A 69,287-nucleotide genomic window follows, 5' to 3' on the forward strand; every position below is an offset into this window, starting at 1 on the left:
TCTCATAAGAAGCAAAAAGTCGGGAAGATGCACTGTACCCAGTCTCTTTCATCAACGACCGTCCACCAGTCAGATTACAGCACAATTCAGGATTATTTCCGGTTCAGACAAATTGAAGTGAAAAATTAAGAACAAATTATTCATAGATCAGTATAAACAATGACACCAGGTCGCAAAAATTCCAGAAGTACCCATCTTGAGTGAAGGTTAAAGTCACTTTACAGTTGGTCCTTGAACAACTGCGTGTCTGGCAAAGTCTAGGAAACAGTCTTATGTCAAATAAGTCGACGATGACGACGAAGTGTGGTTAGTTACGTTGGTAGAGACATCATCGGAGTGAGAAGGGGTTAAACAATATCACAGCCCTATACTGTTTTATTAAAGACAGACGGACAGGCAGACAGACGAAACATGGACAGGGATAGGAATACAGTCTCACCGCCCGACATGGCCCCAACCTACAGCGTTCACGAGAAATACTACACTTACATATTGCGCAGTCTTCGCATCACTATCACTTTGACATTATGAAATATTGGCAATACCTTGGTAATCTGCCAAAGGGAACCGCTTTTGTTTGATATCGTCTACGCGGAGATAGTGTTTCGCAATCGCGTCAGAGACATGCACGCTGGAGGTGGCAATATGGGAGCCAATGAGGGGGAAGTTATGCCATCAACAATAAGACACTGTGCCAAATATTTCGTGCGCATGTACTCTGTCATATCTTTGACCGTGACACAAATACAACCATATTCCCACGCGCGAAGGGAAGAAAGTTAAATCGTAGGTCCAACTCCCTAAAACGGACACTTTGCTGCCTCTCGCTTCGTCTGGGCCCTAATAGACCATGGTGGGGTTTTCCACAAGATGATATGAATATGCTGTATCCGCAATTTCCTATGTTGATACATGGTGGCGGTGTAAGCATTTGTTGGTGTAGAAAACATATGCGTGGGATATGATGAATGTCGATATTACCGGCAAACCAGCGGGATTCTTTGTCCCGCTTAATGCGACCAGCTGTCTGTAAAAACGATCTCAGCGTACCGAGGAGCACACACAGTGAAGATGGCACCACTTTCCTGAGAAAGGTTGAGGACGAGATGCGTGTGAATGCACTGTTGTTAACAGGCATGATCTGCACGTGTTAGTTTAACGATATATGGTTTTAGAAAAATGACATTAGTTTTTTTGGTTCAATGTCTTTTTATGTATCAGTATGATGTATCACGTGTGATACTAACCATTTATATCTCTCAGTGATAAAGGTATAACGACATTTATTGAATTATCGATGCATCGCATATGACTGATAGCAATGAACCTATTGTGCCTGTTTTACATTATTATCCAACAGTTGTACCTATTTTACAATGGTATCCAGTAGTTGTACCTATTTTACAATGGTATCCAGTAGTTGTACCTATTTTACATTATTATCCAACAGTTGTACCTATTTTACAATGGTATCCAATAGTTGTACCTATTTTACATTATTATCCAACAGTTGTACCTATTTTACAATGGTATCCAGTAGTTGTACCTATTTTACATTATTATCCAACAGTTGTACCTATTTTACATTATTATCCAACAGTTGTACCTATTTTACAATGGTATCCAGTAGTTGTACCAACTATACAATGGTATCCAATAGTTGTACCTATTTTACAGTGGTATCCAACAGTTGTACCTATTTTACAATGGTATCCAGTAGTTGTACCCATTTTACAATATTATCCAACAGTTGCACCTATTTTACAATGGTATCCAGTAGTTGTACCAACTATACAATGGTATCCAATAGTTGTACCTATTTTACAGTGGTATCCAACAGTTGTACCTATTTTACAATGGTATCCAGTAGTTGTACCCATTTTACAATATTATCCAACAGTTGCACCTATTTTACAATGGTATCCAGTAGTTGTACCCATTTTACAATGGTATCCAGTAGTTGTACCTATTTTACAATGGTATCCAGTAGTTGTACCTATTTTACAATGGTATCCAATAGTTGTACCTATTTTACATTATTATCCAACAGTTGTACCTATTTTACAATGGTATCCAGTAGTTGTACCTATTTTACAATGGTATCCAGTAGTTGTACCTATTTTACATTATTATCCAACAGTTGTACCTATTTTACAATGGTATCAAATAGTTGTACCTATTTTACATTATTATCCAACAGTTGTACCTATTTTACATTATTATCCAACAGTTATACCTATTTTACAATGGTATCCAGTAGTTGTACCAACTATACAATGGTATCCAATAGTTGTACCTATTTTACAGTGGTATCCAACAGTTGTACCTATTTTACAATGGTATCCAGTAGTTGTACCCATTTTACAATATTATCCAACAGTTGTACCTATTTTATAATAGTATCATATAGTTGTACCTATTTTACAATAGTATCCAATAGTTGTACCTTTTTTTACAATAGTATCCAATAGTTGTACGTTTTACGTTTATCAAATAGTTGTATATATTTCACAATAGGGTCCAGTAATGTTTTGAACTATTGCAATAAAATTACAATCGTAAACATTCCCTCGATTGTCACCCCAACGCGGTGATAACCGATGTGACAATTGTTAAACATTAATTAATGCATTGATAGTTGTATGCGTAACGCGTTTTTGTTTTGTTTATATGGAGATCTCTATTTAATTTCAGTGATGGTTTCCAAAGGATGTATTCAGCGTAGGTAGCATATTATTATAGTTTTAAATTTGATTGGCTAATGTCTGTGCCTTCCAGCTTACGGTAGGTTGATAAGCTTGCATCTGCCATCTTTGACCCATAATGTGTCACTCCGCCGTCGCTCTTTGGTGGAGAGGTCATTCCCCGTGATAAAACTTACTTAATGATTAAAATGACATTGAGTCCTTGTATATTTGATATCACTAATATTTGCATTCGTTAGTCAAACATCAGCCAAGGCTTTTGATGTCAAGGTTTGGATTTTATTACATTTATCGACTCGTGCCACCGTAGATATCACACGCATCACAGAGTGGAGGTTGAACGATCGATGGTTTGGTGGGTTGAAGTGAAATGAGGTTAAACGTCGCGTTCAAGATAATTGCACTTAAATAGGTGAGTGTGAGTGAGTGTGTGCGTATGTGTGTGTGCGTGCTTGCGTGCTTGCGTGCATGCGTGCGTGCGTGCGTGCATATGTGTGTGTGCACTATTATGGCCTAGTGCTAGCCCACTAAGTGAATGAGTGAGTGAGTATGGTTTTACGCCGCTTTTAGCAACATTCCAGCAATATCACGTTGGTGACACCAGAAATGGGCTTCACACATTGTACCCATGTCGAGAATCGAACCCGGGTCTTTAGCGTGACGGGCGAACGCTTAACCACCAGGCTACCCGACCGCCCCGTCAGCCCACTGACACCATGACGCAGTTTAACATACTTACCCCACACAGACACAGGGAAGTGACACCGAGACGACCAGTCCTTGTTTTATCCTAGCAGGGTTCCAACATGTACCATCTTCCACGTCTTTTGGTATGGCGCGGCACGGGATCGAACCCCGACCTTCCGCAAGACAGTACATCGATGCATTGGCGGCAGGTTGAAATATCACAAGTTGATATCGATAGCGATGTAGACAATTAGGTTCATTACAATGAACATATACAGATAATTAACACCTTCAGTGACTGATTGGCCATGTTTACGCCCAATATTCCAATAATATCACGCAGAAATGGGCTTCGCACTTTGAATCCAGTGTAAATCGAACTCGGACTTTCCGCGTGACAAGAGAACGCTTTACCCACGAAGCTACCCCGCCCCCGCCTTATGTCGTGTCATCAAAACAGACTACAATGAGATCTTCCTTGACGACCAAACTTAACCCCACTGTGTCCCGTGAAGGTCCGTTGGTCAGGCTCGCTGACTTGGTTGATGCATGTCATCGTATCCCAATCGCGTATATAGATACTCATGATTTCAACCCAAGCACTAGATACTCGATTATTTACAGACCGCCGTCATAAAGCTGGAATATTGCTGAATGCGACGTTAAACAACAAACAGACAACGAAACAAACTATTTCCCCTGCAGTCGGAGACCCCTGCTGCAATACACCGAACCAAGAAAATGGACGATTCACTAATTCACTCACTCACACAATCCATTCAGAATACTTTAAAACACACACTCACATTCATACATATTCATACATGTCAATACATGTCAATACAAATGTTGGACGAGCACACCTGTTATTATCAATAGGGCTTCCATTGCCCTAGATTCGTAACCATAACGACGGGAGCTTGGGATGGACAATATTGCGTCAGATAATGGACTATGGTCACTTCAGATAAGCCGCACGTGTCACGAGACGTCTGATCGCCACTGGTCACGCGCTAATGTAAAGCGTTCTACGTCATATGATAAGGCGCCACCTGGTAGCGTAAATCTCCGTCTGTTTCTTTGTTTACAGTCCATTGAGCTTGTCTGCAAGGTGATATTTTCACGAACACGTCTTCTTGAATCGCCTGTACATATGTTTATGCATATTCATCCCTGGTCTGTCAGCACTAGAACCATGTCCGTTGGTTTCATCAAATACATAAACGCCCTAGACCTGAGTCACTAATCTTTCCTCCCGTCTTTACATGTTCAAATGACCGCCTCCGTGGTCTAGTGGTAAAGCAACCGCCCGGAGAGCGGAAGGTCATACCAAAAGACGTTAAAAGATGGTACTTGTTGTTACCCTGTCTGACGCTCGGCATTAAGGGGCTAAAACAAGGACTTGTCGGCTTGGAGTCAGTATACTGTGTCTGAGTGGGGTATTCATGTTAAACTGCGGCATGGTATCTCAGTGGGCTAGCACTATAAATCGGCATCAGTCCGGGCTAGTACAAGCAGCCACACTAACACACACACATACATGCACGTCGCTATATAAGTGCAATAATCTTGGACGCGACGGTAAACCCCATTTCACCTCACCTCACATGTTCAAGTCCCAACCAACTCATTCACTGGCTTGACGTGTTAAACGTCAAGGTAATTTAGAGACGATCACCTTTTATGACCATTTGGATCAATTGCAAACAAACATATGTCAGTATTAAATGTTTGAATGACATCTCAAGCATGTGTCGTTGGGCGAGTCTATCAAAAATACATACCTTCGAAAACGTTTTCAACAAATGATTAAAAAAACATGACATTAGTATTGTGTAAACTTTGGGGTGGGGATGCTATCAATATTTGCTTCGAATTCAATCTAAATTACACTGCATGAGAATAAACGGTTCGAAAAAAACGTCTTTTATATATTCACCACCGAGCACGTCAATCAAAAGTTCATTTCATGTCGATTTCATCTGGCTGGTTGTGTGTAGCCGTGATCGATGTCTGAATGATCTGCATTTCTATTGCGCGAATATGTGTGGTGATTATGGGCAGTGAAAGCACGTTTCTCGGTCGCTTGTGTACATTGTGTACTTGGTTGCAGCATGAACAACTACTCCATTGTCAGTATCTGACACGTAGTCCCTCTAGTGATGGACGATTGTTTGATTGTTCACTGACATTCGCACCTGTGGTTCCAACTGGCCACGACTAGTTGAGCTCTGAATATATACACATCACAAGCTACGAGTCGTCATTCCCAAGGAATCCATTTTGATGATCCTTCAAAATTGACATTAAGTTAGAATCATTTCTGAAATGTATTGATAATTTTATCATATTGATTATTAACTATCAATAGTCATACTGTTGAATATTAATGTGTCAAGAAAAAATGCAATGCATAAATGTTTATTTATAAAGCTAATGTATGGTTCGTAGGCTTCTATTTTCAGAAGCCTTAACTGCCTGTTATTATTCGGTGTATTCCACAAAGGAAAACTTTGGAAACAACTACGGATTAGTAAAACCTCGTTTACTCGAGCAAATGTTTACATCGAACGTCGAGTTATCCTTATGTCGAGACAACCGGGTTATCGATATTTTGTCACAGTAAACATTCTAATGTTATTCAAACATCAATAAAGAGTGTGATGGTTTAATCCATACCTTGACCATAAATAACAACGACAAAAACCCTTTCAATAATCAGAAGAAATCTCTTCTGAAAGCAGAGCGCATTGTTGGATTCCGACTATGTTAAAAAATCAGAGTCAAATGATGATGACACTGGGTATACGCGAGACGGTGACACCCGTTTCGCGTAAACACATGCAAAGGCAAGTCAATTTTTTTTACCTGACAAGACACGGGAACATATGGTGCAAGTCAAAATAGGGAATTGCGCGAGACATCATTTTGGGCACTGATGCGTCAAACTTGGAAATGTCCTCCACGTATCTACCATGAAACGTTTTGAAAGCTTTACTGAGTCCCGCGAGATGTAACCCTGGCCAAGCCCGTTAGGTTTAAATCCTTCCAAAGGAATGCGCTGGCAAGGTTAAGAAAGATGAAAATATCTCAGCTAATTATCAACTGACATGAATCGATCTCCATACTGTTCTAAATGGATAACACGGCCATAACTACTCCTAGCTATACATATACCGTTATGAAAGGATAACACTGTCATGACTACTCCAAGCTATACATATACTGTTATGAAAGGATAACACTGTCATAACAACTCCAAGCTATACATATACTGTTATGAAAGGATAACACTGTCATAACAACTCCAAGCTATACATATACCGTTATGAAAGGATAACACTGTCATAACTACTCCAAGCTATACATATACTGTTATGAAAGGATAACACGGTCATAACAACTCCAAGCTATACATATACTGTTATGAAAGGATAACACGGTCATAACAACTCCAAGCTATACATATACCGTTATGAAAGGATAACACTGTCATAACAACTCCAAGCTATACATATACCGTTATGAAAGGATAACACTGTCATAACTCCAAGCTATATATATACTGTTATGAAAGGATAACACGTTCATAACTACTCCAAGCTATACATATACCGTTATAAAAGGATAACACTGTCACAAAACCTCCAAGACAGACATATACCGTTATGATATATACTGTTATGAAAGGATAACATGGTCATAACTACTGTAAGCGTTATATATGTTACAGGAAACAAGTATAATCCGTGATTAAGTCTAATGACTGAAAATTTCAGTCTGAGACCTGTATCACTTCGGGCTTTCCTACCACATTAAGCGGACACGCCGTGATATAACAGAAATACCATTCATAATGGGCGTTAAGCGAAACTTACTCACGTATTAAATCGTAAATACCACCAATATGCAAATGTGCTTTATTGAATAGCGCATTTGGCAATATATAGGACTATATTATCCATAAACACATTAGTTTCTCTTACAGACACCAGAGCATATACTGAATAACACAGCCTCTTTCAACTCTTGTTCCTTGTCAGCTCTAGCAGCCTACACTCATCCCTTTTTTCGGTTTCAGGTTAATAGTCTCTTACAGACCCACAGCATAATACCAAATAAAACATTCGCTCTATTTCTACTTTCATCCTCTTTGGCAGATCTAGCAGCCTACATTTATACCTATTTCAGTTCTAGTTAAATAGTCTCTCTTGTAGACCCCACAGCATATACCAAATAAAACATACATCCTCTTCCACTTCTATCCCTTTTGTAAGTTCCAGCAACCTTTTCCGAACCCATTTTTTAGTTATGGTTTAAAAGTCTCTTACAGACCCCACGGCATATACTAAATAAAACATTCACCCTCTTTCCACTCTTATCCCTTTTGTAAGTTCTAGCAACCTTTTCCCCAACCCATTTTTTAGTTATGGTTAAAAAGTCTCTTACAGACCCCACGGCATATACTAACTAAAACATTTACACTCTGTTCTGGACTGGCAACATTTTATCTGGTCTGGTAACCTTGTAAAGTTGCCAGTCCGGCTGTCTGACTAATATGTCAGGGAATTTTATACACTGATATACTAAATAAAACATTGATCCTCTCACCAGTCTTATCCCATTATCAGCTCTGGGGGCCTACACTCATCCCCTTTTCAGCTCTAGGTACACAGTCTCTTTCAGAACCCTTTCAGACCAGAAATTAAGAGCCTTGCGAGTTAATGTTCGTGGGGTCGCTTACAGAATGAATTTATTTGACCTCATACACACCTTTATTTCAGGGAATACTGTAAACAGCTTTATTTCTGCGCCGTTAAAATATTGCGAATACCACACCAAAGACAATACTGCGACGTATATGTTAGTCTACAATCTCAACTACATTCATGTTAAAATAAGTATCAAATCAACTGCACATTGTACACGTGGTGCGCCATGAGAAACATCCTCTGTATGTCTTAAACCTACTGCAGGATGAACTGTATCAGATTGACAGATAACACAAGCTCCAAACCATGACATTATGTTAAATGTTTATAGGGAATTCAATTCAATCAATTCATTTTGAAACATGTATAAGATAAAGTCATAGTTTTCAGAAATCAAATTGCTGAAAAAGTTTTTAATAGTATTTCACATTGATAAAAGCTTTTGAAATGGTGGAATCTCTGTCGCTATATTATAAAGTCCATATGTAAGGTAAGGGGAGAGACATGCATTCCCAATTTTTGTTTGTTATTATCTTTTGATTTTACATGAAATATGCCATATATACATATAGATATGTATTTTTTTATTCTGTTAAAAAAAAAATACATCAAGTGTAATTTTAAGTTGCCTTGCTTAATAATAAAAGTAATGCATTGTCTCCAGTCATTTGTAACATTTTGTACGGTTGTGAGTGAGTGAGTCAGTGAGTTATTCATCTCCAATAATTGAAGATGTTCGCTAGGCCCTTTTCTATTATATATGACCAGATATTCATACATTCGTTCTCGAGTACCGCTTGTCTGACGAATAGAACCCCAAAATAACGTGACAGTGTCCCACCTGACTTGCTGTTGAGTGACGTTCATATGTCAATCACTGGATTATCTGCCCCGGACTCCAATATTTTCAGACCGTCGTTATATAGCTGGAATATTTCTGATTTCGGCGATAAAAACAAACAACATATTGTTATAACGAAAGGATATAAGATGCATAGATGAAAATGATCTATCAAGATTGTGATGAACTTCCATAACGCTTCAGTCACCAAGGCTTTATTTGGAAATGGCCATGCCTGGCTCACGTTAGCAAAGGTATAGACGTTGAATAAGACGGTCACCGGGGAAATTATTCACTGCATAATTGATACACAGTGGAGGAATTTAGCTCAAAGGTAAAGGGGTCAGATGCAGTGAGGTCCTTTTTAGACGCAGTGTGGACCATGTAGGATGTAGTGTGGACCATGTAGGATGTAGGGTGGACTGTGTAAGATGTAGTGTGGACTGTGTAAGGTGTAGTGTGGACGGTGTAAGATGTAGTGTGGACTGTGTTAGATGTAGCGTGGACTGTGTTAGATGTAGTGTGGACTGTGTTAGATGTAGCGTGGACTGTGTTAAATGTAGCGTGGACTCTGTAAGATGTAGTGTGGACTGTGTAAGATGTAGTGTGGACTGTGTAAGATGTAGTGTGGACCGTGTAAGATGTAGTGTGGACTGTGTAAGATGTAGTGTGGACTGTGTAAGATGTAGTGTGGACTGTGTAAGATGTAGTGTGGACTGTGTAAGATGTAGCGTGGACTGTGTAAGATGTAGTGTGGACTGTGTTAGATGTAGTGTGGACTGTGTAAGATGTAGTGTGGACTGTGTTAGATGTAGCGTGGACTGTGTAAGATGTAGTGTAGACTGTGTAGGATGTAGCGTGGACTGTGTAAGTTGTAGCGTGGACTATGTTAGATGCAGTGTGGACTGTGTAGGATGTAGCGTGGACTGTGTAAGATGTAGTGTGGACTGTGTAGGATGTAGTGTGGACTTGTAAGATGCAGTGTGGACTGAGTAAGATGTAGCGTGGACTGTGTTAGATGTAGTGTGGACTGTGTAAGATGTAACGTGGACTGTGTAAGATGTAGCGTGGACTGTGTAAGATGTAGTGTGGACTGTGTAAGATGTAGTGTGGACTGTGTAAGATGTAGTGTGGACTGTGTTAGATGTAGCGTGGACTGTGTAAGATGTAGTGTGGACTGTGTTAGATGTAGCGTGGACTGTGTAAGATGTAGTGTGGACTGTGTTAGATGTAGCGTGAACTGTGTAAGATGTAGTGTAGACTGTGTAGGATGTAGCGTGGACTCTGTAAGTTGTAGCGTGGACTATGTTAGATGCAGTGTGGACCGTGTAGGATGTAACGTGGACTGTGTAAGATGTAGGGTGGACTGTGTAAGATGTAGTGTGGACTTGTAAGATGCAGTGTGGACTGAGTAAGATGTAGCGTGGACTGTGTTAGATGTAGTGTGGACTGTGTAAGATGTAACGTGGACTGTGTAAGATGTAGTGTGGACTGTGTAAGATGTAGCGTGGACTGTGTAAGATGTAGTGTGGACTGTGTAAGATGTAGTGTGGACTGTGTTAGATGTAGTGTGGACTGTGTAAGATGTAGTGTGGACTGTGTAAGATGTAGTGTGGACTGAGTAAGATGTAGCGTGGACTGTGTTAGATGTAGTGTGGACTGTGTAAGATGTAACGTGGACTGTGTAAGATGTAGTGTGGACTGTGTAAGATGTAGTGTGGACTGTGTAGGATGTAGTGTGGACTGTGTAAGTTGTAGCGTGGACTATGTTAGATGCAGTGTGGACCGTGTATGATGTAGTGTGGACTCTGTAAGATGTAGTGTGGACTGTGTAGGATGTAGTGTGGACTGTGTAAGTTGTAGCGTGGGCTATGTTAGATGCAGTGTGGACTGAGTAAGATGTAGCGTGGACTGTGTTAGATGTAGTGTGGACTGTGTAAGATGTAACGTGGACTGTGTAAGATGTAGTGTGGACTGTGTTAGATGTAGTGTGAACAGTGTTAGGTGTAGTGAGCTCAGGACAGTGTAAGATGTAGTGAGCTCAGGACAGTGTTAGATGTAGTGAGCTCAGGACAGTGTAAGATGTAATGACCTCAGGACTGTGTAAGATGTAGTGAGCTCAGGACAGTGTAAGATGTAGTGAGCTCAGGGCTGTGTAAGATGTAGTGAGCTAAGAACTTGACAGAGAAAGATGTAGTGTGGGCTGTGTAAGATGTAGTGAGCTCAGGACAGTGTAAGATGCAGTGTGGACTGTGTAAGATGTAGTGAGCTCAGGACAGTGTAAGATGTAGTGAGCTCAGGACAGTGTTAGATGCCGTGAGTTCAGGACTGTGTAAGATGTAATGAGCTCAGGACGGTGAAAGATGTAGTGAGCTCAGGAGAGTGTTAGATGTAGTGAGCTCAGGACTGTGTAAGATCTAATGAGCTCAGGACTGTGTAAGATGTAGTGAGCTCGAGGCTGTGTAAGATGTAGTGAGCTAAGAACGTTGTTAGATGTAGCGTGGACTGTGTAAGATGTAAATGAGCTCAGGATTGTGTAGACTGTGTTAGATGTCGCGATCTCAGGACTGTGTACAGTGTAGCTTGGACTGTGTACGATGTAGTGAGGACCGTTTAAGATGTAGCGTGGACCGTGTAAGATGTAGTGAGCTCAGGACTGTGGTAGATGTCGTGAGAAATTGGTAGTTTGTAGCGTGGACCGTATAAGATGTAGTGAGCTCAGAACTGTGTTAGATAAAGTGTGGACCGTGTAAGATGTGGTGAGCTCGGGACAGTGTTACATGTCGTGAGGACCGCGTAATTTGTAGCGTAGACCGTGTTAGATGTAGTGAGCTCAGGACTGTGTAAGATGTAGCGTGGACTGTGTAAGGTGTAGCGTGGACCGTGTAATCTGTAGCCTGGACTGTGTAAGGTGTAGCGTGGACCGTGTAATCTGTAGCCTGGACTGTGTAAGATGTAGTGAGGACCGTGTAATCTGTAGCCTGGACTGTATAAGATGTACTGAAGACCGTGTAATGTGTAGCCTGGACTGTGTAAGGTGTAGTGAGCTCAGGGCTGTGTAAGATGTCGTGGACCTTGTAAGATGTATCTAGCTCAGTGCTGTGTAAGGTGTTGTGTACTGTCTAAGATGTCGGAAGCTCAGGACAGTGTAAGATGTACCGTGGACCGTGTAAGATGTCGTGAGCTCAGGACTGTGTAAAATGTAGTGAGCTCAGGACAGTGTTAAATGTAGTGAGCTCAGGACAGTGTAAGATGTAGTGAGTTCAGGACAGTGTTAGATGCCGTGAGTTCAGGACAGTGTAAGATGTTGTGAACTCAGGACAGTGTTAGATGTAGTGAGTTCAGGACAGTGTTAGATGCCGTGAGTTCAGGACTGTGTAAGATGTAGTGAGCTCAGGACAGTGTTAGATGTAGTGAGCTCAGGGCAGTGTAAGATGTAGTGAGCTCAGGACAATGTTAAATGTAATGAGCTCAGGACAGTGTAAGATGAAGTGAGTTCAGGACAGTGTTAGATGTAGTGAGCTCAGGGCAGTGTAAGATGTAGTAAGCTCAGGACAGTGTTAGATGTAGTGAGCTCAGGACAGTGTAAGATGTAGTGAGTTCAGGACAGTGTTAGATGCCGTGAGTTCAGGACTATGTAAGATGTAGTGAGCTCAGGACTGTGTTAGATGTAATGAGCTCAGGACAGTGTTAGATGTAGTGAGCTCAGGGCAGTGTAAGATGTAATGACCTCAGGACTGTGTAAGATGTAGTGAGCTCAGGACAATGTTAAATGTAGTGAGCTCAGGACTGTGTAAGATGTAGTGAGTTCAGGACAGTGTTAGATGCCGTGAGTTCAGGACAGTGTAAGATGTTGTGAACTCAGGACAGTGTTAGATGTCGTGATCTCAGGACTGTGTACAGTGTAGTGAGGAACGATGTGTGAACGATGTAGTGAGGACCGTTTAAGATGTAGCGTGAACCCTGTAAGATGTCGTGAGCTCAGGACTGTGTTAGATGTCGTGATCTCAGGACTGTGTACGATGTAACGTGGACCGTGTAAGATGCAGCGTGGACCGTGTAAGATGTTGTGGAATCGTGTAAGATGTCGTGAGCTCAGGACAGTGTAAGATGTTGTGGAATCGTGTAAGATATAGTATAGTGAGCTCAGGACTGTGTTAGATGTCGTGATCTCAGGACTGTGTGTGATGTAGCGTGGACCTTGTAAGACGTATCTAGCTCAGGAGAGTGTAAGGTGTTGTGAGCTCAGGACAGTGTAAGATGTCGTGAGCTCAGGACTGTGTAAGATGTAGTGAGCTCAGGACAATGTTAAATGTAGTGAGCTCAGGACAGTGTAAGATGTAGTGAGTTCAGGACAGTGTTAGATGCCGTGAGTTCAGGACAGTGTAAGATGTTGTGAACTCAGGACAGTGTTAGATGTCGTGATCTCAGGACTGTGTACAGTGTAGTGAGGAACGATGTGTGAACGATGTAGTGAGGACCGTTTAAGATGTAGCGTGAACCCTGTAAGATGTCGTGAGCTCAGGACTGTGTTAGATGTCGTGATCTCAGGACTGTGTACGATGTAACGTGGACCGTGTAAGATGCAGCGTGGACCGTGTAAGATGTTGTGGAATCGTGTAAGATGTCGTGAGCTCAGGACAGTGTAAGATGTTGTGGAATCGTGTAAGATGTAGTATAGTGAGCTCAGGACTGTGTTAGATGTCGTGATCTCAGGACTGTGTGCGATGTAGCGTGGACCTTGTAAGACGTATCTAGCTCAGGAGATTGTAAGGTGTTGTGAACTCAGGACTGTGTAAGATGTCGTGAGCTCAGGACTGTGTTAGACGTCGTGAGCTCAGGACTGTGTGCGATGTAACGTGGACCGTGTAAGATGCAGCGTGGACCATGTGAGATGTCGTGAGCTCAGGACTGTGTTAGATGTCGTGAGCTCAGGACTGTGTACGATGTAACGTGGACCGTGTAAGATGCAGCGTGGACCGTGTAAGATGTTGTGGATTCGTGTAAGATGTAGTAGAGTGAGCTCAGGACTGTGTTAGATGTCGTGTGAAACGGCCATTGATGCACTTTACGTGTGTGCATCATATTAGCGATGGGTGAATTCTGGTGTATGTAAGTGCGCAGATATGATGTACGTGTATATTTAGTCGTGCTATGTTTATGTCTGCCAATCACCGCCCCGTGTATATAAACTAAGCCACGTCAGTTCTGATTAGCAGTTAGTTCATGCTTATATTTGTATATCTCAAACAGCTCAAAATGCGTTTCGACATATGTCATTTCGTTGACAAACTGGAACTTTTTCACTTTAAAATATTAAATAAAAAGTGCACTTGATAACATATAAACATCTTTTTGCCTGTTTGTAAGTTTGGAAACGGGACTCCGTTCAACGTGGGATGTTTGTAATCGCATATTGAAATCAAACAGAATAAAGATTCCCCGCCTAAACAGAGTGGGTATATAATACTCTTATTGACAATCCTAACTTAAAAGCAGTTACTTCTGAAATTTAAGGATGCAATGTTGTTTCATAGAAGTGCAAGACTCCATCAATATATTCATATACAACATTCTTTTGGTTTGTTTCTTTAAAGCCCCTAATGTTCTATAGTGAATGCTGCTGCGTTTTTTTCTTTCCTACATGGTGGAGGGAATACATTTTAATGAACATGTTATTAAATAACTTACGGAAGGTCCACACAGTGTTCTGTATATTTGATTGCCTTTTCTCAGTTCCAGTTGTTGTACGCTTACCGTTAAAACCAAATGCTGAATTAATCAAGTAATCCTGTATGTAATCTACCCACAAATCCTATTCCCGCTGCTAATTTCTTTGGAAGTTCAGATTCGAATCATGAATAATCCTTATTCATGCATGAATGCTGCGTTTAGCCATGATATAAATAATGCCAGTTAATCCCCTTTATCCCATCGAAGTAAGGGACATTTATTATTGACCATTATCTAACACTATACCGTTGAATTAACTATTCAGGGGCAATAAGATTAATGTTCGCAAATTGCGTCTTATCACGAGGTCAAACAGAAACCTGGGTTCATTAAGCACCCTTGTACTTAAAACTAAATTCAGCGTTTTATCAAATTGGTATGAAATGTTCGGAATAATCATAATTTCAATTTGTTAAAGTATCTACGTAATAATATTTCTAAGGCTGAGTGTATAGCGAGTGCTACAGCAGGATATGCTTAGTCTTTAACGAACACCTGGTGTCATCACTGATTTTCAATTAACCATTCATATATATTTCATCACTATTTTGCTTTTACGCCTAACGGAATTTGCTTCGAGATTTTCGAGACTGATTAGTCTTTGGTGTTGACTTTATTCATCAATTGCTTCACACGTTTGTGTAAATAAAATATAATCACAGCAAGACTTTTAAAAAGTTTGTAAATTATTCAAAAACTAGAATATTCTACAATAAAGATCGATACTCTGCAACCAAAGAACCTATAGAACTCGTCACAAAAATACAGAGAAAAATATATACAGGGAATATAGCATATCAATAAGATGTGAATAACTGTTATTCAAACATATTTATTTACACTCTATAAACCACAGTTCATAGAACATGAGTGCAGCTCAAGTTACACATCTACAATAAAGTTCAAGATGGATATTGTGTCGTAAAGCCTTGCCTGATTGACATAATCGATTGACATATTTAACGAATTTAACATAGGATTATACATTATGCTAGTTTTGGTTTAATCATATTGCACCTGCATAGACATCGAACCTGGTTTACCCATAAAAAACTATCTAAAGTTCCGTTGATGTGAGTGCATTCTTTATCAAACGAAACAGTAGCCATTTGTACCTGAATAACATGTTGATAAGATGCGGGATCATCTGAATTTTGATATACGCTCACTCGAAGTCTGCATTCTCCATTGTGTCGGTTTTTACGTGCCACATATTATACCTGTGCTATAAAATCTATTCCCAAGCTTCTCTTTTAATTCATTTTACACTAAATTAGCGTGGAGGAGTCCGACACGCTACAAATATATGCTATCAAAATTTCACTTGCATATAAAAAATAAGTCCTTAAAGAAAATCATATGGAGGAGATCATATGTTATTGTATTACATTTTGATTTTTTTATGGTTAATATGGTCATAGGTAATTTCAGTTTTCGGTCATTCGTGGACGCTTTGTAAAACATACTTCTATGTGTACGGGGTTTACTTTCTAACGGTATATTTTTGAAATATTCGTTATCACTTGAGATGTAACATATATCACTAATCGATGCAAACTAAATTACATCATTAATATGTTTAATAATTCATTTTTATCATCAATCAATTGCGTGTGTGTTTCTCAAATTCAAATCGCTTATTTTACACAGGAGTAAATTAGAAAATCGACGCTCCACGCTTAATGCATTATGTAAATATAAACCAAATATTTCTAAAAACGGGGAAGAATAGGAAAACCAGATGGCTTTCTGCCTAGTTCATTTCCTGGCTGACGTTTTCCATTTGTTTTACGAAAAAAAAATTTGCACGATTTTTTTAAAATACTTATGTGTGTGAAGTCAAATGCTTAGCTTGAATTACTTCTATGATATATGATTCCAACAGCTGTGCGATTATTTTAACATCTGCGGACGAATAACGTTTATTGAAATCTGTAAAAGACGTAATTAATTAAGATGGCAGTTATTTGCGTACATTTAAAAACTTTGCCCGCACACACAACTGATAGGTTTCAGTGTCTGTGTGTGAAAGGTTATGAATTCCAAGCGAATAAGACATGTGTATTCCCAGCTTGATATCTACATATTCATTATAGCTTTCACCTCCCTCCCCCCCCCCCCCCCCCTCCCTTTCTTGTTGATATCTATCCTTACTTACTCCACACGGTCCTCTGATACGGTGATACAGTTTATCATAACACACATTTACACTGATATGTGATAGACCGGCACATGTTGGGACCGCGTGAAATCTCAACCTGCCCTTAAGACATGTTTCACGTTCCCCCTGGATGACAGAGGTCCTTACGTTAGTTAATGTACGAATTCAATCTGAAAAAGTTAAATTTATTCCCCATTTCTGTCGTGTAGCTGGGTTCCTGTGTAGATCAACGGCTTTTGCATGCGTAGATTTACAGTTGTGGCGAGTGGCGTTACGTGGGGGGAAGCATGGTTAAGGCCATGTTTACACGTGCGTTTAAACTAATGCTGTATAATTGCTCACAATATTATGACAAGGAGATACAGCGTAACAAAAAAGATTGATCAGAGAAACGACATTTGGATTGGGGGTAGTGGGTGAGAACTGAGATGTGGGGAAGGATATAGAGGGAGAGGCGCTTTGAATGCATGTGGAATATGAACATATATATAAACGATTCAATAATTATGGAAATTGTATTTAAGTAATTAATTTTAAATGATAACATATATTTTTTAATATAATCGGAGCATTGGGACTTTCCATGCATCTTGGAAATAACCATTATATCCACAATGCAACGCTGACGTAACTTTTACAACGTAATTACTATCAGGTCTTAACTCTTCTTAAAAGTATAGATTATGCATTGATCGTAATTCGGATTAGTCGGAATCGTAAGGTGGATTTCTTACGGGAAATGGAATCTGTTTCGTCGCATAATCGAGGCTTGTTGTTGTCTGGCGTTGACGTTTTATATTTATGATAATGGAAGGACATTGTCGCTTTTATTTACGTATTTAGTATTATTATGCAGGACACAAACAGTTTCAATGGTATTCCATTTTAACGCTTCGTGTTAGTTTCCAATTGAACCAAGCTGAAAAACAGACAAGTCTTAGGCGTCAACGTGTCTATAAAATGTATACTTTTCATGGTTTAAGTTTAACTCACATATAAGATCGCCTGATGATATGCAGTTGTATCTAATCATCAGCCCCCATGCAACACTTGAAATAAACACGTAGTGAGTGAGTGAGTTTATACTTTATTTATGCTAATATTTCAGCCATATCGTGACAAAAATAAACATGTAACACTACTTGGAACTACTTGACACAGCCCAAATATACGGTTGAGTAAACTGATAAACGAGTAAACATGATCAATATCGTTTCGACAGTGCAGCTGGGGCGCCTTTAAGTGTCAAACCCATGATTTGAAAAGTTGTGAAACATGTATAGCTTAAAGTAAAACTATATATAAATATCATCTTTTGATATCATATTTTGATTGCTTTTTAATGTGTAGGCAAAAATACACACTGTGGGGTAATTATATTTAATTACGGGTTATTGTAATTCTTAATGACCAGAATTATTGACGTTAATTTACGCTTAACTAAGGGAATGAAATACTCTTAATGCACGTATGTCAATATTGTAATACCTTTACTGATGCTACACGACAATTAGCTTGATTTACTGGGCGAGGACAATGCCTATACTAATATCCCATTGTCTTGTCCTAGGTTCCAGCTAATTAACCCGCGCTGTAAACCCATTGCTAGTTACCGCTCTCTACATCTGTCAATCACTGTCAATCCCCTTTGTAAAATGTATTCACAACTAAACAAACAACGTAGATTGTCGTTAATCACTTGTTCATTTCTCCCAGCGTGACTGCGTTGTGTCATTTTCAGCTCGTTACTGTCATGTTCCTACAACCTATGTGTTGTCATCCATTTCCATTGAATATTTAACTTGTAGATTTCAATCAAGTTCTTCTTGTATACTGTCAATGTAAACGACATGCAAAAAATATCGTTCATTAACGTTATTATGGCAACAGTTGCTGAGTGTCTATTTCATGTGTCAGGATGTGCACAGATGTATATATCATGTCACGCTTGTATATTACCGTTGCTCTGCACATAAACATGTTCGTTGTATTGTACCTTGTCCTGACACAAGTCACATTGTATACGCTGCCATTGATAATTGGTAGTTTCAATTGTTAAACAAATGTCATACATTTATTCCAATAACGTATTTCTCAGTAATTGGTCCTCGACGAAGGGTCATAATGTGTTCATTTCAAATGCGTCCATCAAAATGTTATTGAAAATCATATATTTTAAAATAGATTGTTCATTATTTCATTCTACAACTATCACGTTTCCTTGGCAACATGTCGGATAATGAAACTAGGTTTTCAATCAACAAACATCAGTACATTTCATGTCACCTTATAAATAATATTTTGACAAAGGTATGACATATTTCTTAAATGATATCATGCTTATACGCCAGGTCATTAGAATCTATATTCGTCTTCTAAGCCAGCTTAGTGGATTTGATATACTCGTTGGTATTGGCAAACATGTACATTTCGTGTGAAGCCTTGTTCATTGCATACGGGACGTGTTAGTCATTTCAAGGACTCATTGTGATGTCATCTGTTTGTTTGGTTTCCTGGCAAATTTTCAGTAACTGTTCTCAAAGTGTCTCTTTTTTATCGGTGATATTACAGCAACGTGGAGATACGTTGTATGACATCTGGCATTCAAGTACTCATAAACCTGCTTCCCTTGTGGTAGAAACACATATATGTACACGCTACCTGAAGATACGGGTACACAATGATATAAAGAATATAAGATTTCCCCTTCTAAAAATGATACAAAATACGAAAATGTGGAAAAGGTTGTGATGAAAGTCGGGACGCCCCAGAATTAACTGTAATTTTATATGTATACATTTTTTATATATTGTAAGTCATAATATATATATGTATGTATGTGTGTGTGTGTGGGGTGGGGGGGTGGGGGGGGGGGGGGGGGTTGGGGGTATAACACTGCTCATATGTTCTCATCTATAATATGTCGATTTGTTTCGAAGCACATTCAGTACTCAGAGGGTAGTGATTTTTCATCTGAAGAATATAAACCCCATTAGTTTTTAAAATATTTGATTTTTTGATAATGAAAATTGAAACTAAATCTTATTCCTGCCGTCAATTTTTGTGTTATTTTGTTAATATGTCTTCTTATTTTCATCCCCATCCAAATATACAGCAGACTTAAAGGTAGAAAATTTGAGCAGGACTTTTTTCTCCTCAATACCATTACAACGACACCAGACTCACCAGTTTTATCATGACAAGTGTCTTTGTACACATAACAGACTGATCAACCTGTGAAATGAGACAGGCCATATAATCAAATATATTTGTCATTGGGTGTTAGTCATGCTCTAAATTTAAAAAAGCGCAATATTATTCGTAATCCTCAACTCGGGTATTATACATTTAAATTCAAATAGTACAGAATTCAAAAACAGATATTTCGTAATTTTTGAGATTTCGATTCACAGCAAACTAAATGTATATAACCGTCGTCATACAGCTAGAGTGTGGCGTTAAATAAAAAAAAACAAATAAACAAAACATGTATATACTAAAGAAGAATTAATTTCAGCCCCGATACTTGCTGTATATGGTTGAATGTTCATCTATTAGCATGGGAAGCTTTCACACATCACAAATAATAAATTTTGAAAGGCAGATTTTCCATAAATACCATGCTGTGATTAGAAAGTATGCCCCTAAAATTACAGGGGCTCTTGTTGACAAAGTAGTTTGGGGATGGTATTTCATTCAGGGCAGTCTGTCAGAGACTATCATACATAGGACTCCCCGGCGCATGCCTCGCATTCGTCTCCCAACCACAGATAGTAATGTGTGTGTACACTACTCAACATACCCAATATCCGGAAAATTGAATTAAAACACAGATGTAGACAAATACCGGAGGCCGCGTATAGGGGGACAAACATGTGTTCAGTCGGACCACTGCTGAGAGGTTTGGGGAGGGGCGGGGAGACATGGGGGGCAGACATACATACGCTTCACCATGGAGGGAAGGGGGGGGGGGTCACGCGACAACGTTATGCAGGTTTAAACCTTTTGGGGGATGCAGGGTGAGGTATATCGTTCTTTTGCCATTGTTTATTGCTTTTCGGTTCAAGTTCAAATACAATTTACACGATATATGAAATACAATCATGATATACGTGTATATAGACTTGCACAAGTCACTAAGTCAATAATTATATAAATCATAACTTCTAGATTGTATCAATAATAAGAACAAGTTGTCCCCATAAGAGATTGGCGCCCTTAGAACTGTGGATTGTACTAGGCTGTTATCCAGACTTGCCCATTGTAAGGCTAGAATTACAATACATCCATGGACTTATCTTTCAGTACAGCCTTGGAGCAAGGCTAACATATATATACTAAAACGCATATTACTGGTATATGAAGATGTGTGATCGAAAACAATATAAGAGATGCTCCTTTGATCTGTGGGGTTGGGTAATGCGTCTAGTTGGTCGTGACGTGGACGGTGTTGGGGAGATGCAAGCATGTGCATAGTCGGCCTGGTGTGGAGAGAGAGAGAGGGGGGGAGCTTTTTGATGTACCCGTCCTTCACAAGACGTTATGCAACGTCTGTACACGCGCGCACATGGCACCCCCTCCCCTAGGAAGAGGCCAAACAGCCCGGGGAGGGGGACAGGCGGTATTGTCATTTACCTTGTGTCCTAATTAGTGGAATTACGACATGGGATTATATAACTGACACTGTGCCAGAACTAATTTTGATAAATTCGACAATAACAGAAGTACACCATTGCCGAAGAATGACATAATTCACTGTAAGACAACGATAACACAATTCGGAGGTTTACTCAAATAAACATACGTTATTTGTATTAATTTTAGTTGTCTCGTCTCCTGAGTAGACATATATATATTTATATGTTTAACTGGCATCTCATAAAATAGCTCATACCTATATATTTTTTTATCATTATTATTGGTCAGTTTCATTCATCTTGATGAGGACCGATGAGAAAAGATAATGGTTTACATTGCTAGACTTGCACATGGTCTGTTATGAATTTTTTTATTACACATTACTTTTTTCTCATCAAACATATATTTTCTCATTCTCCGTGATACATGCCAACTATTATAATCTAGATTCTTTTCCATCAAACTGGATGTTTTTTTCGGTCATGGTGCGTGCATGGGAAGTTTTTTCTTTCACATTTTATCAAGCAGCATTTCCGTTAGAATTTGAGTTAACAAGGGTTAGGATCAACCTAATGGCATCACTAGAAATAGGTGACCTAGGTCAGACTGTCAAAATCACCCTTTCAAAACAAATAATGACCCCTCTAAAAGAATGCTAAAATTTTGTCGCTGAACCGTTTTCCACATGTCTCAGCTGAGATCGAAGTGAAAGTCAAAGATGGGAAACGTGTATTTTAATCAGTGTAATAGATATCATCTGACATCATTTTCTTCATATATACACTGATGTGTATTGCAATTAACCTAAAAATATGTATAATCATTTGTATGGAAAAGGTTTTGTCGATTATATTTTCACCATGTTTTCATGCTCTCATTTTATGTACAATCATTTGCCATGCTGTTATCACTGCACTGTATAATTGTCCTATTTTTGTACCATGTCCTAAGAGGACGTTATTGTACAATAAAAGTACCGATTTTTTAATTTTTGCAGTTAATTGCGCCACCGAGCTGACAGAACTGGAGACAATGTAACGACATACATCTGTCAGGTTATTGATAGTAGAATTCATCTATTTCATGACCGTCAGTTTAATATCGCCACACATTGATCCAGCATGGAAACAGAGGGACAGGTAGTAGTTATCTATGTCGTTATAACGTCACATATATTCAGTTCATACTACAATGTATCCCCGTTAAACCGGACACCATTATTCCGGCATATCGCCTGTTGAGCGATTCCCTTTGGGAATGAATATTCAAATAAACGTTGTTACTACAGTAAACTACGGTTATAACGAACACGCTTATAACGAACTGACGGATATAACGGCCTTACTTTTTTGGTCCCGACTATTTGCTGTAGTTATGCTGTATATATGCTTATAACTAACTACGGTTATAACGAACTAAAATTAGTAGTCCCTTTGAGTTCGTTATAACCGTACTTTACTGTAACCCATACTTTTCTTTCGTTAATCCGAAAATATGGTATTCTAGACGCTTTTCCAAGGGTAAGTATACTCCGAATAAAAGAGATTTCACTTTCTGTTCTTGTTATACAAATTCATTTTATTATCTTCAATTAAACTTGGTTTAAATAGAAGCGACAGAAACCTTTCTATATCCATCTTAAGGCATATCTCTAAAAGTAGAGACTGCGATTCCAACTGTATCGTGATCATGTGTTTATGAATCGCTATCAAATAGTGACGATAGCAGGTCTTCGCGAAAGATGTTCGTATCATGTGGCATCCATCACAAACACATGCAAAGGCAAGTCAATTATGCTTCTGAAATAAACATGGGAACACGTGGTACAAGTCAAGGAATTGCATAGGGCATCATTTATGTCACTGATGCGTCAAATTTGGTTACCGTATTCGACGCATTAAGCGCCCCGCTCTAATAAGCGCCCACTGCGATAGTTGCTAATATACTGGCTGGTGAACAATGTAAATTAGCACACCTTCCGATTGATCAATGTACACAAGACTTATTTATTCGTGTATAAAACGCACTCGTGTGTTATATGCACCCTTAATTATGGGCAATTAAATTCTGGACAAATATATCCGTCGCACATAAACATTTCAGGCTGTCAGCATAAACCACGATACTTATCTTTCAACTATATTTTTTTCTCACCAAAATAATATTCTAATAAGAGCCCCCTATTTTTAATTTTGAGAGCGCCCTGGGCGCTTATTACGTCGAATACGGTATGTCCTCCACACTAGTCCTGCACCATGACCGTGGAATATATTTATTTTATGAAAAAACATAATCTAGAAATGCATACAAAAGCAAGTCTAGCCAGCTCAAGCTAGCTCTATTCTGAAATCAGCATAGGGAACTTTTTTTTTTTAGAGTCAAGAAGGATCTTGTGTAATATAAGATTTCAGAGACTAAATGTTAGTCTACCTCCACACGTCTACCATAAAACGTTTTGAAAGCTTTACTGCACGAGGCATTGCATATCTAAACCTTGATCAAACTTTTTAAAAGTTGTATGACGCTCTTTGAAATTTCCTTAGAAATAGCCACATCATGTTTGCGCAGATTCATATTGATGGATTTTGGCGCAGAATCATATTGATGACTCACTTCTTTCTCCTGTTTTTCGAAAACAAATGATTCTGAAATCTGATATCTCTTCAATTAAAAAACAACACCATTTTACAAATCTATTTAGTTATTGCAGCGTAATAGTCAGCCCTGATACCCATCTACACGGCTGGAATACACATCTTGACCACTGCATACCGCTGTCTCTTCCCAGACCAACATCCCCCACCCCACCCACCGCAATGTGTGTGGTAAGGCGATCCCCACCCCTGGAGCTCCCTGTCACAACAGGTTACAGTGGGTCTGGGTGAGACCCTGTTTTAACCCCAACCCTGCATTACTGATCATTAGCTTAGATCATCTCGCTCCTAAAGCCATTTGCACTAATCACGTCCATTTGTTGATGTACATGTCATACTTTAAACATGTGGTCAGATGAAATGTACACACATGCATGCGGTATGGGGTCAAGGTCGGGGCTTGGTGATGGACAATTGATAACGTGCCATTCTTTCTGCATTGTCAGCAACTATTTGCCTGTATACAGACTTGGTCATGTTTCTAAAACAATAATGATTACTTTAAATAATAATTTCTAGATTATAAAAATAGTTATCCATGTAAGACACTGGTATCCTTTTACTGTCGACTTGCCTATCATCAGGATAGAATCCTGTATCTTAAAGTACATCCTTGGAGCAAGGCTAGACTGCATACACCCTGTTGAAATGCCACAAAATACGTTAAAATAAAATTTAAACAAATAGTGAACAAGCCACTGGGTGCAAGTACGAAATAACCTTAACTATATCCTGAAATTCCTTCCATCTTGATTGAAATGTACAACCACACATGCCTGAGATAAATTAATGAAGGTAAATAGATTCCGAAGTTTTTTATTTATTTTTAAAAAAAACATCACTTCAACCTCGATAACTAATATTGATAAAAAAAAGGGAGGAATCGAGGCCAGGATAGATTATTTAGGTCAGTATCTAAACCTATTTGTTGCCAAAGGTGTATTTATTGTTAGTGTAATATATTGATAATAAATAAGTAATATACGCGTGTTCACGTGACACTTGTTTATGTTTGTCTATTGTACAAATATATTAATTTATATGCCTTACATTGTTCACAGTGTGTATACTACAAACCTATCAAATTGAACCACCAGATGTGATGGGATTCAAAGAGCGTTAGCTGTCACATTACATTGTGATGTGTGTTTTCTCTAAATAAGAGTTTGGGACCGAGTTCGTATTTCGTGTTCTAAAGATGATCATAACAGTTATAGCTGTTTGTTAAATATATAAAAACCTACTCGCTTCTTTGCTTTGAGACACACTAAAGGGTTTTTCTTCACCAAAGTCGTAGCTCTGCATGGATGGAAGTCGCGTAATAAAGACGCTGTGAGCAATAAAACGGTGTATTACTTTTAAGTTACGATTTCAAATCGAAAAAAGGTAAGTTTGAACATAAACCAGTACAAGTGGGCCAATACTGAAAAAGTAAGTATTCTTATTTACGTGTGAAACCTCGTTAATCAGGACCCCGAGAGTCCGGAAACCTTGTTTATACGACGAATGTAAGTGGATATATCTACATATGAAGGTGCATACAAAGTGATGTTGAACCGTCTACCAATAAACCCTTGATCCGGAAATGTGTTTATCTAAACGATCTATAAAAAATCTCTACCGTCCGGATTAACGAGGTTGAACTTTGTAATTGATTATACTTACCTGTTTAATCCCAACAATGTGATGTACCTCAGAATGTGTTCAGTTTAACATAGTGGCTTCATTTTCCGAATCCCATGCACAAGCCTAAGTCTAAACAGCCCTGGGTCAACGTATACATATCCCACGTATACATTTTAAGATCTATGTTGTTAGTTACCGTGGCAACAAGGTTTCTGCATTCATCAAAACATTGTCTAAAAACATACCTAGATTAACATGACCAGGAACTGAAAAAAAACGTAGATGCTGGCATGAGTTAAGCAGGTCGATGCTGCGTTGGCTGTTTCCTCGCCATGTAGTGATAGCACAATCATCATCGATGAGATGATATATATCCGTAAGGTGTGAATGATACCTGTATTCGTGGTACAGTAAACTACGGTTATAACGAACTCAAAGGGACCACTTATTTTAATTCGTTATAACCGTAGTTCGTTATAAACATATGTACAGCACACATACAGCAAATGGACGGGACCAAGAAATAGTTCGTTTTATCCGTCAGTTCGTTGTAAGCGTGTTCGTTATAAACGTAGTTTACTGTAATTCTTTTCCATTGAGATTCCTGATGTGTAATTCTGTTTCCATTCGTACTGTTTCCATTCGTACTGATTCTATGATATAATTAAACATAATTTAAATTTAAAATGTGTTTTACTCTAATTCGTCCCGTGTGTAATAAAGATATTTTAAAAACAATATTTGCGATAGTTCAGATAATTATCAAATATCTTGTTAGATTTTAGTAGATTAGAATTTTAAAATACCTTGTCCATACAAGCCCCAAAGCAACATTGAAATATGTATGACTTGTGAGTTGGGTTTAACGCCGCTTTTAACAGTATTCCAGTTATATCACGGCGTGTCAGCTTAATGTGGGAGGAAAGCCCGAAGTGATGCAGATCTCAGACGTTTACCACTTCGGCGGAACCCACGAGCACGGGTATGGTGCTGACAAACCTAGAAACATAATCGGGGCGGACCGTTTTCTGGCGTGCCCAAGGGACGCAACTCTGCACAACGAATTGCGGCGCCTTAGACGACTGGGCCACCCGTGCCCCCGAAATATGTACTCCGAGGAATCATATTCCAATTCCAAGATATTGCCTTTTATGCTCCATAACTATCAACTACAGTCTAGCAGCTTCGCGGTCATCAATGTGTGTTATGTCGTTAAGTACATTTTCATTATTTGTACATCATTTTTTAATGTATCTCCCCCTGTGTAAATACCCCGTGGAATGTATCTTGCTTAAATCACATATGTATACCTCTCCATGTGGACATGCCAAGATAAATATCTTTCACATATACATTCATGTGCTTGAATATCGAAATACCCACTTGAATGGTGCTATTAAATTGCACGCCACGCAACTTTCAACAATTGCTTCACGCGTCCTATGCGCAATCGTAGAACACATCAAACATAAGTTCTTGTTTGCATCAATTTTTTAACCAAAAGCCATTACAATTGAAATGCCTATAATTAAATGTGTCAGATGTATACAACTACTGTTGTACATATCAAGCCTTTCAATAAAATACTTTTTGTTTGCAACCAGGACATTTAATGACCCATTGTCTTTAAATACCTGAAACATTATCCGATTAAGCTCATCCAGTTCCTCAGAAACAGATTTGCTGTAACAATATCAAAGCCTGTTCATTCCAAATTGAATTGATAATCAGACCTTGTTAGCGTAATTGAAATTAAACGACATTCAACTTGCAAATTTTCTGTGGCACTGATAGAAAAGAAAACATTGAAGGTGTACTCAGTGATATTAACATGGTGTCAGCACCTCTCTCTGTCGCTATGTATGTATCGTGTTTTAATGAACTGATGGTAATAAACACTACTAATTGTTATCAAATATTTGCTTTTTATTAGATTTCCCCTTTTCCGTTGCCAGCACGTGTCGAACATGGCGTAAATCAAAGTTAACTTGAAACACGTGGCGGCCTCACACCCGGCGATGTCGGTTTCAGGGGGACCTTGTGATCGTGTTGTCAATCAAGGGAACTATGTAGGGTTTGTTGCAACACATAACATCTAGTCTCGTTTTGGATTTAAATAATATGGATTTCCTGTAAACCCCCATAAACCATCTGCTCTATTTACGAGCTTGTAAGGGAACCTCCAGTGAACTATTGCGTCTGAAAGTGCATAACATCGATGTTGAGTGATTGCTTTGTACAACGAATATGCTGGTGTATATTTCATGGACAATTCGAACAACAAAATTTGATGTATTTTACCAAGTGAATGTACGAGCATCTGATGAAACTATTTACTTTGACAAAAGCCTAAGTTATAGCTATATCCATACGCCGATTCAAGAACTATTATCTAACGGAGTGGTGATGAACAAGATGTATGAAGCTGTTAGAAGCAATACATGTTCATAGAAAATGGGAAATATCTATTCTCATTGCTTGACAAATATACAACATGATTAAGTCAACTGCGTAATCTGATATCACAGATCCTTGGTATTGTTATGAATACAAATAATCGATATATGTTCACAGTAGACAGGCGAGTTTCACTTCACGTAGTCAGTGTTTAGGTAAAGCCTAGCATGCCTTTGAGTGACGTTACACCGGGGCCTGTGTATTCAACAGGCTCATGTCATTTTCATTGATTGACAGTTATGGCCTCTCACATATCAATATCAGCTTGAAATCAACATCGGCTTGCAGGAACATGCAATGTCTGTTTACACTGTGCGGTTCAATCATAACGCCATAAAATACGTTCTTGAACGTTAATGATACCAGATCGAAAATCGTCTTGTGTGCATGTGACCTTAATTAATCACACATTGCTGTAGTGAACTGTCTGGCAATGTTAATGAAAAATCAATTCAACTCAATGCTGATGTACCAGCTGTAGAATTTTCAATGTTCATAATAAAAAATGCAATTAAATAAAATGTTCTTGATTAATGATTCCAGCGTCCCATGGATGTGAATAAGGTTGGGCTTTCATGGATGTTATATTAAATTTGACGACGTATCAGTGACATTGATAACACAGTTTGGTATGAGATCACATTGTATTTACCTCTACGCGTGCTGAATCCGAAGCATGACGCATATCTTTGTATTGGCTTTCTCACTATCAAGTGGGATACAAATGTATTGAACAAGTCTTTGAAAAGGTTCCTGTCGTGAATTTAAAAGAATAATTAATGTTCTAAATGTACAGAAAAATGCGTGGAGATTTCATAATGTTGGAGTTTGTTGGGGCTAACGCTAAGGGGCAATGAGTTGTTTATGTTATATTGTGATTTTAATATTACTGTTGCATAGCAAACGTCACTCCCACATTACGTCAACACAACACACGAAGACCAAACCACGAATGATGTATGCGTTCTTCGAATGTGTGAGGCAATCATTTCACACAAACGAGACCCATGGGTTTCCAGAAATGGAAACAGTCACCTCAGAATGAAACCAACACGTCAAACACAACCCAAAGCCGAAGACAATGGCCCAAGTCATTCGCAAAGCGCCGTAACGAAAGAATCACACACATAACACACCTCTAGAATACAAGAAAAAAAACTTTATTCAAAATCATATCGCATTTTTTTTTTTGAAAATGGGAAGCTGTCTACTGTAGAGTGTAGGTAAAAATGTAATTAGTATATATCACGTCAAAAAAACAGAAACGCACAGCACTCTCGCTTACCTAATCGTTCAATAAAACAATCCTTAAACAAATATCTTTGATAAATATCTATCCCAAAATAATCTTCCTCTAAGACATCGTGAAGATTGGTAACGATCCGTGAAAGAAAACGCCAAAGGCCTCCATAATGTGAAATTGTGAAAAAATGTTAGGTTCAGACAGGCTGAATGTCATGGCAAGGACGTTGTAGAGACGTCATGTTTTTCACATGCAAAATGTGTTGATAAGGGTCGGTCTACCCCAACGTGGCTTTGGACCGTCGGTACGGAGCGCCATCTTGAAGCTGATCTGTCCCCGTACAGAAACAACTACGACAATTTTGACACATAGTTTGAAGGCCCGCTTAACAATGATTTGGCAGCCTTCCAAAACATAAGTTTAGCAGCTTATGTTTTCCATGTAGCTAAAATCCACACCTTCCGACCAAGAGAAAATACTGCTCTCTAGATGGCGCAAACTTTGATATTTTCTCTTCACCCTCTCCAGACGGAATAAATGGAATTCCATTCAGAGCACCACCATAGCACATCCTCGCAAAAATCTCCCTTTTTCCCATGCCCTGTCGTTCTCCAAACGCACAACAGAACTCTTGCAGATAATACGAAACGATATCGCAAGCGGCTTATCGGGCGGAGCTAGTTGGAGGCGGAGCTACTGCACGTGATTGTAATGTATGCACAGTGGGCGGAGCTTAGCTGAGCTGCTCTGATCGGGACCAAGCGTACAAATACACGTCCAGGTAGAGTAGCTAGCATTGACAATTTGGAAGGTCAGTCACTCGGAATAGCGAAGGAGTAACTGTCCATCTACCGTCCAACCTTACTAGTCGTTTGTTCATAGTATCTCGGACTTTGCTGTGTTTATTTCTCTATACTTCTGTCTGTCTCTCTCTCTCTTGTATTATATCATGGCGACTACCACCCCCACTACTGGCGTGCAGCAAAAGGATACCACTTTCACTAAAATATTCGTCGGAGGGCTACCATACCATACGACTGATCAATCGCTGAGAGAATACTTCGATAAGTTCGGCGATATTGAAGAGGCTGTGGTAATTACTGACAGACAAACAGGAAAAAGTAGAGGATACGGATTTGTAAGTATATTTGGTTCGTCACATGCTTGTTAATAACACGTAGGATGAGATCCACATATGAACTATAGCAGTCGTCGGGTTGTATCACTCCAGAACGGATACCAGTTTGTGAACCTGTTTATTCATTACACCCTGTCTTTGTTTATTTGTTCTGAACACTCGCCACTTCCTAACTATGTACGTTAGAGTAAAGATTGTGTAATCTCGCGTGTTAAACTCAAACTGTTTTTAGCCTTCCGTGTGGAGCTTCATATCTCAATTTGAAATCTCTCTTTCTAAGATCGTATCGGACATGTGTAACTTGAACCTTAAAACACGTTTCCAGGAGTTATCAGTGAAATGAGGTTTTAACAGAGCAGGGACGTTCCCTAGGTTTCGACTGTACTTTATTTGAGCCTGTCGTGACACATTTTGTCCGGTCTCAAATTGACATGAAATTAGCAAGATCCATTCGGTGTAAATTTCACGAAAATATAAGAACAGAAAAAAACCAGAATGATGCAAGTTATATCTCGTGCCCTCACAAACTGATGATAAATTGGACATTTTATGACTTCAGCCAGATAAGAGTAATAAAGCTCCCTCACTCTGATAAGCAGGGCTCTGGCATGCTGTCAGTAGCATGCGTAGCGGCGCTTTACACCGTCATCAATTGCTTTGGTTCACAAGAGACAATACCAACTAATGTATCAGCGTTCGTAGTATCGTAATACGCAGATGCTGATCGATATCAAGTCAATCATGTTTTATTTCAATGCCATCCCGTTACTCATTGTCAGGTGCTCAAACAACTGGTATAATCAATTTCTGTCGGTTCAACTACACATGGGCCCTTAAAGCTCTATAAAGGAAAATGTTCCTTAATTCTCTCGCCTAGTTTCCCTTTACATCTGTCATATATACACCTCTCGTTGTCTTTATCTTGTCAAATTCATTGTCCCCAAAGTACTTTTAGCTGCTTGTGCTTAATGAGGCGTTGCTGCCCTATGTAACTGCATTGTTGGTTTCATGGTATGAAATAGACATTCTAGGACAATAGAGAACGTACATATGTCACATCCAGACCCAAATAACCCCCTCGAGACGCCCCCCCTCAGGGTCCATTATACTGGTCACTGCTTTGAAAATAGAATTTGATTCGTTTCCATGGTGACAGCGCAACGAACTGTCCAAGCGTTATTACTTCTGAACATAGAGCTACTGCAATCAGTATTTACAAGGGTGTTAATTAATATTAGATGTCGGGAGCATGTACGACAGCCCCCTGTTAATGAACGAGCCATGTGTTTATGATCAGACGAACAATCCTGACACGTCCCGTGATGTGCTAGACCGAATAGCGTATTCACTTGAGTTGAAAGCAATTTGAAATATGCACTTGATGGTCCGAGTGAATGTTGGCGAAGAAAGTGGGGCACCATTGTACTTAAAACATGCCTGAATTTTCGCCTTTTAGTGACAGTGGTATTACGTTATCAATCATATGATTTTGAAAGAACATTTTTTCTCATTACTTTGTACAGCTGATACGTAAACTCTTAAATGCACGTGTTTTCTATCTTGATATGGGTTGCTGTATAACAACAACCAGTTGTTCATTTCACATGTCTATAGCACACGTGAATCTCAACTGAGTGCTTGATGAATATTACATGTAGATTTCCAATGCTGTGTTTCGCTCGGTTGCAGGTGACAATGGCTGACAGAGCAGCGGCAGAGCGTGCTTGCAAGGACCCCAATCCTATCATTGATGGCAGAAAAGCCAACGTGAATCTTGCTTATCTGGGGGCGAAACCTAGGGGGAACCTCACATCAGGTAAGTTCCTCTCCCCCATACCCCACCACCACCAACAACAACAACAACTCAATACACAGCACGGTCATGCTAAGCCTTCGTTCACGCCGGTCAAATCTCCATACACCATCTACACGTTGAAAGGAATCAATTGTTTACACGCAGTGTTATAAGTAGCAAGGAATGACCATGCATAATTCAGGAGCATGCATTACTGGCTGTGCATTCTGCCTGGTAAGTTGAACATGATATAACACATAACCAAATTTTGAAACATTGCACATAATGTAAAGATATTATATTTATTTATTTATTTATTTATTTATTTATGCTGGTATATCATATATCACTGCGCCAGCTGAATATATCAAGAGACGTGTGTGTATTGGTGGCTCGAAATTGAGTGGATCGAATTGCAACGTCTATATTACCATTATAGACACTAGTTCAATGCCATGGCTGAATTTATAACCCGATACACGTCACACATTAACATACACTGACAACAGGACAGTATGGCGTACTTTAACATGGGCGGCACACCCACTTAAGTAATAATTCATTTACGACACAACTATAAGAAAACAATACTTCAAATAATAGACAAAAGGCTATGACGTCATTCAGAAATCCAAATGTATGGCCATCTCTGGCGTTTTTATATTTGGGTAGCCCCCCACCCGAGGTAAGGAATGTGAGAACCGTTATCCGTTGACCCGATCCACCTGGGTGATTCTCTATTGACGCGCGTTGCGAGTAATATATAGCTGACAGGAAAATAGTATGAACTTGAAGCCTGTTCTAAACCAAGCCACTGTGACCGACCGTCTCTTTGGGAATGTTCTCAACGACGTTAATCCTCTCCATAAACGGCCGTCAAGTCTGGGTAAACAGGCATATATGGAAAGGAATGAATTGGCCATATAAACCTAATTAAACGTATCATAGAATCTTCACAGTCACTAACTGCTTGATGGTCCAAATAGTTATTAATGGAATCAGAGTTTTGATAAGACCGCTGCTTCACATAGTTGTCTATATTGAATTGTGTTGACGACTTTTTAGTGCACTTTCTTTACCGAAGTCATTATTAATACACTTACAGAAGTGATTAAATGTGATTAAATGTTTGACCTCTATTATATCTCTGAGTGAATCAGCTTATTAAACTGGCAACGCGAATGCAATTCAAAGTTTGTTAACTCATTTAATCCTCGAGGTTCCAAAGCCAACGTCAGTTTACCGTAGGAAATGCGAACGGTAGTAGATTTGTCCAACTTAATGAAGTTTGGTAAGGTAAAATGTCTTAATAACACTGCACTGAAGGTAACGTTTCTGACGTTGAAACGTCTAGTCGTGGTATTGAACAACGACCGTAGCTTAGGGAAAACTGTCTGGGTGGGTTTCCTAACCTCGTTATCAGTTAATGCGAGCAAGTAATTAAACGTTCTACCAAAAGCAATTTCTACTTAGCGAGATTGGACGAGGACGCGTCGATGGCATATCTTGATGCTACTGCCGCGAAAGGCCAACGTCCAGTAGGGTTGCTCTTGACAGAACCCGGATGAAGCAACATGGCGCCGACACATGTTTCCATAATTATGAGCTTGGCAATACACGTGCTTTTGATACTCCGTATCGTAAGAATTCACAAGTATACTAATGTGCACATCAAAACTACTATGTGGGATGTTATTTATAGGCACCATAACATCGTGTTAAGCGTGGAACCCGACATAAGCCAATAAACATGTCTACACTGTTTCTTATAGCCGGAGTCATGGAAATTAAATTTAGTAATTTAGCAAATGATGTCATGTGAAATCAAACGTGGCGCCTGGATAGCTGATTCAGCGTTTTAATTCACACGATCTCACGTTCTGGGGAAATATTTGATTCCATGTTTGTTGCAACTAGTAGTGTGCTTACCGTAGGGAAGCGGTAGGAGAAACAGGCAAACTGCGCCGAAAGCAGCTGGCAGATTTCTCTCGTTTGCCATCTGGCCATAGCCTTTGGGTTAATGGTTCCAGTCATCTCCCTCGGTCTCATCCAGCGCCAAGACAGCTACCAGATTCTATTTCCTAACAAAATACGTGATGAAAAAAGAAACGGAAAACGGAATGTGATTATTGACTGCCCGGGCACCCGCCGTCATAGCAGTAAATCCCAAACTCTGAAAGACTCCAGCTTGTTTTCCAAATACTTTTACGTATGTGTCCCAGATACTACTTATTTTACGACGTGTTTATATTTACGTTCTGTGTTTTCTTTCCTATAGAACCTATTCCCTTATTGGCCAATTTCTTCCATTGTTTATATCCGTGATCAGTAATTAGGCCAATTTGGGGGGTTATCTCCCCTCCTACCCTCTAACCTTCTTCTGGTATTTGTTAAATGGATTTCTTCGATTTATTCTGGGCTGTTATAAACTTGATGACATGCGTCTGTCGGTGCACTGAAGATGGTCATTTCTACATACTTCAAAGACAACGAATAAATATTTACACAGTTATCCGTTCTCATCTTCCTATTTGCGTATCCTTCCACGAGGCTAGACTTGAACCCAGAAACATGGCGTCATCTTCACAACAAACGTTGTATTTGCGAACAATGTTCAGCATATTTTCATAAACAGATGGCGTCTGGTTTATGGCTGCAAACATATCGTATTAAATTTATCTATCACAATGAGAAATGCTATGATATTCACCATGTCTGTAAATCAAATGTGATTCGTGTATGTGTTGTATTTATGTTCAAAATAGAATAAATAAAGATCGATTCCCAAAAGGGTGGACAGAGTAAATATTCTATGCCATCTGATGCACTTGGAATTCGAAATAACTTTGACAATATTTCATTTTGATCTTCTGTTCATGTAGTTTATTTTATCACACTATTTTATGATAATGTAGTTTATTTTATCACACTATTTAATGTTAATTCTAATGTATTGATTGTTTTCTTTTCAGCGAGTTTACCGTTTGCAATAAAGACAGGCATTCCCATGCTTCCTGGACAATATGGGTGAGTCTTATAGTCTTTTCAAGCACTTCAACTCTCAACAGGAAACGCTATGCTCGGCGTACAAGGTTCCCTAACCCTTCTCTTATATGGTCAGGCTGCTAATTGATCCCCAGATATGTTTTGTTATAAGAGTGAATCTGGTTTTCATATGCGCTAGACGTTTCTCCAACCTCTGATATTTGAAAATGTAAACTCCCACCCCATGCGCGTGAGCGGCTGACGTCACAACATGTCTTCCCTTTCCCTGATGTTTCAAAATATTGGCCACCAGATGGCGCTGAGGATCAGATTCATTGTAGGAAAACATCCTGTGAATCCTTTGCCTCAAAAGTCTTGGTGCAGTGCGAAAAACATTTCAGAGGTGGGTGGGAACAAGATGGCGGCTAAGACAAAGGGAAAGCGGGAGGTGTTAAGTTTTGGATTTTTTTTACAGTAAAGCAAAAACGAATTAAAGTTTTCTGTTGAAGGAACTTTATCAATTTTGAAATTTAAAGAGATAGTTCTTGTTATGTAAGACTAGATAGTTTAGCCCTTATAAGAAAAAAATGTAAGATGTATTCCTTTTTATCCCATAGCGACAAACTGAGATGAGGGTAGCTGGCATAACGCATAACACTTCATCTAGGTCAGAAGACTTGACCTTAGGAGGTCACGTGGTGACCAGTGCTCGAACAAACGAGAACAGGGTACCTGGTGTTCTTGTGTTTTGTGCGAGATCCGATTTCGTTTTAACGTGGTTTGACTTTTTTCATTTTGCTTGCCGCGTGTGGTGAGGGCCTGATTCCTACTTTGTGTGACGCCGAATCCCCCGACGTTATTTTTTTTCATTTTAAAGCCCGTGTGTTTGTAACTGGACTGTGTTGTTCCTTTAGTCTGCCGCTGTTGTGATCTACTAACAACACTGAGTCAGGTGACAGCAAGATATGAGACCTAACACCTGCATACACACTTAGTCTTTCACCGCCTAAAGGCTTACAGTAGGATCTCGTCGAGGACAATCAGTACTGAGGCTCCAATGTTAAGTCTTAGAACATCGTTTGTTGTATATATTGGCTTTTAATATCGTGAAAGTTCCAAGCTGGCCTTTACAATCAAGTATTTATAATTATATGTAGGATTAGTTTCATAATCAACACCAAAGGTCGAGTAGGGTCAAGGTTAAAGGTCATTGGTTCCGTTATCCTTAGGTAATACAAGTAAAACGCTAAGTAAGTTCATTATGTATCCCTGCATTGTGCAAGTTTGACCCAGGTGTAGTTCTATCACAGTTGCCCTGTTAGACTCCCGAGGTCCCAACAGTGGCGTGGTTAGTGTGATAGCCGGGACTTATCGGCCATATCTCTTAGCTCTGATAACCGCCATTAAGTTAGATTGTATTCTTCGTGTCACAGTCAATTGTGTTTCTCTTCATCCGACAAAGATAACTGTTCCTTCTCTCACCAGACTCCAGACTCAAAGGTCAAGGGTGAACACTCCTGATTCCGACAATGTCCACAGAACGAATATGAGATATCACTCGTTGCTTCCCCCATGTGTTCATTTGCCTCAAGCTGCCGAAGAGCAGATGCACGTTATGGCCAAACTGGTCTCCCATACATGTATCAGTTAGAGCGATAACGCGTTTCCTTTGTCCAGTTCAAACTTCGATAGCGAGTATGTACAAGAGATTAAATCTCCCTGCCAAGCTGGTGAGTGGGGAAGAGACGTGGTGATCGTTTCAAGGTGGTGAAATTCCTTCTGGACTGCTTAAATTAACTAATTTTATGGGTGTAATTTGGCTATTAGAAAGGGCCGCTTCTCGACTGACATTGATGTATAGTATTTCGTCATGGAGCCATCTAGCGAGGGGTTTTACTCGATTCTGACGCGCCCGCCTCTATTCTTATCCCCTCATACCTATTTCCAGACCCCTGACTTTACTTTACCGGAAACCCACAGTTTTCTCAATATTAAGTGCCGTTATGGAAATACGGGATTACCCGTCAAATCCTTAAATGAAACTTACTAATTAGAACCTCCCTATCAAATCGGAAACAAATTCGTAAGGTCTGTTTAACCTTATAATTCTTTCAGTCTCAACGTGGATAAACTTTCAACCATGAAACTCTCATATACTGCTTGTTTCAAATGGGTTGCATTCCTATGTTAGGTTTATTGCGTATTTACGCATTTCAATTCGGCTACTTTCCTTGTTTGGGAGATTTCTGTGGCAGAAGCAATAAGGCCTGTTGCGCACACGTGAGCAGCTGTTGAATATATACGATTCCCGTTCCCAGTTGTCTAGATCGCCGTGTGTTTAATTAAAGTTCGCGATGAGTAGTGCTTGGACTGTGTGTCTGTAGATTCGACATTAAGTGATTGTCTCTGTTTATGTAAAGGAAAACGGCTTCTCATCACAAATAGTTGCTTGAAGACAGAGATTAACTCTAGCTTCTCAGAGCATGTAGGGCATCCATAGTACATACAAAATAAAACAGATCTCCACACGTAATTGTTGGGACGAGTTCAGTGAAACCACAATACCATTCACCTGCTTGAATCTTCAGCCATTATTCCGCTCGGGTCATGCAAAACATATAAATCCCAACCCAACCCCTCTCCGTTACAATCCGTTGTACGAATACCACAACCGCCGCGCTCTCGTGAACACGGCTTCTCATAAGGCATTCAAAATGACTGCATTATAAAGTGGAGACAGCACTGCAGTGAGACCAATGCGTCCGCATGATTGATCAGGTACCCTGACCTCCATTTGTCTGTGACCCCACAGTGTATACCCACCCGTTACCCCGAACCCCGTTCCTCAGTCAACATACACATTTATTTACCGTTGAACCCCAGCCGCCATAGCTAGCCGATAACGTATATCCTCGTGGGGAATACAAAAACACGACCACAGCTTGCGTAATATCATGGCGCGGAGACGGATTTATTTCAGTTCCGTTAAATCGTTCTGTTTTTTAGATTTGTAAATACTGTTCTAATCATTTTATTTGAACGGAAATTGTAATCGCTGTCATGACACACAGTATCACAGCGGCCATTAAACACGATCATCGCAAGCCTCTGACTGTACAGCATAGAAGACTGGGAGGCTATCGCGTTATCTGTTCCGTGATCTATAGTCAGATCTAGGTTGTCGGGTTTTCTAACATTGATCCTTACATGGGCTAACCTATATCGGGTAGAACATTTTCCTGTTGGTATCCGAGGTGTAATCAGAGTGACGCGCTGTAAAACCTGTCGGTAAGACGTGTGCATAGTCTGAAGCGCTGTCGCTGTCATTCGGTACACATGTTTCCCGCCAACACTCTAAAGCAGACGATCAGTTATGGCGACGCAGACGCGTTGTCTATGTATGGCAGCACATGCTTCTGACCCGTCAGTAACTACCATGCCGTTATTTTGTGCATCGGTATCAATATCGCGATTGCTTATTAATAATGCATTTCCTTGATACTTAGTCATGTTTAAGTGATATTATGCCTTCGCTCTACAATGAATCTATTCAATAGCTGTACATGCCTATTTGCACTGTTTATGATCCAGAATTAGTTAAAGATCAAACGTATACCTGTACTTGACAATAGGATATGATCTACTGTGTGGTAATTTTACGTTTTCACGTTGAACGTTTCACCTGTGTCTGACCTCCTTGTCGCGGTCAGCATGACATAAGCAATAAATTCTGATGTCAACGGTTTCTGGTTAAAAACCCTCACAGCAATTGCTCTGTTGATGGAATCCGGTAACTCGACCCATCTGCCAATAACGACATCCGTTGACAAATTTGACTTTACTTTACAACAATGGCAGAAAAAAAACGGAAGAACACCCCACCACGCAAATAATTTACCCCCTCGATGTAAATTGAACCATCAAAGCTTGAGCGTGATATGTATGAGTTATTATACAAACAAAACGTAAATCCTCAAGGATCGTGTTCACCATCGCTAATGTGTTTCATAAGCAGACTGTTGACTCCAACGAATAGCTAAAGAATCACGAAACGTTCAACGCCACAACCATCATGTAATGAAATTTTGGCTGCCAGACGATAGAATATGCTTTAACTTCAAGTTAGGGTGTGTGAGACAGAAGCCTTTGTTCTGGTCACGGCACGCACATGGGCTGTTGAAGATTGCTGAAGTCTCGAATACTCCAAACCACACGAGCGTATTCAATGTAATTACGTTGGTTGTATTCACACCAGATATACGACTTGTATTACTCTTGTCTAGTAGAAATCATCTAACTTGATTATCGCTATTGAAATGCAGGCAAGATGAGAACACCTGGACTCATTTAACGCACAATTCGCTCACAAATCTCGGCATAGTTCGGATCAATTTCTCCAGACACCTTCTCCACATCTGCAGCCACTTACAGATTATCGACTATTGTGTAATACGTACCTGGCGCAGAAAACCTCCTTGACTCACACGTGGATGTGATGTTCTTCATTTGCAACGTTGAGCGCAACCTTGACCTGATTCAGTTGCAAGATCGCGATTCCGGATTGGTTTTTTTTTCAAACGTATCAGCAACTCAAGAAATACCAACGTATTTCAACCAGAACTAAAAAATGGTGTTATCTTGGCAAACGCGTTGGCCAAAAATCTTTCATCGTATACACTCTAAGTGTGAACAGGATTTTAACAAAAACGAAACTGCTGTCAAGTTGTGGATTCATTGTACCTAAGGCTATACTTAGTGCATCTGTGGCTCTCTGTCAGATTAGCCGGTAAATTTGACCTTGACTTGAGATGACCCTTCGTATGTCATGACTTGAACCGACACCTGATTCAGTCTTCATCGCTTATCGTCACAATCGGAACTGTCAAAAGAGGGCTCTGATTTACCTCTTTAAAAAGCCGAGAGGATCCGATTTACCAATCCCACAGATCACACGCGCCCTAAACATTACCGCGACAGCTCTTGTAAGTAAAAGTCGCTTTTTAATACACCGGAGCAATTTATTTAAAATTAGGAACTCTTCACATACGGCCAAAGAAAATTGAAACAATTGCCTAGACGCCAAGCATAGACTCAGACATTAATTCAGCATCTATCTTGAATCATTTGTAGTTTTACCTGATATGCATTTGAATTAGTCTGAATTCTTGCTGTGTAGCGATCACATCTTATATATTTGTAGAAGAACATATTCATTATGTTTAATTCCAACAGATGGCGTGCCTGTTTGCTGACGAACCAATAATTTTCACGTCCTCGTCTATTGAGATAATTCATTGCTATGGTGGTACCTCAGCATGTAGAACGAGCTCGCTGCCTCTAGGAGTCAAGTTGCAGGATGAAAACTGAATGTCTTATTGTCGGAGTACGAGCTTGCAGACACACCGAATTAGTTTCCCTATCCAGTTTTTCCCAACCATTTAGCACTCCTCTTCGTCTTCAGAATGGGTGTTCTATCTTATAATGTAAACCAATTGTCACACCATTTGACCAAATCACTGTAGGTAACCAGGATCTGAATTAAACGTGACTTTGAAATATTGCATTAATCTGCCGTAAACCATCCCTAACAGAGATGTAATTCGGGCAGCTAATTTGAATGCGTTCTTTCGAACTGAGTAACTTCGGTAGACATCAATAGCTCTATATGTTTATTTTCTGAGTTCATATTGACAGGAAACAAAGCAACAAATACTATTTCCCGACAGACTATACTTCTTTGTTCTACAACGAGTCTTAGTGCAGTGGTAAATAACAAGGGTCAATTACAGCTCAAAGGAATCAGTTTCGGACAATTGATTTCAAATTATTGGAGCGTTCCTTTAGGAAGGCTGCTGTTTTGACATGTAGATAACAGATAGGTGTATACGTCTGTCTATGTCTTGTCACAACACAGATATTTCATGCTGCTTTTTCATTTACCCGGGTTGTTAAAACCGTACGAAATTTCACCCTTGAGCAGACTGAAGGCAGAACCCCTCATTTGAGTCTCTATTGAGGTGCAGCTCAACTCCACCAGTAATGTGTTTCTCTAGCAACTGGTCTATTTCCTTCCATTGTTTGTAATGGTCGTAAAGAACACTGTCTACAGCTGCACAGGCGTTGTATATTTCAACCTAAGTGAAATCGAAATCATTCATCGTAGATCTTCATCCTCGTATCCAGTTTCGGGTATGTGAAGTGAGACCTTATCTGGAACGGTAATCCAGACAAGCACGACTATGCTTTTGAACTAATTTGCTCTGTGTATCGAGCGGCTGTTATTCTAGTATTTACTTACCCTGACATTATTCTGGACAAGCGTATCGCTTATTTGTTATCAACAAGTTACATAACTATGTCAAATTTGAAATAGCTGATTTGGGTATCGCTGATCAGATTAAATTGTTTGAACTTTGCTAACGGTGAATAGCTTTTGAAATAAAGCAAATGCGGGGAGTTTAGATATGAGGCATTTGTATAGCTTGAAATGTATACAAAGATGGCAGATTGGCTTCTAACGACAGAATAATAAAACACGTTGTAAAACCATGTTGTAATTCGAGCCCCGAGCGGCGAGCCGCGTGGTCCGCCATTCATCTGTATCATGCACCGGTAATTTTTGCTGTGTGTCGAAAGATAAGCGCCCTAGTAGTCGAAATCTTAACATCTAGCTCTCTCTTTCGCCTTCTTGTAACACTGAAAGCGAATTTCCAGGCACCTTGAGTCAAATATAAGAAAATTCAAAATATATTGCTGCTTTTAGAATAATGACGTTTGCAATGCGTTCAACTTGAGAAGAAAAAAATCAAGTCCCCCCCCCCCCCCCCCCCATCGTTCTTGTTTTCTGCATTGCCATAACTAAAGAATATATTATGTTTTCGTTATTGATTATACTGGGACTTTATGACGTCACGACGTTGGCCTATTGCCCCAACATTCAGTCAGGAAGTACGTCTATTGCAAATTTCAAAGGAACTGAAGATCAATGAAGAATTGCCGATTAATAGCCTATGACTGCTGGTTCTTCAAGTCCGTGTCAGTTTTATACAGCGCCTAGATTGTATGATACCTTTCTTTCAGTAAAAGCACTAAGGCTGGTTTGTTTTGACTTCGAGGCTTTCACCCGAACTAGGACTGTTATAGGCACCGTTGTTTGTTGTGATAACACAAGTCAGATAGTTCTTGTCACAATAGGATTAAGCTGAAGGAAGTGGAAGTGCGCATGTCCGTTGACCCTAAGGCAGTAAGGTTCTACGTTCCTGGCGCCTATGCCTATGTACACCTGTCCTGTATCCCTATAGCTATAACACAACAGTATTGACCTGTGTACCCGCCGCGTTTACCTTTCGGATAAAGGAACTACGTATTCTGATCAACTTGACAATAACTTAACTACACTAAAATTCGCACAGCCAGTCTATAAAGTTGGCTTGCATCTTTGGCCGATTCATCTTCATCTTTTCTTGGTGACGAATCCTTTTTGTTGTGTTTGACATTATGGCAATTATTGTTGTGTGGTTATTTCCATTTAGAAGCTGTTTTTTGTTGTCACTATATACATTTTCTGCTCACTCTGTTGATCTTGCTTGCTTTGGCCACGCGGGTTGTAGACACGACTTAACGCCGGAGATGGCACCATATTCACTGCTCCGGAGACTTGACTTCCATTTCCCATAGAATAGCGTACTTTTTACTACACGAGTGTTGAATAACGGTTTATCTTTGTGTGTTTTGTGTTTGAATTGAATAATGGGTTTTTGTTCAGCTCTTAATCGTCTCTGAGAATAGTTGTAGTGAGATGACCAAATTCCGCACTAATTGTAACATGTTGTTTATTCAAAGTAGAGTGAAGTTATAAAAAACATTCACGCTGCCGTTGTCAAGATACTGAGCTATGAGCGTATACAGGGTATGAAATCTGGCGAAACAGAAATCAGCGTTCCTTTGAGATTATGATAAGGCATGAAAGAATGTTGTAGTTATACTCTGCCAAATTTTTAGTTATTTTCGTATACAAAACCTAATTATGTTTTACCCTCTTAAATGTAGATTATTGAAATGTTTATTTACAAACCACGTTTGACTGAATGTTACGAGTGAAAATCTAAATATCTCATTTTCTGTTTCAGCTTTCCACAGTACGTGTATCCTTCCGCCTACTTGGCCTCGCCAGGAGTTTTGGCAATGCCCCACTCACCGCTGTCTCCCACAACCGGAACTACATCCGCCCAATACATCGCGGACTATTCCACGGCCGCTTACACCGGACAGTTTAACGGGGGGTTTGATGCCTACCCCTACACGACGACAGCTAACGGATACGGAGTACCCGCAGCCTATACATACGCCGTCCCACAACAAATAGCAAATGGAAATGGCACACACTTCGCCCACTACCAACAACAACAAATTCAAGAGCGAATGCAGTAAAAGAGGACTGAACCTAGGAATCTCCACATAATTATGAATGGACACGGACTCTAAATCTAGACAGTCCACTCGAATATTCTGAAAGTCCGAGAATATCTGACCATGTGACGTACCCTCTGCCTGAAAGCCCACCCAGGTGGCGCCACCTATGTCTCTTCTATGCAAGGGATACGTACCTTGATTAATGAGCGTATGGAACTATTTGACAGTGCGGAAGTATTATTGGAATGAATTGTTCTATTCCGGTTTACTGCGGATGGATACAACCCAGAAAGTGTATATACGTCCACATGTCGTAATGCTTATCAAAATATGACGTCAGCATTTTATGTGTAATATGCAAATGTTGTTATGTTCACGTGTCGTCCTAGTTTCCGTCCAGATCGCTTTGACTTGCCGCGAAAAGCGTCAACCACATGGCGACCTTAATGTTGTAAGGTCTCATATATGTCTCATCTCGCTGTAGATAGATACCACTGTAGATAACAGAACTTGTAGCTATTGTAGAATCACTAGTTAGACATTAACCTGGTTTTAGGATAAGATGGCGGAGCTGCCAAATGAATTATTACACCATAATATGAATGAAATCCAGATGCATTTTGACAGAAGTGCTAGAAATGATAAATTTGATATTATCAACAACCGCCAAGTCTTTCTACGTCATAAATCCCTTACGTCATCGTAGCGACAGTTTCGTATCTTTATTCTCATCCGTAGTTTCGCATTTTACCCGTTAACCCATTTTATCATTATTGTGAATTATGTCCCCGGACGTCCAACTCTCGTCTTCTTAGTGCCTTATAAAATACACTCTGCTTTAATATATATGTTGGGAGCATGAATGAGTACTGGCGTACGTCTGAGAATATGTGTCTTGAGCAGGATATTATACAAAGTTACAAGTCTGTATGTTTTGACTTGTCTAGAGATGTACGTCTCATTTTCAATCAGTATTTATTATATCTTGTTGAACTTATAATATAGACTTGGCTCCTGTATCCGAAGCTGCCATCTCACAATTGTTGTTATCAATATTTTATCTATGGCATGCCATAGGGGACACATTTCGACATTATTACTATTTATAGTTCATATTTATGGGTGGTTTTGGATACAGGAGAAACAGTCATTATATTGTTACCTCCTTTTGTACATTTTGAACATACCGAACAAGCAAAGTGAAATCCGTCTAATTTATTCAATTTGCGCGTGATCCATTTTCCCAAGGCAACAGAAGTCTTGCGGCGAAGAGCCGAGCACAGGGACTACTTGCACTGTTTTTCCGATTAAACACATGGTAATGTGCCTTAAGGTTATGTATTCCTACGCCAGTTGTATTAATGGCGGATAGATATGTGGGCAGTGAACGCGTTCTCACTCATCGCTGGTCTATTTTTATTTCGTCATGAATTTTATTTTTGTATCAAATTTGTTAAATCATTCTCATTCACCATGCTGCATTCCATGCACAATTTATAAGGTTCCTTTTTAACGTATATTTTTATCTAAATTTGTATTTATTGTTTTACTTGTTTTCAAACGTAGTGGGTTTCGTAATACTAACTTTAAGCTTTACTCTGGACTGTTAGGCAAGCTATTCTATCGAACACGCAGAAAAGAATTCAACAAATCCATTGGTATTTAATCAGAAAAATAGTGCACGTAGTATTTCCTGTCAAACCGGAAGTCACCAGTTATTTGTCAGGGACTATTTCCGGCCATTTACATCACATTTGTTTTAATGTCGTTGCGCTAACTAAGAGGACAAAGTTTTTTGTATTATTTATTGACAATCTTTGGCAAAGATTGCCATTTAATATTTAATGTAAATGTTGAAGTATTTTACATCAGTTACTCTGTATTGTTGAGGTGTAGTGGCCCCAACATGACGAAGTTTTTGTAAATTTCTGTCGTTTTTAGCTAACTTATAAACCGAATATGCAGACTAACCGTCATCACTGTAAGATAATCATAGATACATGTATTTAATTTTATTGCCATTAATTATAAGGAGAGGTTGGGACATGATGAAGATGCATAATGATGCCACATGCAATATGTGTGCATTGTAAACCAACTTGTACCTATGTTATAATCATGAAAATAAACAAAAACATGTTAAATATATATCCTTTGTTGTTGTATTTACCTTTATGCTATCAGCATCCTTTGATGCCCTAGAGGAGCGATGAATGTGATGTCCAGCCAAACGATATAACCCCTGGATTATTAAAATAATCTTGTTGGAGTGGGGGCACCTGTTCTTATATATCCAGATTCGACCATCATTGAGAAATGCTTAACATTGTAGCATTATCGATTTGACAAATCCCATTCACGTGAATATCTTTTTTAGTCTTTGTAACCATGAACAACAGATCCAAGTGACAAAGAAAAGGTTAATCCAATAATGTTTATCCCCATCAGATCATTTACCTTTTATGGTTGAGATACTGACGACTATACCCACCCTCTCCCTCATGGGGCCATCAAGCTTACGATGGCATGCGAGGCAATATAGATCAGGGTAGCTTAGTACTTGTAGCCTATATACGCATTGATTTTTGGATAATGATACCGCTCTAGATCAATACGATTGTGAGGAGCGACAGACTCGAAGCAAGGCATGCAGTGTCCATCATTGCTCTGATATCCGTCGTTGTCACACACATACATTATTTTCCAGTGCACTTGTATTGAGACACGTTCGTGAACACGACCCTACACTAACATGGCTCTGATGTGAGGTCACAGGTCGGTCAAACTGTTTGTCACTGCAACACACAAGGTCAAGAACATCGACCAGTAAGTTAGTTCGAGGTTCGAATTCAATATTGGCCGGTCGGGTAGACTTGAGGTTTAAAGCATTCGCTATTCAGGCTGAAAGTAACGGGTTCGATTCCCAATATTGGTACAATGTGTGAAGTCCATTCTTGGTGTCCCATGTCGTATGTCTGGAATTTTGATAAAAGCGGCGTAATACCTCACTCGCTCACTTTGTAATATTTATAACTGATAAAATAAGATTTCTGTCCCCGCTCTTTCAGTTTTATGTATATGTACTTATATATGAAACATTACTGGGTATTTGATAGTTTTAGGTTTTCTTTTGCTTTACAAAAATATATAGAAACCAAATCGAATAGGGATACTCTCTTGACGAGATTCAAATACCACACATAAATGTTGCTTTCAGGGCAATCGACAGATGAGGAATGTGGGCTGTTACTGTTTAAGAATACTTCAACGTAACATGAATAGTTCAGTATGCCTAATTCTCGCTTTTATAAAGGTAAACGTAGCTCCAGTTATCTTTTATACTTTCTTTTTGCCAAAATTCCTGACATACAGAGAATCAATATGCTTTATTGCAGACCTCATCACGTACTAAACTGCCGAACAAAACAAAGTATAAACCCATGTTTGATTGTGGCTAAACATGAAAAAACCAAGACATGGTTATTCGATGGTAATCTATTTGATACGGGGAGCACAGAGGTTCTATGGACCTCAGGTATGCACAGTTTTCGGCCTAGTAACTGTTTGATGACGTTTGAAACTTTTGGGTTCAAATCCAATTATCAAGTGTATACTTTTTTCCCAGCAGTCTAACATATATTCCAGTATACAGCGATGCCAATAATCAAACAATTGCTAAAAAAAACTTTTTGATGCATACCGGGATATATTTCTGATGTTCATGTAAATAATGAGAACATGAGATAGTTGTACTTTGTTTCCCGGTGATCTGAATTGATGGATGGATAAATGAATGAATAAACATTTCGTCGTTGAATGAATGTGTTAATAAATGATTAAATAAAATAAATGAAATTCACGTTTTGGCTTGAAATGAATGAATGAATGAATGAATGAATTAATTAATTAATTAATTAATTAATTAATAAGAAGAATTGACGTTTTGCCGTACTTCCTAGCCTCCTACACAACAATGCTCCTTATATGAGAGTCTGTGTCAAATGACATCGTGGGAAGTGGAGCACCCGGTCTCTACCCCGCACACGGTGTTGGCCAGGGGTCAACGACGGGTGTGTTCAGATATATGATTGTATCGTGTAGTTATGCAAGGACCTTGTGTTCTTATCACTAAACAAACAACTAAATGCATATTCCATGCAGCATTATGCAGTCACTGCATTCTGTCATATTTCAACAGGCCTATCAAGTTTGCGTCCATTTTGAAATTGTAGCAATCTTTGTGAAGTCAAACTCGGGGATTTTTTATATATTTCTTCATCTTTGAAATGTATATATTACTGTCAATGAAAATGTTATAAACAGTCGGACAAAAAGTATACACCTATATTTGATGGTCGCTAAATATGAAACAAACAAGAAATGGCTATTCGATGGTGATGTATTTTATACGGGTATCATAGTTGTGTTTTGGACCTTAAGTGTGCATTGTTTCGGCGACTGTTTTCCGCTTAGTAAAGTTTTGATAACGTCTAATGGGCGGTCGGGTAGCCTAGTGGTTAAAGCGTTCGCTCGCCACGCCGAAGACCCGGGTTCGATTCCCGACATGGGTACAATGTGTGAAGCCCATTTCTGGTGTCCCCCGCCGTGATATTGCTGGAATATTGCTAAAAGCGGCGTAAAACCATACTCACTCACTCACTCACTCACGATAACGTCTGTAATGTTTTAGTCAAATCCAATATTCAAGTGTATGCTTTCTTTGGCAGTTTATACCTGTCAACCTTTTAACTAAAAATATAAAACATACGTTTTATATCCACAATAGGAAGCAAAGAAATCAAAAATCGGTAAATGATTCAACAGTGTGACGTAAGGCGGGCTATTATAATTCTCTTAATATCGTAGAATAACTAAATACAAAACCCAGCAAGATATAAATATGATATAACATTTCGGCAGTTTTCGTGTCGTATATATTTTCATGTCGTGGTAATTACGTTTTATGTTTTAAATTGCACAGTGGACCTTATACCCCAGTGTAAAGCCATCTATCATATCTGAGGTGTCATGTCTGTGTCTTTAGTTAGAAAAAAGGAGGGCAAATCATTATTTGTCTACTCACTCTGACAATAACATATTGTGTGCCAATACCACATGTTTCAAATCAATCCCCATCAAACATAGCCTGGCTTCAGAAGCCGTTATTTATGAAAATAAAGACTAGAAAGGGTTATATGACCCTCTTTGCCAAGTCATTATGCGAGTACCAAACACCAGCCACCTCGCGATCTAGAACATATTTAAATTCAAATCTGGCACAGCCCATGATTCAACGGGTAGGTGGTCGTATTGACCGCAGAGCTATGAGTCACCCGACCCCCCTACCCCGCAACCCCCCACCCCTGATTTAAAGAGTCTCCCGCACGGTCTAAGTACCCCCAATAGAAGCCCTGCTCTCGGGTAGCTCAGATATACCCGCCATCTCCACCCTGCCCCCCTAAACACCGGGGAGACGGGAGATCTAAATCAACAGAGGGACCCCTTGGCGCGGCAAGACCCCTATCCGAGTCACAGCCGGCCCCTTTCTCGTTCACCCGGACTTTGAAAGAACTAAGAAATGTTGAAACCATTTGCTTATGTCGCAACTGTATTGTGGTGGGAGAAGGTGGGTAACGGGCGCTGATAGACTATAGATATCGACTCGGGAGCGACATGAGCTGATTTTGCCTGCTATCACTACGTGATAAAAATGCCCAAATTCAACGACTCTCAAAGTCCAATATTTGCTTTTGTTAGAAACCAGGTCTTGTGAGTGAGATTGAATACCTTGGAAATCCTATACCCTAAGCAAGCAATATCGAGCCGGATATTATGCAAGTCTATTTCTATATTTCCAGAAGTTTTTATTAAACAAACTAATGAATATGTCAAAAGCAGTATTAATAATAAGCTGTTTACTGAAGGGTTTATCTGTGATCCCAATTTGGTTAGTTTAACAACCCGGTTTTTGTAAAATTATATTAAATTAGGTGCTTGATAAACGATTTCATTTTCACGTGATGCACCCGCCTGGGACTGTGTCTGACCGGCTTGTCTGAGTCAGTACACGTGGCGCAGTGTCTGATTACTTCTGAGAAGCTAGGTTTCTATATCTGTATATGTGACTTTTGAAAGTTGACATCTTGTGTATCTGTATTGTCAAGTTCTTTATGAGCAATTATATCTGTCTACACGTCTGTGTCTGTAGTTGTCCATGGACAGATGCAGACACAGATGTGTAGACAGATAAAATGTCTGTAGGTATCTTCATCTGTGTCGGTAGCTGTCTGCATCTGTGTCGGTAGCTGTCTGTAAGTGTCTACATGTGTCTGTAAAGGCTTAGTCGTCATACATCTGTGTCGGTAGCTGTCTGTAAGTGTCTACATGTGTCTGTAAAGGCTTAGTTGTCATACATCTGTGTCGGTAGCTGTCTGTAAGTGTCTACATGTGTCTGTAAAGGCTTAGTTGTCATACATCTGTGTCTGTAGCTGTCCACGTCTGTGTCAACATTTGTATTTGACTCGCTACATGTAAGGTGCATCTATCTATATTTGTATCTGAATCTGTCTGTCCACTTAGGTATGTATCTGCATATTCGGTAGCACTCTTCGTCCGTGTCGATATCCACCATAGCAGTCAGTAAATGTCTACGCCTGTGTCTGGAGATGTCTGTCGGTATACACGTCTTTAGCGGTCTACGTCTGTGTCTGGAGATGTCTGTAGGTATCTACGTCTTTAGCGGTCTACTTCTGTGTCTGGAGATGTCTGTAGGTATCTACGTCTGTCTCTATAGATACCTGTAGGTGTCTACGTCTTTATCAGTCTACGTTTGTGTCTGGAGATGTCTGTAGGTATCTACGTCTATAGCGGTCTACGTCTGTGTCTGTAGATGTCTGTAGGTATCTACGTCTATAGCGGTCTACAACTGTTTTTGTAGATGTCTGTAGGTATCTACGTCTTTAGCGGTCTACGTCTGTGTCTATAGTAGTCTGTAGGTGTCTACGACTGTGTCTGGAGATGTCTGTAGGTATCTACGTCTATAGCGGTCTACGTCTGTGTCTATAGATGTCTGTAGATATCTACGTCTTTAGCGGTCTACGTCTGTGTCTGTAGATGTCTTTAGGTATCTACGTCTATAGCGGTCTACGTCTGTCTACATATGTCTACATCTACATCTGTGTCTGCTTCTGTGTCGAGGTGTCTACATATGTGTCTGTGTCTGTGTCTGAGTTTTATAACCATGTGTGTCTGTATACGTGTGTCTCTTCATATCAGTATCTGTGTCTGTATACGTGTGTCTCTTCATATCAGTATCCGTCTCTGTATTCGTGTGTCTGTTCATATCGGTATCTGTGTATGTTCATATCAGTGTCTGTATACGTGTGTCTGTTCATATCATTCTCCGTGTCTGTATACGTGTGTCTCTTCATATCAGTACCCGTGTCTGTATACGTGTGTCTGTTCATATCGGTATCTGTGTATGTTCATATCAGTGTCTGTATACGTGTGTTAGTTCATATCATTCTCCGTGTCTGTATACGTGTGTCTGTTCATATCAGTATCCGTGTCTGAACGTGTCTGTTCATATCGGTATCTGTGTCTGTATACACTTGTCTGTTTTTATCGGTATCTGTGTATGTATACACGTGTCTGTTTATATCGGTATATGTGTATGTATAGACGTGTCTGTTTATATCGGTATCTGTTTGGGTTTGTTTATATCAGAGTCTGTCCATACTTACATGTTGTCTATTTATATCAGTACACGTGCCCATATATGCGTTTCTGTTTACTTCAGTCTCTGTTACATCTTCATCTGTGTTGTTTTTTAATAACACGTATATGTGTGAAGATATCGTCTTTCGAGCTCTCGTCGATAAAAATATATTAGCTGATGACACTGGGAACCCGGGTATTCAATTCAGGGTCTGGGAAGTGCCCATTGAGTCGGCAATATTCTCTTCTCATTTTCACGTGTTAGCCTGGTACATGGCGATGGCGCTTTGTCTTGGTAATATTGAAGGCACTGATGTCGGCTAGAAAAAACAAACAACTATATCGTGAGCATAACTATCCCCTTCGCATTCTATTTTGGAAATTACTGCCAACAAATATAACCACAAAGAAACATTTTGCTTTTACTTCCTGTCAGCCATAGGCCCAGATAAGCCATTTTTGTTTGTATCGTTTTCTGAATGTTTTGTCTGTTTTGTTTGTTTTTACACAATGGACTGACGTTACTTTTGTTACTCTTTTCAGATTTCTTCATGTACGCAGCTGTGTATGACCGACGTAATCTATTGTGGTCATTGTCATAAGTCATTATGCAAAACAAAATATGCCCCTTCATACGTCATAGTGCCCGTTTACTGCTTAATGATTGGTTGAATGTTTACTTCACTTGTTTTAAAGGACATTAAATTGTAACCATACACCAGGAAGAGTGAGTTGTGTTTAACGCCACTTTTAACAGTATTCCAGTCATATCACGGCGTATGAGCTTAAAGTGGGAGGAAAGCCCGAAGTGATGCAGGCCTTACCACTTCGGTGAAACCCACGAGCACGGGTATGGTGCTGACAAACCTAGAAACATAACCGAGGCGAACCGGGATTCGAACCCACAATCATAGGTTTCTGGCGTTCCCTAGGCACGCAACTCTGCACATCGAATCGCGGCGCCTTAGACGACTGGGCCACCCGTGCCCCCTTACACCAGAGATTATCGCTTACTATATATTACCATACAAGTAGTCATTTATTTATATCGGATCAATTTATATGTCATCCAATTGAATGTTAGCTACAAACTATACCCAAGGGCAAAGGAAATTTTACATGTGTGCAACAAATATCAGTTGTATCAAACCAAAATGTATTGTGTTTGCAAATGTTGCGTAAATCAATAACAAAGGTCATTCAACACAAGCTGTAAGGTTACTGTAACTGAGACGTCAAGACCGACAAGTCACACAAGGGTTCTAAAATGAACCAACACTGAAGTCAATAAAAAGTCAATCTCAACATGAAAAATGTCTGCGATGTCGTGTGTGACCACTTCAGCATGAATAAAAGTGAAGACACGATTTAGCATCGATGTAGTGAATCTTCTGGTGACGTCATTTGGGATGGGTTGCAGTTCCTCTGACAGACCTTGTGCCAAGTGCTGTGTGTTGAGAGGTGGCTGCTGTCTCAATCGAATCTGGAGGTCAAGGTGGCCCTACACACGCTCGAGGGGGGACCTGTCTGGAGAGCGTACAGGACCTGGCAAGACGTTGACGTTATTCTTGAAGAAATCCTGACACAATTGTAATGATGGGTCTGGTGTTATCCTGTTAGAAAAGGGCTCCTGTGGATGTTGTTTAGGAATAACAGCAAAACTGGTGCTAGAACTCCATCCCTGTTTCTCAGAGCAGATAGGTTGCCATTAATGACGAGTCTGGTTGTCCTATTGTCAGAGATGTCACCCACACCATGACGCTGCCACTTCGGTTGGACTCATTTTATTGAAAGCAACGAGCTGTGCGTTCCCCTGTACGTCTGTAAACTCTCGCCCTTCCATCAGTCTTGGGGAGGCAGAACCTACTCCCGTCCGAGAAGATCCTTCGCCAATCGCATAATTGCCAACGCCTAACACGTCTAGCCCATGATAATCTTGCCTAACGAAGTCTGTTGGTCAATGTTGCCCCTCTATAAGGTCTGTCGACTCTGATACCAGCAGCACGCAGTCGTCTTGACACTGTCTGTCGACTCTGATACCAGCAGCGCGCAATCGCCTTGTTGCTGTCTCTTGACTCACACGATTCGCTGATGACGTCACCGTAAAAAAACGTCCATAGATATCGGTCATCATGCGGACTTGTGGGCTTGGTCTGCCTGTTCTAGGACTGTCAGAAGTCTGTTTGAAGCGATTCATCAAGTTACCAACTGCAACAGCCAAAGGCTAATGTAATGTGGGGTTGGATGCCCCTAGATGGAGTATTCCAGTTGTTCGATCGCGTTGTTCTGCAGCGAGCGGTGCCACTATGTGGAATGTTTCCTATTGATGTGCATGCTCTAGTGATGTTTGGGTTTATTTTTATAGCCAAAGTGCACGTACAGTTTTTGTAGGTAGTAAAACACGGGATTTTACCCATTTAGACACTGCATGATGTCATGTTGCTTCCTTTGTTTATGCATGTGCTTGTTGGGTTTAGTCGATTGTTTATGCATGTGCTTGTTGGGTTTAGTCGATTGTTTATGCATGTGCTTGTGGGTTTAGTCGATTGTTTATGCATGTGCTTGTTGGGTTTAGTCGATAGTTTATGCATGTGCTTGATGGGTTTAGTCGATTGTTTATGCATGTACTTGTGGGTTTAGTCGATTGTTTAAGCATGTGCTTGTGGGTTTAGTCGATTGTTTATGCATGTGCTTGTGGGTTTAGTCGATTGTTTATGCATGTGCTTGTGGGTTTAGTCGATTGTTTATCCATGTGCTTGTGGGTTTAGTCGATTGTTTATGCATGTGCTTGTTGGGTTTAGTCGACTGTTTATGCATGTGCTTGTTGGGTTTAGTCGACTGTTTATGCATGTGCTTGATGGGTTTAGTCGATTGTTTATGCATATGGTTGCGTCATAATATCTATGATCTCCTAAATATCGTTTCCATGTGTTACGTTTCTTATGGACTTGAGTATATTTCGATAATAAGTTTTAAGAAGCATTCTTGGCAAAAACGTAATCTCAGGCGCATTCGGATTGGTTCGTCGTGTTTTTCGCACATAACACTGATCGATAAGAGGACTTATTTTCTTTGCAGGTTACGGAAAGGGGCGAGAGGTGACGAATAATTCTGCAGCTGACATCGAGCAACTGACCGACCATGAATGGTAATATAGTTATTAACACTTGGTTAGGTGTGTGACGGTTCGTTGTGAGTTCATTTGTCCCCTGCGAACTCTGACACAGCATATGCTGACCGAGTACATGCAGAAGGAAAGGTGTACATCAGTGGCAGGTTATTAAACAAATAGAATATTAATTGTTAACACACAAGTCTATTTCCGTCTCATGACTTTCTTATAAATACCATGTCATGTAAGCTGAACGTATGATCAATCACCAAACACCTCGTTGACGGGATGCGTGTGGTAAATGAGTGTGAAAGGATCCTCATTATGCGTGTGTGGAACACCTCTCGAGGCCCAGTGACTATCTCGAGAGCTGCCCTAAACAAGCTACTGACATCATTGTTACGGGGTAGGGGAGTAGTGATGAGATTCCTGGGTCGGACTTAATCCATGCTCCATATCTCCTTACACCAGCATTGGAAGCCGGCTTAGTGTCGAATTTTATGGAGATCGGTTGACGTGTAAACTCCCTCCACTTCCTCTCTTTCTCTCATTCTTCACTCCTCTCTTTCTCTTTCACTCATTCTTCTCTCCCTCTTCTTCTTTCTCTTATTCTTCACTTCCTTTTTCTTCTTTCTCTTATTCTTCACTCCAATCTTCTTCTTTCTCTCATTCTTCACTTCCTTCTTCTTCTTTTACTCATTCTTCACTCCCCTCTTCTTCTTTCTCTTATTCTTCACTTCCTTCTTCTTCTTTCTCTCATTCTTCACTCTCCTCTTCTTCTTTCTCTCTTTCTTCACTCCCCTCTTCTTTCTCTCATTCTTCACTCCCCTCTTCTTCTTTCTCTCATTCTTCACTCTCCTCTTCTTCTTTCTCTCATTCTTCACTCTCCTCTTCTTCTTTCTCTCATTCTTCACTCCCCTCTTCTTCTTCCTCTCATTCTTCACTCCCCTCTTCTTCTTTCTCTCATTCTTCACTCCCCTCTTCTTCTTTCTCTCATTCCTTACTCCCCTTTTCCCCCTCTCTCTCTCTCTCTCTCTCTCTCTCTCTCTCTCTCTCACTTGATCTTCACTCTTCTTTTCCGCTCTCTTTTCCCAATATCAGTCTCATTGACACTGGTCAGTGAATCGGGCTCTCAGAGACAAACGTGACATCCGGGAAACCATATCTAAGGGTGGCTACTCTGAGTCATGGGAGAGGATAAGGTCGAACGACAGTGTGGGGATGTAATTCGTGTGTCACATTCCAGTTATTGTCAGTGGCAATGAAGTGGCAACAGTGGCAATGAAGTTGAAGCGTTTATTCCGTTGCATTTAATGTTACTTTATCAATGGGTTGGTTATACATGAACAAACATCACTAAAAGATGCATGGATTCTGCAACACAGCCGTTTTTCCTATCAATGTGTTGTTCCACGGAGACCGTGTTGGCAGTACAGGGTGCGGGGACAGGGGCGGTGCAGGGACGCACACGGTGCGGGGGACAGAGACGGTGCAGTGACAGAGACGGTGCGGGGACAGAGACAGTGCGGGGAAGAGACGGTGCGGGACAGAAGCGGTGCAGGGACGTGAGACGGTGTGGGGACAGAGACGGTGCGAGGACAGAGGCAGTGCGGGGACGTGAAACGGTACGGGACAGGCGGTTAGGGGACGTGAGACGGTGCGAGGACAGAGACGGTTCGGGGACGTGAGACGGTGCGGGGACAGGGGCGGTGCGGGGACAGAGGCAGTGTCGGGACGTGAGACGGTGCGGGGACAGAGACGGTACGGGGACAGGGGCGGTGCGGGGACAGGGGCGGTGCGGGGACAGAGGCAGTGCGGGGACGTGAGACGGTGCGAGGACAGAGACGGTGCGAGGACAGAGACGGTACGGGGACAGGGGCGGTGCGGGGACAGAGGCGGTGTGGGGACAGAGACAGTGCGGGGACGTGAGACGGTGCGAGGACAGAGTCGGTGCGGGGACAGAGACGGTGCGAGGACAGAGACGGTGCGGGGACAGAGGCGGTCCGGGGACAGATGTGGTTCAAGGGGAGGGGGCACACGACAGGAGACGGTGCGATATTAAAGATGGTGCAACGGTAAGAGACGGTGCGGGGACAGGAGGTGCACTGCCAGTCTCATTAATATCACACCATTTCCTCCGTTACTATACCTCTGTGTGTGAAGATTTGAGCACACCGCCATAGGCGGTCGCACCATCTACACCCAAAGGGGTTCTTATGGAGGGTATATTTGTGTTTTTGTGGTTTTATATTTTGGCCTGGAAAGCTGTAATCTGATTGGCTCTAGAACCCACTCAGACTTCAGACTTCAGACTTCGTTACTTCGAATTTTCTTCACAAATTAAGCCGAAACGTGGCGATCTTTCTCAGTTCTGGAGTCCAATGACTGACATGGACGTGACGTCGTTGTTCGCTTTCCGGCAGTGGCGACGGCGTGAGGGGTTGCTGAACTCACACTTCAGCAGCGATAACGAGAGCTGATTTCCCAGAAGAATGCCCCGAAATGTGGCTGTTTGTGCTCCATCACATGGAACGGATGAATCGATGGATTGGGTGCATCGTTGGTTCTTGAATTACGGAAGCTCATCTACTTTCTGCTGAATTAACTCTGAACAGTCTCATTTATTTGCTTCTTGGTATACATAAAATGAGATTTTAATTGCTATTATTGATGGTAATCGATAAAAAGCCATACGTAGCAGTCGCCCAATGTGAACATACTCAGACAAAGGCAATACTTTAATTTCATACAGGATACATGTTGATTATTCATTACGATACAAATGAAATTTTAATAACTATCATGGCAAACAATGCCTAGTATTTGCATTGTTTCTATACACTAAATAAATGAATAAACCATGCTTTCAAGCACTTAAAAGGGAAAAAATATGTCTAATGGTCTCTTGAAATAAAACACATGGGTGAGTGAGTGAGTGAGTTGGGTTTAGCGCCGCTTTTAATAATATCCCAGTTATATCGCGGCGTGTCAGCTTAATGTGGGAGGAAAGCCCGAAGTGATGCAGGTATCAGACGTTTACCACTTCGGTGAAACCCACGAGCACGGGTATGGTGCTGACAAACCTAGAAACATAATCGGGGCGAACCGGGATTCGAACCCACAATCATAGGTTTCTGGCCCAAGGGATGCAACTCTGCACATCGAATCGCGGCGCCTTAGACAACTGGGCCACCCGTGACCCCTAAAACACATGGAGTCGACCTGGGAGTTTGTATCAAGATTAGAATTTTTCAGCTACGGCTACAAAACCAATAATTATTTTATTTAAAACTATGAGCCTGATTTGTTTAAAAGAAAATTGCTTGCAACAATGTAATTTTCATGCAGGCAATTTCTTTTTTTTTTTCAACAGTCAATCTCAATGGCTTATATGGGGAGGGATGGCTCACTCGCCTTGTGTGCCGCATTTCACTGTGCTGAGTTACGTCCCTTGTGCGTGCCAGAAACCTATGATCGTAGGTTTGAATCCCGGTTCACCCTGATGTTTCTAGGTTTGTTTACATTAACCCGTGCTCTTGGTTTTCACCATAGTGCTAAACGTTTAAGTGAGTGAGTGAGTGAGATGGGTTTAACGCCACTTTCAACAGTATTCCAGTCATATCGCGGCGTGTCAGCTTAATTTGGGAGGAAAGTGACGCAGGTCTCAGAGGTTTACCACTTCGGTGAAACTCACGAGCACGGACAAACATAGAAAAATAATTCTGGGCGAACTGGGATTCGAACCCACAACCATAGGTTTCTGGCGTGCCCAAGGGACGCAACTCTGCACAGCGAATCGCGGCGCCTTAGATGACTGGGCCACCCGTGCCCCCCGAAACGTTTAAGACCATCATAAATTCGGGCTATCATTCACACTAAGCCGATATAACTTAAATACAGTTCAAAGCGGCGTTAACACAATTCACTCAGTATTTGAGCACGTAGTGTACCAATAGGTCACATTGACAGGGCAGTTCAGCAGTAACAACCAAGATTCCGTTTGCTTACTGCATATGATTAGTTTACCCATTACCATCAGTCGTTGTCGTAATAATTCGGCAATAAGTCTATCGTGATATCTTTGGGATTATTTCTTTTCTGGACCAACTGTTTCAATCCTTCTTCCAATCCTTCTTGTTGGCCACGATGACCGCGACAACTGAAGGAGGAGAGTATATACAACCCACGCCTCTGGAGTACATTCGTTTTTTGAATTCTTGCAAAACAACAAACATCATTTTCTCACTTCGTTTACACACAAAGCGTGTGGGTATTTTGTTCAACCCACACATACGTACACATACAGCGTAATCCGGGAGAAAATGTGTGAACACAATTATGACATTCCCGGTGCGTTGTTAATGAGTAGTCATAGAGAAAATATGTAACTAGAACCATGCTACCATCTTTCTGTGCTCCACATCCCAACCTTCCTAAACCCATACCCCACCCCACACCAACCTCCCAAACCCCGAATCTCCCAACCCCCTAACATGCTCAGCCTGCCTACAAACTCTCGTAAAACAGTCTCCTACCTATCACTCCATTAGATAAACAGAGCCATGTCTGATCTTTACAACACGTCCCATGAGTATATTATATATTTATCGGCATGTCTCTAGCTAATTGGCGGGCATAGATTGGCATATGGCGGTACACCAGAAGCGGCATCTACATTGATAGGAGGTTATGAAGTGTGAAGTTGCTCCTGGATGCTATCGATCGCTCATTATTCACGAATGGCTTTGTCTAATTATTTATCTCGCGAGAAGCAACGAGACTTGGAAAACGTATTTCGGCGAGATATGTCGACAAGATGGTGACTGAAGATTACCGAAGCCTAACTCGATCTGGCGCTGGTGTGTGTGTGAGTAAAACGAGACAAACCCGGAGATTAAATTCCATACCGTGACGACGAAATTAAAGAAAAACAAAATTTTCAAAGAGTTCACCTACCGTCAAATATAATTCGAAAACAACTCGTCTATTTAAAGATTCACATTATCCCAATGGCTACGATCAATGGCTTTGTTGACCAACTAACGTTAAACTACGTCAGACATCTGTGAACCTTTGAAATGGTACTTGCATGTGTTGTCTGTCGTTTGTTAACGAGTGCCGGTGCAGTGTGAAAATTGTACACTTTGGCTGCACCGGGGGAGGCGGAGGGTGGCAGGGGGAGGTGGGGCGTGGGAGACAGATAGAGATAGAGGTGGAAGCTTAAAAAGATGTGGGTGCTGACTGTTATGACTCCAGCGACGCCCCTTTCAGTAAATCACCCCAGGAATTCATACAAACAGCAAATATGTAGCCGACGTTTTAATGTCAGGTGTTGCTGGCGTTTCGTACCAAAGGTCAAACCGTCTAGCGCGGTTAGCCGACGGTCAGTTCCGGACATTGGTCTGGTATTCTACTGAAAGGGTTGTATGTATTTTATAAAAATATGAATTACGGGTTCCAAGCATTTTATCTTATTCCTTTGATTATATGTGTTTAAATAATATTGTATGTGCCAAATTGATATTATTGCATAGTTTGTAATTTGTCCAGAGTGGGCGTTTTCTCCTTGCATTTTTCTTCTTCCTCTGGGGGCACAGGTAGCCCTGTTGCAATTCGCTGTGCAGAGTTGCGTCCCTTGGGCACGCCAGAAACCTATGATTGTGGGTTTGAATCACGGTTCCCCCTGATTATGTTTGTCAGCACCAAAGCAATGTTCGTGGGTTTAACCAAAGTGGTAAACGTCTGAAGCCTGCATCACTGTGCGCTTTCCTCCCATAATAAACTGACACTCCATGATGTAACTGATGTGAGTGAGTGAGTATGGTTTTACGCCGCTTTTAGCAGTATTCCAGCAATATCACAGCGGGGGACACCAGAAATGGGCTTCACACATTGTACCCATGTCGGGAATCTAACCCGGGTCTTTGGCGTGACGAGCGAACGCTTTAATCACTAGGCTACCCGGTCGCCCCTGTAACTGAAGCTATGTTCAAAGCGGCGTTACACCCAACTCACTCACTTAGCCTTCTTCTTCTTCTTTTAATCACTTCCCCTTTACTCTCATGTAGTATATTCCCATCATCTTTTCAGCACTAAAATTAAGAGACTTGAGAGTTCCTTTATAGAAGTAATTTATGATACCTCACATGGGACTTTATTTCGGTGATCATATCTACGTCACTTTCTCTTATTAGGGTTTTTCTTCTCAGAATATGGCCATACCCCAAACAGAAATACATGTTGCACATGTGGTGTCTCCTTTGGAAAGCGACTTTGCCCATGTCCACCTGAAAGTCAATGGGCATCTGTCAGGATGAGATGGTAATGTGACTGTTGTATACTCCCCAGGGAGTTGAGAAAGAAAATGGAGTGACACTGATCCACTGATCATCATCGTTATTATTATTGAAACCTAATACTTTCACGTTATTGCCAAGATGATTTTTTGAATAAAGGGGAATAAGTTTTCAAGTTTGAAAGAGCAAATAAGGCACAACCGCACATATGTTTTCTTTAGAGATGGAATAGTTTCAGTGTTATCATAGCGGAAACTTTAAACTCCACTCACACGAGGGAAGTAAAGGCACTTCTTTGTCGTTACGGACAGCCGCCGGCGTATCACGTGATCTTTGAAACACCACGTGACTTTGCGTATGGGTTTCAGGCTCGCCGTTAGCGCGCGTATGAAGTTATTTTCAGAAACAACAAAATTAAAAGAAAAAGTCCATTTTCGGCGTACGATGATGACAAAAACACATTTTGCGATAATCTTGCGGTATCTGTTTGGCATATTGAAAGTCGCCGGTTATAGTGTTAAATGCATGTGTTGGGAAGAATCTTCTTGGGGTTGGGGTATTTTTATTTGTTGATGTTCCTCGCCGGTGGACCGTGATATGTTTACATGTTTACAAACAGATGCCCGCGTGACCCGAGTTGGGGAAACAAAGCCTCGGAGAGCCTCATGAAGCCTCTCATCTACACACGGTCAGCTTAGTGGAAATAAACTGGCGCTGAGACGATGATGTACTAAATTATTTAGTCCCTCAGATGTTTTCGTCTAGACTTGGGGGTGGGAGTGATCATCTACTTCTACTTAGGTGTCGAAACCTACTAGGAATAGCCCGGGAACATTTTATATGTGAACGAGTTGAGTCTCTCAGCATGCGCGCGTGTCGTTGATGGCCGTATGTACTTTCTTTGTCTTCATCACCAGTGTAATATTGTCATCCATCTCTGACAAGCTTTGTCTTTATCTCCAGTGTAATATTGTAACCCATCTCTACCAAGCTTTGTCTTCACCTCCAGTGCTAAATTGTCACCCATCTCTACCAAGCTTTGTCTTCATCTCCAGTGTAATATTGTCATCCATCTCTACCAAACTTTGTCTTCATCTCCAGTGTAATATTGTCATCCATCTCTACCAAACTTTGTCTTCATCTCCAGTGTAATATTGTCACCCATCTCTACCAAATTTTGTCTTCATCTCCAGTGTAATATTGTCATCCATCTCGACCAAACTTTGTCTTCATCTCCAGTGTAATATTTTCACCCATCTCTACCAAGCTTTGTCTTCATCTCCAGTGTAATATTGTCACCCATCTCTACCAAGCTTTGTCTTCATCTCCAGTGTAATATTGTCACCCATGTCTACCAAAGTTTGTCTTCACCTCCAGTGCAATATTATCACCCATCTCGACCAAGCTTTGTCTTCATTTCCTGTGTAATATTGTCACCCATCTCGACCAAGCTTTGTCTTCATTTCCTGTGTAATATTGTCATCCATCTCTGCCAAGCTTTGTCTTCATTTCCTGTGTAATATTGTCACCCATCTCGACCCAGTTTTGTCTTCACCTCCAGTGCAATATTGTCACCCATCTCTACCAAGTTCTACTACTATCCTCGTTACGTACATCTACCCTACCCGTTCACCACCCACCACGCCTTGTGGTCAGTCAAAGTATCCCGCATATAACACTCCACCCAGCACTCACGCACACGCACGTTTTTAAGTCCTGCAGAGCGTGCCGTATCTCTGCGCTGAGAAAGCTGTTCCCCCTAAAAGCAGTTTACCCCGCTAGTAAACAAAACAGGTCACGTTTCTTGAATTTATAGACTACAATTCAATGTCTTTAGTGTGATATTTCGGCTGTTTGTGTTTGTTTAACATTTGATGAGGCCGTAGATTATGTCTTCAAACACATTACATATGGTGGATTTTTTCATGTGAATGATTTGTAGCTGTTCCTGTTCGTAAACCCCGGAGTGATACCAAGTCATATCTCTTACCCAGCGATAAATGTTGGATCTCACAGTGCCTTAAATACGCAGTGTAACTGTAATGAAAGGTACGAAATCTTTGTCACTGTATTCAACTAAAGGCCTTTACTAATTTGTGTCTGATTGAAAAAATATATTTTCAACAATGTTTTCAGTTTTGAGAGTTTGTTGTTTAAAGTCGCCTTCAGCAATATTCCAGCTATACGACGTTTTATGGCGGACAAGCGGAGGACATTTCCAAATTTGACGCATCGGTGACAAAAATAGTGTCCGATGCAATTCCCTGTCTTGATTTGAATCATACGTGTCAGGTGAAGAATTGACTTGCCTTTGCATGTGTTTGCAAAGAGTGTCACCGTTTGGTCAGAATACGCTCACCTTTTCGTGAACACCTGGTATCATCACTGTTAGATAGACATTCATAAACACATGCTTTAAATATAGCCGGAATTGTACAGCGGAGTGTAGGCTTTCGGGTAGCCTAGTGGTTAAAGCGTTCTTTCGTCACGCCAAAGACCCGGGTTCGATTCCCGACATGGGTACAATGTGTGAAGCCCATTTCTGGTGTCCCCTGCAGCGATATTACTGGAATATTGCTAAAAGCGGCGTAAAATCATCTCACTCACTCATATGCTAAAGTCACAATAGGGAATTGCATCGGACTTCATTTTGTCACAGGCGCATCAAATTTGTAAATGTCCTCCACATGTGTACCAAATAACTTTTTGAAAGCTACGCTACGTTATGTCTTGTCTTTTTGGCAAGAGTGGTATGACATTGCTTTTTAGAAAGGTGAACCATATGTCACCGTAAGACCTCACCAGTTCCGTTCGCCCTTAAAATTTGGTATTTTTGAACGAGAAACTATTTTTTACTAAAAAAGCGACCGGTTTTAAATGCTGATTAAAGTGTGTCCGTCGACCGGTGTGAAAACTGGGATGGTTTTGATTTAGTTTGTCATAAACCAAAAAAAACCTGGGAGGATTGCATCTCAGGAAGACATTGACTGCAACAATCATTGGTGTATATTGGATGTTATCTGCACTATTTATAGAGAGGGCAGAGGGTGAGGTGTGATAAGAGCCCTTTTTGCCTACAGGATCCGCATTATTTAGGAAGTAAGCAAACTTTTAGAATTCCTTATGAAATTGAACAGATGTGTTCATAATTTGTATTTTATTTCAACACATGTGTTTGACTTAAAATTACATCACCTGTACAATATGTCAAAGAAGGGGTGATTTAAGAGATTTTTTAGGAAGTGTATTTTCTCATATTTGAACGTGAGCAAGTCGAGACCCAAGCTTAGACGTTGTAGGCCAAGACAATCACATTTTGAAGAATCAATCGGGTTTATTACATTCAGGACACATTTATTAATTTGATTTGAACTTGGTTTGAGGACAATCAAATGAATACCATATGAAGATACAGTAGAGCCATTGGTTTTATGGCAAGATACAGTAGAGCCATTGGTTTTATGGCAAGATACAGTAGAGCCATTGGTTTTATGGCAAGATACAGTAGAGCCATTGGTTTTATGGCAATCAAACGACAATAACATTAAGGCTGCTACAAAAAACAGTTAAGCACATTGATTTGCAGGCAATCAGATGCACAATAAGCACACTGCCTGAAGTACATTAGTTTCCAACATTAGTGTTTCTTTTAACACTTCCATCTTTGTTTGAGAATCTGTTTTCGTTGCGTGGTCTGTGGCAGGGGTGCCATAGAGAATTAACCTAAAGACTCCCATCTCTTTAAAATGATATTTCAGATCAGTTGCAGATTCTATTTGGGTGTTCCGTTTAAGGAAACACACCCATTTCAGTCTCTTTATACGCCTATTTTGTAATTTCAGAGGTTTGACAGATAATATAGGGAAAGGCACCGTCGCCTGTTTGGTCCCCACGCGAACAGGATATGGCTGTTCCGTAGTAAGCAGCCATATTTCTGTGTCCCATTTCACTGGTATAAATCATTTATGTTTGTATACTAACCGCACTTTTGCTATTTTTCGCCAAATAAATGCAAAAATAGAATCTAATGGCAAAAACTCGCACGTATTTATTTTCTTACACATTCACGAAACTGTTTTGTTTTGAAAGTGAAAGACTGCAGAAAGCAGAGTTGTGTGAGCAGATAGTTTAAAAACTGGAACAAAAGTATTTAATATCATTGCCTGATACTACAGAGTCAAAACCAATGAGTTCAAATGCAAATTAGGAGAAAAAAGTAATAGTTTTAGAAAGAGGGAAAAGTATAAAAGCGTTAAAAATTGGAACCAGTAATAACATTTATACAGCTGAAACGGACGCTAGAATAAATAACATCAATGTATAAGATTCGCTCCTTTTCTCGTCTTATGTGAAAGACCCTTATCAAAATAAAAGTGAAAGCTTGACATTTGACCGAAGACGTCAATGTTAGTTCGCGATCCCAACATCAAGCCTGTGAGTGATCCCACTTCAACACCCCTGAACGTTCTGTAGAATCGGGCTTTGAACTGATGGATAAGTATTTTGAACAATCTCTTTGCCTGAAGTAAAAAAGGATGAGAGAATGAGAAGGAAGTGATAGAAGGTTAGATTTTCGCGTTTGGCCTGACCTTGGCTTCTCACCAGCGCGCACCTGGCGGTGAGATCAAAGAGTTTAATCGACATTGTGTGTTAACAAAACGTCAGTGTTCCTATCTGTATGGGTGTCAACAGCATGTATGTCTTTGGGACAAGTAGTCTGATTTACTGTTATTCACGTTGTGTAAACAGTATAGGTACTCGCTGAGTGAGTTAAGGTGTCAATAGTACTTCAGCTGTATGATGGGATGTCAGCTAATGTTAGTGAAAACAGAAGGTGGAACACGGATATGATGCTTACGACATATTCACATCATATTCACATCAACACATATTCACATCAACACATATCATAGTCACGCGGATATGATGCTTACGACATATTCACATCATATTCACATCAACACATATTCACATCAACACATATCATAGTCACGCGGATATGATGCTTACGACATATTCACATCATATTCACATCAACACATATCATATCCACGCGGATATGATGCTTAAGATATATTCACATCATATTCCCATCAACACACATTCATATCAACACATGCCATAGCCACGCGGATATGATGCTTACGACATATTCACATCATATTCACATCAACACATATTCACATCAACACATATCATAGTCACGCGGATATGATGCTTACGACATATTCACATCATATTCACATCAACACATATCATAGCCACGCGGATATGATGCTTACGATATATTCACATCATATTCACATCAACACATATTCACATCAACACATGTCATAGCCACGCGGATACGATGCTTATCGTCATACTCACATCATATTCACATCAACACATATTCACATCAACACATATCATAGCCACGCGGATATGATGCTTACGGCATATTCACATCATATTCACATCAACACATATTCACATCAACACATATCATAGTCACGCGGATATGATGCTTACGACATACGACTCTTGCTCGGAGGTTGTTTGATTAGGACTGCACCATTCTTGGCCTCGGTGGAGCTATCAGGGGTTTTGTGTTGGACATGTGGAGGACATTTCCCAAATCTGACGCCTCGGGGTGTCTGATTTGGGCTTGTGCAATATAATACGGTGTTTTTTTTCAGATGAACAATTGACTTGTATTTGCATGTATTTGTGACGGGTGAGATCGGTGGGTCAGGATACGATTACCTTTTTGCGAACACCTGGTGGAATCACTATTTGATAGTGATTCATAAACACTTATGATTTATTGATTTAGTCGGAATCATACAATTGACTCTGCTGTTAGAGGAGACTTATGAATTTGGAAATGTTGGTTTTTTTGTCGCTTTTCATTTACAAACCAAAGTTCACAACCGGATCAATGAGCCGGTTCTGGTGTCGATAAGGGACAAGACTGTTCACGTTTTCGTTCTAATGATTTACTGTTACTTTCATGGTCTCTAGGGTGCACGGGTAAGTCATGTTCAAGCTTTGTACTGTTTATTTCAACAGTTGTTCATATTTGTAAGTGTCGGAATTAATGCCATAATACTGTAGACAGTGCTGGTAACAGTTTTTACGGTCAAACAAATACAAGGGGAAAATATGGCTGACTGAAGCCGGTTCCCTGAAGTTTTAAAAACTGTTTAAGTGATGGAATTGCAGCTGCATCTCTAAACACTTTTCCATAGTCGGTCTGGAAAAGGGTCATCCCAGATAAATTGATGCTGTCGGTAGTCAGATTAAAGATTCTTCACAGTAATTGAACGGGACAGAGAGATTGAACGATAATGAAAACGGATGTATGATCGCATAAGAGATAGGGGTAATATGAGTGAATGGGGCACTTTGGCAGGGGAATTGTGTTAGATAAAGCAAGTTGGGAGGCAGCTTCCTAAACACAGGTAGGTGATGAAATATACAATATCATAGGTTATATCACTATACATCCGGATACAGATGAAAGCCCATAGAGACCTCACACAGGGAGAGGCGAAACAAGGAAGAAATACAAAGAAGGAGGTCAACTGGTTGTTAAATGTAGGTCAAAGTGAAAAAGAATCGGCTGGAGAGAGAGAGAGAAAGAGAAAGAGAGAGCAAGACATAGCCATACACCAAAAAAATACATGTCGGAAGATCAAGACATAGGAGAGAGAGAGAGAGAGAGAGAGAGAGAAAGAGAGAGAGAAAGAGAGAGCAAGACATAACCATACACCAAAAAACTACATGTCGGAAGATCAAGACAAAGGAGAGAGAGAGAGAGAGAGAGAGAGAGAGAGAGAGAGAGTAATATTAGGCAAGACATAGAGATGACACAGAGGACAGGGACAAGACAAAGGAGAACACACGACACAACCAGAAGTAGAAAAGGAGAGGAGAGAAGAGAGTTAAAGGACAAGACAAAGATGGAGAGCACAAGATACAACCAATAGTAGAGAGAGGGGAGAGAATAGACAAGACAAAGAGAGAGGGGAGGGAGATAAAGAGACAGACTCAGAGAGAAAGAGCGTGAGAGACACATATGCGAAGAAAATCGGAGATGACCTGTAAGTTGAATAGGAGCACGAGACATATGAGAGACAAGCAGACAGACTGAGCTCACAACAGGACAACCACAGGCGGATGTGGAGAACGGCACAGGAATGGAAGAACAACGACGGCAATCTCCCCTGGGAGGAGGAAACAGATAAAAAGTGCGTTACTCTAGACGAGGAAAGTGATCGTAAAACAGACAACGTCACCAGAAGACGACAGATACGGACAATTATACAAAGAGAAAAACACACGAATTTCTTTACGGGGCTTGGAGAGATACAGCAGACTTTATTTACGCCAGGAACGCAGACAAATTAGTTGCACAATGAATTCTGACGGAACGGAGTATGCATTCACAATATCTGAAGCTTAATCAAATTTCACGATCCTCCAAACGTTGGTGTACAAAGTTCATGAAATGTCGATAAAATGTTTGTGTCTCCATTCGCCGATTCAGCCAATCAATCAGAAACACCCGACAAAAGAAATACTGGTCTCGCCGAGGTACGAAATGTACACCCGGACATATGAAATGTACAACCTGCCATATCCCGGGTTGTAATAACAACGTTGCAATCCACCTGCTATCGACAAGGCTGTGTTACACCCAGCTGATATGTACCCGTAAGTCGCACCTAAAACATGGCAACAGATTAAAATTGACAGGTGGCGTTCTCATGGCGGCTTCACCGACCTGGACGTGATGAATCGTGGGTTATACTTAGAGCAATGTTGTCAAGAGAGATTAACAAGTAATTGACTTCGGTTTTTTTTAAAATATAACTAGCACAAGGAAGCTTGTTAACTGTTCAGTCATTTAACGTAAAGCTATAGATAACAAAGTATGTGCATGCATTGGTTAGAATATCAAACTAAACTGACGGGTTTAAGAAAGTACACACTTAAAAAAATGGATTTCACCAAATAAATACAAACGATATCAAAACGTTACGAGGCTGAATGCAGTCGCCAACACGTAACCATGATACCCGTATAAAATACATTACAACCGATAACTACTTCTTGTTTGTTTCATTTTAGCCACAACCAAACATGTATACTTTCTTTTGTCCGACTGTATATTAGATAATGGTTTTTCATGACGTAAGTTTTTTTACAGATCAATATGTTGATGTGACGTTTTAACATCCACCGTAACAAAAGATAACGCCAAAGGATGTTAACCCATCCCCCCACTTAGTGAATCCCCAGACAATGTTAAAGTGCGTTCTCGTCTGGGATAATACATAAACAACTTTCATGTTCACATATTTTTCATATGTCATTCCGACGTGAAAGAGC

The 69,287-nt window shown here is 40.3% G+C and overlaps 3 protein-coding genes across 3 annotated transcripts; 2 read left to right on the forward strand and 1 right to left on the reverse strand.

Annotated features, from left to right (window-relative positions):
• The first annotated feature begins 30,216 nt into the window (after positions 1–30,216).
• Positions 30,217–45,935, forward strand: LOC139476102 (RNA-binding protein 24-A-like). Its single transcript, XM_071259361.1, has 4 exons — positions 30,217–30,595; positions 32,285–32,411; positions 35,363–35,417; positions 43,505–45,935. The coding sequence occupies exons 1-4, from the start codon at positions 30,407–30,409 to the stop codon at positions 43,803–43,805; spliced, it is 672 nt and encodes a 223-aa protein (XP_071115462.1). The 5' UTR covers positions 30,217–30,406; the 3' UTR covers positions 43,806–45,935.
• Positions 45,936–55,307: 9,372 nt separating this feature from the next.
• Positions 55,308–55,969, reverse strand: LOC139455414 (splicing regulatory glutamine/lysine-rich protein 1-like). Its single transcript, XM_071236972.1, has 2 exons — positions 55,958–55,969; positions 55,308–55,700 (listed from the first exon to the last, which is right to left on the reverse strand). The coding sequence occupies exons 1-2, from the start codon at positions 55,967–55,969 to the stop codon at positions 55,308–55,310; spliced, it is 405 nt and encodes a 134-aa protein (XP_071093073.1).
• A 46-nt stretch (positions 55,970–56,015) lies between these two features.
• Positions 56,016–56,677, forward strand: LOC139455424 (golgin subfamily A member 6-like protein 2). Its single transcript, XM_071236982.1, has 2 exons — positions 56,016–56,180; positions 56,252–56,677. The coding sequence occupies exons 1-2, from the start codon at positions 56,016–56,018 to the stop codon at positions 56,675–56,677; spliced, it is 591 nt and encodes a 196-aa protein (XP_071093083.1).
• Positions 56,678–69,287: the final 12,610 nt, after the last annotated feature.

The sequence above is a fragment of the Haliotis cracherodii genome, unplaced genomic scaffold, assembly GCF_022045235.1.
Source record: "Haliotis cracherodii isolate W230 unplaced genomic scaffold, xgHalCrac1.p SCAF_1, whole genome shotgun sequence".
In the NCBI taxonomy this organism is placed as follows: Eukaryota; Metazoa; Mollusca; class Gastropoda; order Lepetellida; family Haliotidae; genus Haliotis; species Haliotis cracherodii.

Bases quoted from the DNA above. Each gene is read 5' to 3' on its own strand.
- LOC139476102 (XM_071259361.1), top strand. From the start codon at position 30,407: ATGGCGACTACCACCCCCACTACTGGCGTGCAGCAAAAGGATACCACT. The intron at 32,412-35,362 runs GTAAGTTCCTCT...TTTTCTTTTCAG, and splicing joins TAGGGGGAACCTCACATCAG to CGAGTTTACCGTTTGCAATA. The intron at 35,418-43,504 runs GTGAGTCTTATA...TTTCTGTTTCAG, and splicing joins ATGCTTCCTGGACAATATGG to CTTTCCACAGTACGTGTATC.
- LOC139455424 (XM_071236982.1), top strand. From the start codon at position 56,016: ATGTGTTGTTCCACGGAGACCGTGTTGGCAGTACAGGGTGCGGGGACA. The intron at 56,181-56,251 runs GTGAGACGGTGT...GGTACGGGACAG, and splicing joins GACAGAAGCGGTGCAGGGAC to GCGGTTAGGGGACGTGAGAC.